Below are 72,089 nucleotides of genomic sequence, written 5' to 3'. Positions count from 1 at the left end.
TTTGCAAGCCAGTGTTACACTTACTCAGAGTACTGTTTTTATTCTTAATTGTGGCTTGCAGAGTCTAAGGGTAATAGTTCTCAAGCTCATTGCTTATTTGGAGCTTCTCAAAAACATAGGATGTGTGTGTGTGTGTGTGTGTGTGTGTGTGCGTGCGTGTGCGCACATGTGTGTGTGTGCTTGTGTGTAGGGGATGGCATGGAGGCAGTTAGCTATACCTTTTATACTGAGTCAGAATTTCTAGGAGGTGGAATGTAGTGCTTCCCAGGTTATTCTGATAGGCAGCCAGGTTTCGAAGCCACTGTTAAGTCTCATGCTTAAGCTGAGTCTGGTTCTGTTGGAGTGTGGCTGACCAAGCCTCCCCAAAAGGTGTTCAAATGGTGACCACGCTTATATATATTCATAACTTAACAAGGCCCATTCTTTTTTTTTTTTTTTTTTTTTTTTTTTGCGGAACGTGGGCCTCTCACTGTTGTGAGCCTCTCCCATTGTGGAGCACAGGCTCCAGACGCGCAGGCTCAGTGGCCATGGCTCATGGGCCCAACCACTCTGCGGCATGTGGGATCTTCCCAGACCGGGGCACGAACCCGTGTCCCCTGCATTGGCAGGCAGACTCTCAACCACTGTGCCACCAGGGAAGCCCACAAGGCCCATTCTTGATTGACATACATGGAACAACTTACTTGTGGTAGGTAGAATTCTGAGATAATCCTGATGACCCATTTCCTGTATATTCCTCTCCCCTTGAGTGTGGGCTAGACCTGTGAATATGATGAGATAGTCACTCTCTTGATTAGGTTACATGATATGATAAAGGTAAATGGATTTTACAGATGTGATTAAGGTCTCCAATCAGTTGACTTTAAGTTAACAAAAGGAGGATCATTTTGGGTGGGCCTGACCTAATTAAGTAAGCCATTTAAAAGAACATCTAGAAATTGGGATCAGAAAAAAACAGCAGAGGTGTTCTCCTGTTAGCTGTGAAGAAGCAAGCTCCCAGTTATGGTGAGGGCCATTAGGTAAGGAAGGGTGGATGTCTTCTACAAACTGAGGGTCTCAGTCCTACTACCTCAAGGAATTAAATTCTTCTGACAGCCAGATAACTTGGAAGGGGACACAGAGGCCCAGATGATATCTGCAGCCCTGGCTGACATCTTAATTTTAGCCTGGTGATACACTGAGCAGAATACCCAACACATCAGTGCCTAGACGCCTGTCCTGTGGGAACCATGAGATAATAAATTTATGTTGTTTTAAGCTTTTCCGTTTGTGGTAATTTGTTATGCAACAATTAAAAAATTGATACAAATATTAAAGTAAAATAAAGATTTTCTAGGACAATGGCTAATAAACTGCACATTTCTTAGAATTATTTAAGTGCTTTTCTTTTTTATTTTTTCTAGGTTAAAGGGAACCACATAGTAACAAAACAAGCAAACAAAGTTTCAGTGTTAGACACATTTGCAATAAAATCTTCATTTACCTGTAACCCATGTTGTTGTTGTGTGTGTATGTGTGTGTGTGTGTGTGTGTGTGTGTGTGTGTGTGTGTGTGTATGTGTGTGAGTGAGAGAGAGAGAAAGAGAGGGAAGTATGGATAAGTTAAATTTTATTATAGCTTTTAAATTGAGATATAATTCACAAACCACAAAATTCACCCATTTAAACTATACAATTCAGTGGTTTTTACTGTATTCACAAGGCTGTGCACCTAACATCACTATCTAATTCCAGATATTTTTATCACTCCCCAAAAGAAACCCTGTACCCCTTAGCAATCACTACCCATTTCTCCCTCTCTGTAACTCTTGCAATCACGAATCTATTTTCTCTCTTTGGATCTATCTATTCTGGACATGTCATATACATGGAATCATATAATATGCGGCCTGTTGTGTCTGGTTTCTTTCATTGAGCATAATGTTTTCAAGATTCATCTGTTATATAATAGACAAAATGTGTTATAGCCATACATACAATTGATATTATTCAGCCACAAAAGAAATAAAATACACTTTTCCTTTATGGATTTTGTTTTTCTGTTGTTAGGTACATATATTTTTATAATGATGTCATCTTGATTGATTGACATTTTAATCATTCTATAACATTCTTTATTGTCTGTAGTAACACCTTTTATTTTAAAGTCTATTATTTCTGATATTAGTATGGCCATTCAAGCTCTCTTCTTGTTGCTATTTGTATAATAGATCTTTTTCTGTATTTTTACTTCCAACCTATTTTCTCCTTTGACTCTAAAGTTTGTCACTTGTAGACATCATATAGTTAAATCATGCTTTTTAAAATCCATCCTGCTAATCTTTGTCTTTTATTGGAGTGTTTAATCCATTTACATTTAATGTAATTACTAAGGTAGGATTGATGTCTACTATTTTCCTATTTGTTTTCTGTGTGACATGTCTTTTTTGTCCCTTTTTTTTTCTATTAGTGACATATGTTACATAGATATTTTCTACTGTGGCATTTTAATCTCCTTGTTTCTTTTAGTATATTTTTTTGAGTTATTTCCTTAATGGTTGCCATGGTGATTACAATTAACATTATAATTTATCACAATTTAGTTTATATGAATACAAACTTAATTTCAATATTATACAAACATTTTGTTCCTAGCTGTATTCCCTCTCCTCTCCTTTGTCATATTTTTGTCATACAAATGACATCTTTGTGCATTATTTGCTTATCAATGGAGTTATAATTATTGCTTTTCACAGTTGTCTTTTACTCTTATAGGAGAAGAAAATAATTACAAACAGAAAATACAGTTAAACTGTTTTTATATTTACCTATGTAGTTACCTTTACCAGTATTTTCTATTTTTTCATGTGGATTTGATTTATTGTCTAGTATCCTTTCATTTCATCATGCCAGACTCCCTTCAGTATTTCTTGTAGGGAAGGTCAGCTAGTGACAAATTCTCTCAGTTTTTGTTCGTCTGAGAATATTTTAATTTCTCCTTAATTTTGAAGGATAGTTTTGCTAGATATAGAATTCTTGCTTGATAAATCTTTTTCTTTTAGCACTTTGAATATGTTATTCCACTGCCTTCTGGCCTCCACGGTTTCTGATAAAAACTGGATATTAATCTTGATGATTTCTTATACATGATGATTTCTTGTACCTTCTCTTGCTGTTTTCAAGATCTTCTCTTTGCCTTTCAATAATTTGATTATAATGTATCTAGGTGTGGATCTCTTTGAGTTTATCCTATTTATAGTTCATTGAGCTTCTTGGAGGTGTAGATGAATGTTTTTAAAATCACATTTGAGGAGTTTCTTGTCATCATTTCTTCAAATATTCTTCCTGCCATTTTCAGTCTTCTCCTACTGGGACTCCTGTTATGCATATGTTGGTATCCTTTTGGTGTGCCATAAGAATCTGAGACTGTTCATTTTCCTTTATTCTTTTTCTTTTTTATTCTTTAGACTGGATAATCTTGACTGACCGATTGTCAAGTTCTCTGATTCTTTCTTCTGCCAGCTCAAATCTGATATTGAGCCCCTCTAGTAACTTTTTGTTTCTATTATTGCACTTTTAAACTCCAGAATATCTATTTGTGCTTTTAAAAATAAAAATGTCTATCTACTGATATTTTCTATTTGATGAGACATTATTCTCATACTTTGCTTTAATTCTTTAGATGTGTTGCCCTTCAGGTTTTGAATATATTTAAAATATCTGATTTAAAGTCTCTGTCTAGTAAGTCTAACATCTGGATTTCATCAGGGACAGTTTCTCCTGATTGACTTTTTTCCTATGCAGGGACCATACTTCCTTGTTTCTTTGCATGTTTCACAATTTTTTTGTTGAGAAATAGATATTTTAAATAATACAATATGGCAACTCTGGAAATCAAACTCAGAAGTTATTGTTGTTTGTTTGTTTAGGGACCCTCTTGAACTAATTATGTAATACCTGTTTTCTTTGTCATGTTTAGCCACTAATATCTCTGCACAGTTAGCCTGGTGGCAAGCTAATAATTGTAAAGTTATTTTCTTAAATGCCTGGAACCAATAAGACTTTCAGCCTTTGTTGAAGGGCTTTGTCTGTGCATGGGGGTACATCTTCAACTCTCAGGTTGGTGGTTTACAGCTTTGCATAACCCTTCACTTCTTGCTTCCACAGAACCTCAGGGTTAGCCAGAAATGGGAGCGTAGGGCCTTCTCACACACTGGGGATGTGTGCAGCCCTATACACGCACATGGATTTCTAGATTTTCAGAAATATGTCAGAGATTTTTAAAGACTCAGTGAATATTTCCTTGAGATTTTTCTTTTAAGATTTTTCTTTTAAGTTTTTTGGTAAGCTTCTTGTTTTCCCCAATTTTTATCCCTTTCTCAGGCAACTGAAAGGTTATATAATTGCCGCCAATTTATTTATTTATTTATTTATTGGCTGTGACGCATGGCATGTGGGATCTTAGTTCCCCAACCAGGGATCAAACCCATGCCCCCTGCAGTGGAAGTGCAGAGTCCTATCCATTGGGCTGCCAGGAAATTCCCAGCTGCTGATTGTTTTTGATAAACATTTTCAGGGAAAAGGCTGTTCACACTAAGTGAGCTCTGATTCAGGTCAAATAAAGACAGTCTTTCAAGTGGGATTTCCTGGGAACTAGCAGACTGGAATGACAGTTCTCTGGGAACCCTCCTGTGGTTGCCAGTCCAGTGATTTTTACTGTAACTGTGGGGCTGTTGGTTTTTAAGGTTATATCAGCACTGAGAAGAGGCAGATGGGAATAGGGCAAGTCATAACACCATAAAGCTTGATTTTCTTACGGGGATTCAGCTGTTTTTCTTGAGTAAACAATCCTCATTGAAAATGTTTGGTTAATTTCCAGAGTTTTGAAATATTTAATTTTGACCATTTTGCCAGTGTTCTTTTTGCTTTATGAAGAGGCAGAGATTTCTGGAGGTCCTTTGTCTTCCATTCCCATTGACATCATCATCTTTATTTTAAAGAATAAATCATGTTTATTCTTTAACAAATTTCTTAAGATTCCATACTTCCTCTTTTTGTAAAGTGGACTAATAATACCTGACCTGCCTTATTTAGATTTATGGTAAGAACTAAATGGGATAATGCAAAGAACATAAAGAGTTCAAAATAAGGACAAGTTGAAATTGAACATACAATTCTAATTGTATTATTGTTACTGTGTTATTGTTCTTTTGTTGAGATATCTATATCCATGTAGTGCTCTGGCAGAGATGCCTGGCTCTCCTCAACATTTGTACTTCCTTTTCCAGGGTGTAGAGTTGTTGCTTGGAAATGATTTCCTGGCCACAGGCTATATTTTCAGCTCCTTATCCCTTATATCTAAGAGGGATCATGCAATTGATTTTCACCAATGGATTTTATGCAATGTGTTGGTGCTGAGTCACGGGCATTAAGAAACAGTATGGGGCTTCCCTGGTGGCGCAGTGGTTGAGAATCCGCCTGCCGATGCAGGGGACACGGGTTCGTGCCCTGGTCTGGGAAGATCCCACATGCCGCGGAGTGGCTGGGCCCGTGAGCCATGGCCGCTGAGCCCGCGCATCTGGAGCCTGTGCTCCGCAACGGGAGAGGCCACAACAGTGAGAGGCCCGCATACCACAAAAAAAAAAAAAAAAAAAAAAAAAAGAAACAGTATGCCGCTCTTCCTCCTTCTCCCAGTTTGATGCAAAAGAGCATGGTGACTTTGAGGGTCACATGTTAAATATAGCAGAGCTACAGGAGGGAATGAGTCTGGCACACTAGATTATTACTTGAAAAAGCACCCATACTAGTTTTTTTTTTTGGTGAATGAGAAATAAATTCTTTTGTTTGATCTATTAATGCATTTTTTGGGTTCATTTGTTACAACAGATAGAGTTACCTTAATACAAGAGGCAGTCCCATGAAAGCATTGTTGTTACAGGATAAGGCTAACATCTGCATCAATACATTATCTTCTATGTAGTAGCAACATTTTTGGTAAAATTATTTCACCTAATCTTGTATATTTGAGGATCTCAGAGTGAGGGTCTACACTGTATAGGTAGCCAATGTGGGTATACCTTGACTTTATTCTCTGGGCTGGTTTAATGAACTGGTGAAACTCCCTTTAGACAGAGGAGAGAATTAATAGCTGTCAGGTTGGGGTTGATGACTTGTCCCCCAAGGAGGAGACCCTCCCAAGAATAAATGGCTAGCCTTTAACTTCCTAGATAATATGTTAGACTGAGGAAGAATGGGTTCCTTTTATGTAGGTCCAGGAAGGCTTCTCTAGGCCAAGGTCAGAATCTTAAAAGAGACTATGTCAAGGGTGGAAATACCTGCCTAGAAGATTGATGTCAATTTTAACACGTGGAGAGTCATTCTGGGAGTCAGGAATAGCAGAGAAATTTGAGCAAATGCCATAGGTGCTAGTGGAGGAGGCTTGCAGTGATTTGGGACACGTATGAGACTCCCCAAGGATTCCTTGAATCAAAATGGGCTATGGAATCTCGATATTTTGCCAGCGAGGGTTATGTAAAGGACAGTTCTTCTGTTGCTTTATCGTGACATACATTTCTGATTGAACCATCAGGCTTCTGAAACCTGAGGAAATTACGGCACACACACACACACATGCTATGATGAACTGGGTTATACAACTTATAATGGAGGCAGAAAAAGATGCTGTGATTTGAGTCGGTCCTTTGCTCCTTCTTTTTTATTGTCTGAAGTTTCCTTTTTCGTTTCTAATTGTATGACCACTGGGACTAGAGATCTCATGGACGGAGTTCTGAGAAATCCAGTGGAATGTTGTAATAAGAATCTGTTTCCTATTGATCTTCTCCCCTCCCAGTAAGCTCCTATTTGGATTGCTTTGGGCGTGGGGGGAATGGGGCAAGAGCAAACATCCAGTAACTTACATTTTCAGGAGCTTTGTTGTTTCTACTCAGAAACTCAGTGAACTGATAATGATGGCAAGCAGAGGTTAAATCTCCATCTCATCATCAAACTGGGAAGAATAAAGCATTTGTATTCAGTCTCACAATGTGGAAGGAGGGCAGCTCTTAAAATGATTGCTCAGGGTGCTTTTTCACATAGCCTCTCTTTAGCTGTATGTGACAGCCTGCTCAAAGAGAAACTTTTGACTAGATATATAATAAATGAGAAATGCCCTTGGGAAAAGGGAAACACCTGTTTTTCCCCGACTTAGTTCAATTCCTACCCATTAATTACTCAGGAATATTTAGCTGGCAGACATGAAGTGTACAGCCCTGCCTCCCCTCCCGCTCCACCCCCACCTTCTAGCCCCTGCCCCAATACAAGTCCCTTTGGCATTTTAAAAATTAAGAGCTATTTTTTCTTGTCCTTTGGCAAACGGTTTGCTTTTATACTGTCTCTATGGGGCCATAGGGATACCCTGTCCCTGAACATACACAAACCCAAGTTTGAAAAGCCTGATGTGGGAATGATCCATAGAAACAAGAGAATGCCTTTGCTTTTGCCCATACATGGATCTTGGCACTGCCGTGTGGGGAATTTGCCCGGGCTGTTCCACAGCCTCTGCCCTGTGCCCTCAGCGGGCAGGCAGCTGTGCTTTCTTTAGGATGGATGCTTCCGGAGAGTGACCGCTCAGAAACCTCAGATGCTTTCCCTTCACAACAGAAGGGCCCTGCCCCGGGGTTTTAGCTGGAGCAAAAATTTCAAAGGGAGATGTTTCCTGAACATCCCCTCCCCTCAAATCCATTCTACTCCACACCAGAGCTTTGTAAGAAACTCTTTCACTGCCACCTCCCACAAATGTTTAAAAATGTTTCTTTTCCACTTAATTTACTTTCCAATTTCTTACTCATACTTGGCTCCCATCTTTACTTCTGTGCCAACTGAAGGTAATATTGTTTAATAGTCATAGATACACCTTCCCACACGGGGGCCACATCCCTGTTACATTATAAGTCCACAGCTCCCCATATTCTATTCTTTGAAATCAAGAGGAAACCTCCCAACAAAACAGGGCAAGATAATGAGCTTGGCTACTGTTGCTGCAGGAAACACTTCTGGTTGGCTCTGGGCATGGAGCCTCAGCTTTCAGGCTGGGCCTCCGCTTAAATGGAGGGGGCAGTCGGGACCCAGCCTGCAGCAGCCAGACCCCAGCTCCCTCACCATAAGCCCTTAATTGTTTATTAATGAAGCTTTCGCCAAACACATCTACGCATTGTCTAAACCCTCCGCCCCCAGAGCACATTCCAGCCCGCCCACGAAAGTGCACTGTAGGGCCGCTCTCTGAAAAGTCTCATTCCGTCCTTGGCAGAGTTGGTTAGGATTCAAACTTTTCATTTTTTTTTTTTCACTTTTATTGGCAGCACCAGCTAAATATGAGATTGTTTTTGAGCCCCTATAAATGGCGGCACAGGTGTCACCACTCAAAGCTGAGCTCACATCCCTTTTTCCCTCCACCGCCTGAGAACGGTGTCCCTTTCTGCTCCGCAGCTGGTCTCCAGGCCTCAGAGACAGGAAAACCCGGGTGGAAACTCCTCCCAAACACCCAGTGGATGGAGCAATCCAGCAGGAATAAGCCAACAGTTGCTGCTTGGTATTTGAACATCATTTAATGAGTGCCCAGAATTCATCTGTAAATGTACATTGTTAATTTAGGGTCTGCTATTCATTAATTAGGGCTTTAGTGGCAAGTACCATTGAGCTATCTGCAATGTTTAAGGTTACGTCAAGCCCTAGTAAACGGCTTGCTGATAACAAGCCGCATCCATCTTCATTACTCGGCCACTCCTGTCTGACTTCGCTCAGCATCTTCGAAGGGCCATGCCTCTTGGAACTGAAGAATTAAACTTTTATCCAAACCAGATTCTGCTCTTTCACCTCTTCTGATTCCTTGAGTAGTTCCCATTTATTTTGCCTAAATGACATCTGATTACCTAACATGGAGTGGAGCAAGGTCTTAACCTAAAACAGCCTGCAGACCTCAGTTCTCAGCTGGAGAATTCCAGTGGGTTAACGCTAAGGAAATCCTTACATTTCCATTTCATCTGATACCGGGCTCAGTGTAAAAGAAATAGTTTCTGATTTTTCTTCTCATAAGGTTGCAGTTCCAACAGAATTTTTTTTTTAAGCCAGAGAAATACAGGAAATTAACTTTAAACCTGGAGAATAAATGTCCTTATTGGTTCGAGTTTACTTTTGCAGTGTTTCTCTCTCTGAAAACATGTATCATTTGAGGCAATCACCGTGCCAAATGAAATAATTCCAACCATCTAAAGAGCCCTACATTCCGAGCCTCAGCTGTACAAACGCAGTCATGTTGGAGGTACACGCTCAGTCACCAGAGGGGCTCAGAAACCTACACTGCTTTCCTGTGTCTAGGCCCACAGTTGAAGCAGGCAGCTAGGGCAGACATTTAGCCAGATACTGTTCTTAAAGAAACTATATAAGTACAAGTTTGTTTATCCTTCCAACACTAGGTTAGAGGACTTGCATAAAAACTAACTTCCATTGACAGATGGTCTCCATAAGTCGTTGATTCAGAGAAGGGAGAGAGCTACCTGGCATGGCTGTTTAACACATTAGGGAGCTTGCAGGGAGAGTCTACTGCTCCCCTGAACCATGGTTCAATTTTAAGCATCACTGGCTGGGATGGGCTATTTTAACTATGTTGAGAAGTGAGCTTGAGAGCCTGATGCTCAGTGTGTGCAAGGGAGAGGAGAGGAGGAGGAGGAGAATGATAGCCCAAGGGAGGCTATCTGCAAACCTTTGCACCACTGAGCTGGTACACTTATCGCAGGGTGACAGTCTATACCGCAGGCCTGCAGTGCATTGCTGTTTGAGGTGCATGCTGCCAACTGGCTTAGAAAATGCAGATCCCCTTCTCAGATAGAGAGAGCGAGAGACAGAGTGTCAGCTGACTGACATTCCCAACAATAGGTGTTCCTCGGCTCTGGATGTGGCAGTGTGGATCCCAGCCGGGTCTGCCAGGTTGGAGGTGGCTCTTCCCAGGGAAGGCCATTCTCTCCCAGGTCTCACCACCAGCCCATCCGGGGCTAGCCTTCCGCTGGAGGGTCCCTACCCCTTTTCACAGGCTGGCAAGAGTGCCATCCTGTTTTTTTCTCCTTTTAGTTTGGTAATTAAATTCCACATCACAAAGATTACAAAAGTGAGTTGTGTTTGTGGATCATCTTCTCGTCCTGTATCTTACCAAACACAAAATAGAAAATGCCCCAGAGACTATGGTGAGGAAAACAAACAAACAAACAAACAAAAAACCCAAGGAAACAAAAGGCTTGGTTTATAACATTTAGTCATGAAGTTATCTACATTATATGCTATTGAAAGAGATAATCTAAAGGCAATGATTTCTTAAATTTACCATCATGATGTGCTGGACACTTAAAGTAAGAGCCCTTTGAAACTGATGTGCTGGCAGGATAAAGCACACTCTTTCTTTGGAAGAGAGAAAGCCAATATATTGTGGAGGCAGAAGCAACAATGGAGGTCAGAGCTGAAGGTCTCTGCTAGAAGCAAGCTATATACAGGTATTTTAATTTTTTTTATTCAGACAGAAACTCTGCTCTAGGACCCGGAGCACTGCACGCAGACTGCTGGTAGGAAGAGTGCTCAATTGTTCAATTTTTATTATTCAATATTGTATTAAAATTTTTTTAGGCTCTTTGGGTCAAGGAGACTTTTAAAAGGTTAAAAGCTATTCAAAAGGGTTACCATATCCATAAAAGCAAATGAGATTAAGCCTAAAGACTGATGGAGGGAAAACAATAATTTAGATAAACTGCTACCAGCTAAAAATGTTTTGACTTTTACCACAGAAAGGGAATTCAGAGATTCTTAGATTGGTTGTCATGTCAAAGAAAGATTCATTAAATTTGAAGCAATTATTTTTGTGCTTTTTATTGTTTGGTGTTTTAGGCCAGCTTGCACCTTTCTTTGGTTATATTCTTTATAATGGTTTGGGAAATGTAATTGCATGGCTCCAACTTCCATCTGTCAACTATTGACCTTGCTGGTTGGGCATCTGTAACATCAGACACTGTTGTCATGGAAAGAATTATGATGTTTCAATCGAATGTATTGCAAAGTTAACAAATCCATAACATGATCTGGATCACATGGAAGAGTTTAGAAAATGTGTTTCAGAGACCTCAGGGAAAAGTGAATAGGATCTGCCCATTAATGTTTACCTCCACTGCTTGCCATTAATTGTGAAATTTATCGCATTACAGCAGAAGAGCTCAATTTTACATTTGGTAGCATATATAAGTCCACGTCACTCTCTCACTTCGTCCAAGCTTCCCACTCCTTGTGTCCTCAAGTCCATTCTCTACATCTGCATCTTTATTGCTGTCCTGCCCCCAGGTACTTGAGAACCATTTTTTTTTTTTTGATTCCCTATATATGTGTTAGCATATGGTATCTGTTTTTCTCTTTCTGACTTACTTCACTCTGTATGACAGACTCTACATCCATCCACCTCACTACAAATAACTCAACTTTCTTTCTTTTTATAGCTGATTAATATTCCATTGTATATACGTGCCACATCTTCTTTATGCATTCATCTGTTGATGGACACTTAGGTTGCTTCCATGTCCTGGCTATTGTAAATAGAGCTGCAATGAACATTGTGGTACATGACTCTTTTTGAATTATGGTTTTCTCAGGGTATATGCCCAGTAGTGAGATTGCTGGGTCGTATGGTAGTTCTATTTGTACCTTTTTAAGGAACCTCCATACTGTTCTCCATAGTGGCTCTATCAATTTACACTCCCACCAAGAGTGCAAGAGGGTTCCCTTTTCTCCACACACTCTCCAGCATTTATTGTTTGTAGATTTTTTGATGATGGCCATTCTGACTGGTATGAATGAGGTGATACCTCATTGTAGTTTTGATTTGCATATCTCTAATGATTAGTGATGTTGAGCATCCTTTCATATGTTTGTTGGCCATCTGTATATCTTCTTTGGAGAAATGTCTATTTAGGGCTTCTGCCTATTTTTGGATTGGGTTTTTTTTTTTTTTGATATTGAGCTGCATGAGCTGCTTATATATTTTGGAGATTAATCCTTTGTCAGTTGATTCGTTTGCAAATATTTTTCTCCCATTCTGAGGGTTGTCTTTTTGTCTTGCTTATGGTTTCCTTTGCTGTGCAAAAGCTTTTAAGTTGTAGTAGGTCCCAGTTGTTTATTTTTGTTTTTATTTCCATTACTCTAGGAGGTGGGTCAAAAAGGATCTTGCTGTGATTTATGTCATAGAGTGTTCTGCCTATGTTTTCCTCTAAGAGTTTGACAGTGTCTGGCCTTAAAATAGATAGCTAGTGGGAAGCAGCTGCATAGCACAGGGAGATCAGCTTGGTGCTTTGTGACCACTTAGAGGGGTGGGATAGGGAGGGTGGGAGGGAGATGCAAGAGGGAGGAGATATGGGGATATATGTATATGTATAGCTGATTCACTTTGTTATAAAGCAGAAACTAACACACCATTTTAAAGCAATTATACTCCAATAAACATGTTAAAAAAAAAAAAAGAGGGGCTCAGTTTGAACCTCGAACTTGGAGTACTCCAAATCCAAATGTAGGATTCAGCAACTGGGACAAAAACCATTATATCTTTCCAGTATGAAGTTGTACATTCATATCATTGATTGACTTGGTGGCAACTTTGAAATGTTTGCCACTATTGGGTTGCTTTAATTTTTGCTCCAAGTACTTAACGATAGGCTTTAGTTTGGTTTTTGCTGCTGATCTCAGAAAACTAAACCTTCCAGAGGGTAGATGAGTCAAAGAGTAGACCAAAGAGGTAATTAGAGCAATCAGCGTCAGCTTATATTTACTTGAAAGTGTAAGCATATAGAACAGCAAATTTCTTGACATTAAAGTGAGAAGTGAGTTGACACAAGATTATTTAATCTGCTATGGAAACTGGATCTGGCCTGACAAATTAATGAATAGAAAATGAACAGAAAATAATATTCTGGACACAAATTTTATTTTCATCATCCTGTGTCTGAATAAATAAGCGTTCCAAGTAAGTAAGAGGAACTAAAATTTCCATTTCACGAGAAATATTCCTTAACAAAGAGCTTTTGTGCTACATATCTTTCACTTTTATAAACTCTAAAAGGAGAATGGTTGTTGTGAACGTTAAAATAATTGGTTTCTTGGATCACAAAATGGCAAAGCAAAGCAAATCTGATGCATTGAGAAGAGCTAAAAAAAACCTGATTCGGGTTGGCCCTGCCTGAAGAAAAATCTATTATATGAAAACAAAAATTTACAGATGAATAAATTAGGGGGTGATTATTCATACTGTAAAAGAGTCTTTAAAGGATTCCCCTAGGATTCTTTAAAAGGCTGAGCTCCACTAGTTCATGTAAGTGTTTGTGTGCAGATCATTAACTATTTGACAGGCAGACCGGAAAGGCAGGTGGAGAGAGCCGAGCGGAAGGGAGAGAATATTCAAGAGACAGAGGAATCACTGACAATTGAGGTTCACCAAATCTCAAGACAAACGTTGATGAAACGATATGATATGCTGTATACACTAGAGGTCTTGAAGGCAGATCTTTTGAGTTCATCTCCACCACCCATTTAGCTGTGTGACTTTGGAGAAGTTCCACAACCTCTCTGAATACCAACCTTCTAGGGCTGTGTGAGTATTACATGAGTTAAAAATATATAAAGCACTTAGTGTTCTGGCACATAATAGATGCTGTGTACATGTTTCTAAGATGATTCTGCAACTAACTATTATAAAATATCAGATATTCCCCAAAGCAGGGATCGTTAGTATGATCACAATGCTGGAAATTATTTAACAAAAACAAAATACTCTGTACCCCCTCAAAAGGAAAAAAACAAAGACATTCTGAGAAATGAGTACTTTCTTTTTGGGTTTCCCAAAGGAGGTCAATCTAAAATTTAAGCTCCTTTGAAATTATTGTCCTATCTTCAGTTTTCTAGGGGTTTGGCAAAATTTCCAAAACTGGGAAGCACATGGAGGCAATCAGCAACCTAGTGTCTATTGATTTTTCTGTTAAAAGGCTTTTATTCACCTATTATTACATTTGTCATTTTAAGAACAACAGTACATAGTTGAAATATAACTTCTTATTTGTGGGAAAGAAAACTTCTTATTTGGTTGTCTTTGCTTGGTTTGCACAAAAATGAACTCTTCTCGTGTATTCTATCCAGTGCATCTGTGCACATAGAGGTTTGGGCTTAAAATGCACATGGTTTGATACTTTCTAAAGGAACAACCAGTAACAAAGTGTCCCAATTTGCTCTCCCAGCCTGATCAAATGGTTGAGTTTAACAGGTTGCAAAACCAGAAGCACTAAAAATGGGTATGACTGCTGGTGTGTGTGTGGTTGTAGATAATATGGCAGTGGGAATCTCAGAGTCAGGTGAATGTACAGAAAGGTGCAGGTTCATTGTAGTTGACATGGCCCACTCTGGGGTCTCTGCAGTTACAATTGACCTTACCATGTCAATTCCGACATGGCACATGAGAAAAGCCCCAACTTGTTTTAAGGGCCAAGAATGACATTTTTATTAAATTATAAAATGGTCTCCTAATTATTTAATGTATTCTCCTTTTGTGCCCTCCCAAACTCCTCTTTCACTCAGGGCAGGCCTCCCTGTCTGGCCAGCCCTCTGGTCATATCAGAAGACCCTCTAGGGCTTCCCTGGTGGTGCAGTGGTTGAGAGTCCGCATGCCGATGTAGGGGACATGCGTTCGTGCCCCGGTCCGGGAAGATCCCACATGCCGTGGAGTGGCTGGGCCTGTGAGCCACGGCCGCTGAGCCTGCGTATCCGGCTGCAACGGGAGAGGCCACAACAGTGAGAGGCCTGCGTACCGCCAAAAAAAAAAAAAAAGAAGACCCTCTACTCTGTCACACTCTATCCCATGTCCCAGTTGGATACAGGATGAATAAAAATATGCTTTCTGATCCTCACACTTCGTTTATGTGAGTGAGTGCTGATGGAAATGGGTAAGTAAATAGTTTTTAAGTGCAGTGCATCAAATTACTTCCTTTACAACCTGAAGTTCTTGACAGTTCTGGAAATACTAGGCTTTTTTCAAATGTGAAAGTGGGTTGATCTTTACCTAGCTTCACAGCAGATTGCCAAATTGTCAGTTTTCAATATACCCTTTTTTTTTTCTTTTTAAAAAATTTTATGTGATTTGATTCATCTTGGGGAGAAATTTCTACAGTTCAGTAAATTTAAAACCATGGACATCTGTAAATGCTTTTATTTCTGACTTGAATTATATAGAATAAGGGACAGAACTGTGCTTAAGTGGGAAGTAGTTTAGTTACCTTTAGTTCAACAATTGTCTCTCACTGGTTATTTCATGTGTGTCCAATAGCCTTTATATGTTAATACCAAGAAATCAAAAAAATTTAAACTTTGCTTGTTATACAACTTCATCCAAAGCAACCTCGTCTCCCAGACTTAAATTCCCCTGTTATATTTTTTCATTTTACACTTATCCTTCACAGAATGTAACACAAGGGTACTGAGCAATTTATTTGTGTAATTATTTGTTTAATATCTATCTTTACTGATAGACAGTGAGCTCCAGCATGATAGGGGCCAGGCCTGTCTGGCTCAGTGTTTCAGACCCAATGTTGCAGAGAAGTACACACATAGTAGGTGCTCAAAACATTTACTCAATCAACAGATACTTACTAGTAAATTCTCTGTGCTTATTCTGCTTAGTTTCAATTAGATATCTATTATAATTGCATTGACATTGGTTTTTTTATTTTAAATGTTTTACTTTTAAACATTATATATGTAAAATATTCAAACTTGTGTAACATGTGAAATGGACGAAAAGTAAAATTTATCCTCACTGTCCTCTACTGAACTCTAACGGTTTCTAAAGAAAATGATTTTGTTTCTCTTTTTTAGCTATTCTGATATTTACCATCATATTTCTAAACAACACTTTTTATTATTGGTTTTCTTAAGACTTCAGAGAGTATCTATTGCTTTCCAGATGGAAGATGAGAAATTTTATACACTCATACTTTTACTTTTTCCCTTCTCCTTTATTTTCCTCTAAGTTGTTTTTGTTGTTTTGATTTAGTTCTTCTATTGGTTATCTTTATTACTTAATATACTTAAATTATGTTTTTCAGTCACCAGCTTTAGACTGACCCTATCTTCCACGTATTAGGTGAGATGAAGAAATAAGTGCATCTACAATTCCTTCTTTTCTTCCTTCCGGCTGAATATTTTTAGAGCTTAAAGCAATTTATATGCAAACATTATTATTATAATAACCTACACTTACACATTGGTATCATTACATTTATTCCATTTACACATTGATTCTATATCCAGTGTCTTTCATGAATTGTCTATAATTGGATTTAAAAATATAAATATCTGGAAAAAAATCAATATTTGAACATTATGAATATTACTTTTACTAGAACCAAGTATGATTAAGCACACAGAGAAGGTAATGTAGTACCATATAGTTCCAAACACCAAAGTTCAAAGGATTAATATATATAATGTAACAAATATTAAATCTTACTTGTTAATTATTATTATAATAATAAAGAAATAAAATGCATATAATATGTTATACCTATTATATATATCAATAACCGTTCAAATACTGTTACATTTTAGCTTGCTTTATATTTCACCATGACTTTTCTCTTACGTCTGTTTGCCCATGCACACTGCCATTCTCAACCCACCTCCAATTAATATAAATCTTTTTTTTTTTTTTCCACAAAGTCCTCAGATTTCCTTCTAATTTCTACTCATTACTTTTTTTGGCCTGCAGCTCATTCTGAGATTTCTTTAATTGTACCTCTGGATTAGATTAAACTGTTCTTAGATTCTTTTTCTTCTTCTTTCTTAGATTATTTTTTCATATTACGGGGGTACATCCTCATAATATCTTCTTTAGAAGAGGTAAATGAGAGGTAAATTTTATGAATTTTTTTCATGTCTAAAAATGTCTTCATTCCTCACTTAAAGTTTATTTATAATTGTAATTGGTATAGAATTATAGATTTAAAATTTCTTTATAGTCTTTTAATACCTTATATTGTTGAAAAGACATTGATGCCAATTAGGTGGTTATTTCTTTTTGAGTAATCACTTTTTTCCCTCTCTTTGAAAGTTTTTAGGACTTTTCTCTTCATGCTTTAGTGTTCTGAAATTTTACAAAGATATATATAGTGCATTTTTTTCACTTGGCTTGTGGTAGGGTATGACAATTGTGGGGCTGATATTTTTTCCAGTTCCAGGAAAGTTTCTTCATCTATTTTCTTTTGCTATTTCTTTGATTATTTCAACTCCTTTTTTGTTTATATTGTCTCCTTCTAAATCATTGTTTACATAGGTATTGGTTCTTCCAAGTTTATGCTCCATATCAGCACTTTTCAAATTTTAATGCATACAAATCACCTGGGGATCTTATTTAAAGGAAGATTCTGATTCAGTAAGTCTGAATGAAGTCTTTTTTTTTTTTTTAATGACCCGTAAGAGATTATAAGCAGAGTTATGTAAGAAGCTTATAATAGTTACACAAGGATTGTTCTAGTCCTGCTTTACTTCAATCATACATACTGGATTAAGTCTTTGATTCTGCATTTCTAATGAGACAGATGATGATGATCCTGTTGGTGCATGGACCACAGTTTAAATAGACAAGATTTGTATTTCTTGAAACGACTTCTCATATTTTTTTCTCTCTTTTTCTTTCCATTTTGGAAAATTTTACTAATTCTACATTTAAAATTAAATTTAAATCTTTACTTCTGTCTTCCATTGTTCAATCCACAGTTTAATTTACTTTGAGATGATTTTATATTTTTATTTCCAAGAAATTATATCAGCTTTTTCTAATATTACACATATAGTATATTCTTAAAAACTGGAGGATACTAACTAGAAATTTTTAATGTTCTCTTTTATTTCTTCTATTATTAGTCTCTTTAGTAGTCAATTTTTAAAAATTCAACTTTGTCTTTCTTTTTCTTCTACTTAGTTTCCCTTAAATTTATGGTAATCCTTGGTTGATCACTAATATTTGGGCATAAAGGACTATATTTCTTAGTTTAGATAACTGGCATGAATATCTTTTTAGGTCAAAGGCACTGTTTTACCCAAAAGGCCACTTTCCTGAATGCAAAGGCTGCCTTCAGGCTCTGTGTCAAAGCGTGAATCCTGTAGACAAGTGGCTTTTCTTTCATGTGCATTAACAGACTTGGGGCACCACAACTGCCAAAGAGGCCAACTATTCCATATACAAGATTCCATCCAGCTGCTCTGAAGATGGTCTTCCCCTTACAAATCCTTATTGCTGCCCCTTAGAAATTTCTCCTACCAGTACCTGCTTGGAGTGTCTCCAGAGATATTTTAAGGAAAATGATCACTACCTCTACTACCTCTTTTTTTGTGTACATTTTGGGTTGTGATTTAGTCTGCTAGAGTTTATCTAACAATACAATGCAATCTGTTTTCTATCTTCCAAGACTTCATCAAACTTTCTGGTCTGCTAATGTCATCCCCCTTTCTCCTCCCTTTTCTGGTTTGTTTCAAGTGCTGCCAAGGGGTTATTTATTTTTATGTGTATATTGTCATTTCAATGGGAATTTGGAATGGAGAGGAGGCAATGTAGGGTCTGTCCATCATCTTGACCCAAGAAGCTATATAGCTGTCTCAGAATTGCTCTAAATGCTTATCTGAACCTGGCTAAAACTCATCTGGCTGTTCACAAACAGACAGACCTAACTGTAAATAGGTAAATTCCCATACAAGTTCCCTAGACCTTGCTAATTATTCTTCATGGATCAAATAGGATTTAATAGTGTTAAGGGCTTTGGATAATTCTAAATTGTTCCCTGAGCCTCTTGGCAGTTTCGTGTGTGTATAGAAGACTGTAATCATGAAGCAAAGTAACTATAGAGATGTGCCTAACATAAGATGGCTAAGATAAAAATGAAGGTTAAAGCAGAATTTGAACTGGCCTACAATTTACTTTGGGGTGTTGCATATTTTTATGTTAGTTGAGCTTGACCAACTCTACCTTGGATTTGCCAAGAAAATAATTGATGTAATCAAGAGCCAAGAATGATAACATGTGAAGATCTGTGGAGGATTGGCAGAACCCCAGATCACTGGGAAAAAGCCAATGGAGTACCTATATTTAAAAGGCCATAAAAAGTTGGTTGAGAATTAATGACCTTTTATAAAGTAAAAAAGCAGTGCGTACTGATTACCTTGACCCAAATAAGTTGTAGACAGTCTTATATACTAATGGCAGTAATGAATAGAAAAGAAGTGTATTCATTTTTATATCAACATAAAATTAAGTATCTAAAACTAGTTAAATGTTTCTTAATGTAAACTACTGGATTTTTATTTATTATATTTATTACCATCATTTTGTTAGGGTTTGAATCCATCATGTCAAACATTTAGATAATTCAAGACATCTGGATTTTGGCCACATTTCTCCATTTTTGCCCAATATATGTTGGTCTTTTAGATGTTCTTAATTATACAGACATAGGATGTTAAATTGAAAATATTAAGAGTCATAATTCAGATGCCAAATCCTTCCTTGATATGTATGTAGGATATATGTTAACATTTTGCATATATGACTGAAACCTGATGGTGGCTGCCTTACTCTAGAATTTAAAATTAAGTTCAAATGATTTCAATAAACCAAGTCATCACTGTTCTAAAATCAAACCCAATAAAATGAAACAAGTGCTGATATAGGGTGCATTAATTAAGAAGGCAAAGAGAATCCCCCCATTTTTTAACTGAGGAGAACCATTTAGGTAATAATTGAGTGGAAGAAAAAGATCAGGGGTCCCTCAGAGTCCCCAGGCAGCATTATCCACTGACTCTATAATTTGATGAGATCTTTCTTACCTCTGGTCTTTGTCTATAATTCTTCCTCTGCTGGGATCTACCTATTTCCCTTCTTTCCCGTAGAAATTCTCTACTTATCCTTCCAATCTGAACCCTGTGAAGCCTTTCTTGCCTTGCATTTTGAGTTAGTTTTCTGTCTTCTGTGTTCCTTTGTTCTATACATTCAAATACAACCAACATCTGTTGAGTGCCTACTGCCTTCCAGGCACTGCATCATGAAATAATAGCTATATCATGGGGCATGACCTCAGTATGATTATCTGTATTTAACCAATTGAAGAAGCTGAGGCCAGTTCATTCTTTTATAAAGTATTTACTTATATTTATTGTGTATAAAGGTGCTTCATCAGTCTTTACGGGAGGAATAAAGTATATAGACACAGTCCCTGACTCCAGGTTCCTGACTTCAGCATGACAGGATGTAAGAGATGTGTATTCATCATGGTGATGCGAGGTGGTATGTGTCAGTGCTATAGCAGTCAGAAGAGAATGTGCCAAGTGATCAGGAAATGTCTATAAAGGGTTGGTGTATGAGCCAGGCCTTAGATAGCTCTGTTAGGTGGTAGAGGTGCTTAACGTTTGCTGTGTGTTAAATGGCATTTTGAAGGTTGAAATTTAGGGGGACAAGCTATTCACTCATTCACTTATTCATTTACCCAACACATATTTGAGTGCACACTAGATACCAGATTCTCCCAGGCACTGGGACATTGGTTATTTTTCTAGGTGTGGACCCTTCTTCAAATACATTCTCATTGTGTTAGATTTTTAAATAAGAATTGAATTCCAAGGTTGGCAAGGGTCTTTAAAAGTCATGATATCCACCTAGTCTTTAGTTCTAACTTCTAGGATAATGTCAGCTACTAGAGAATTAATATAAACACTGGATCTTAAGCATGCATTAGTCACCCCATTTTCAAAAAATTTACCAAAACAGCAATAAGAAGAAACCACAAATATGTCCTAGCCCTCTCTTTCACATGTTTCCAGCTCCAAGGCTAACTACCATAAGTGAAGAATTAAAGATGTAATGAAGGATCAGCTCTACATTAAGAAATAAACTGCAATTAGCCTAGATAAAACTTTCTGATTGATGTTAGATCCTAGCTAATAGTGTGGCAGGATCTGGGTAAATAAGTTTAAAAAGAATTATCTGTCACACTGAGAGAATTTGAAAAATATTAAAAAGTACCCATTACATAGCCCAAGATGGTCTTAAGACAGTCACGAGAATATCATCCATCAGTTCTATTCACTCCCTGACTGGATATAAGAAAGACTGGCTGAATATGAGAAGGTCCCACTGTACCAGAATGACTCAGACCCCACAGACATTTTGAGAAAGGGTTAGTGGCTCTGGAAGAATTTGGATACAGAGTCCCCATTGATTCTGAGACTCTCAAGAGCATACAAGATTTGACAAGAATCAAAATTTACATGGACTTAACCATTCTCTGCTAATATAAGTACAGTCCCTGATACTGAGCTGAGAATGAACACTCTAAAGTAGCTTCTTTTTACTAGCAACATTTGTAAAAGGAAAAGACTCCTAGATGCCTCCAAACAAGGCTTGTCTAACAACACGTATTTTTGTAGATAAAAATGTTCACTTCTAGACTAAAAATCTGCCACCTTCCGCGTTAGCCTAATATATCTTTAAAGCAACAAAAACTTGACAATTAAAAAATGAGTAACAAGTAGGAAAATGCAACACTCATTTGTGGGAGGTCAAGTAGAAAGGGAGAGGTGGATATATGAGACCCAAGTAGAAATGTCTGTCATGCCCTATAGAATAATTGTATTAGTTATTCAGGGAACGATTGTTGAAGAAAAACACCAAAAGACTTGTTCAATTGGCTTCGTTTCTCTTTTACTTGGTCATAGAGCTACACGATGAATCTTCCAGTTACAGCCTTCATTCTGTGGCCATTTCCTCTCTTTTTTTGCCAGACGAGCTGGTTCTGAGGGCCACCCTAGTCCAGGACTCCCCTTCCCACCTGCACACCTAAGAGGTTATTCCTTTTCCCCACTCCAACGTCCAGAACAGAAGCTCATTGCTTATACTGCAATTTTGATAACCTAACTGGCAGAACAGTTATTCAAATTTTAAGCTTCTGAATGCAGCAAGATCAACCTGGCCTATCCACATAAATAATTTTGACACGATAAGTATGCAAGAGCGATGATAACTGATAAGTGAAGCAATTACCTTGCTTTTTTGGATTATATTAAATGAAGATTCTGATAGAGTAATGAAAAGAGACAAAGCAGACAAAAAGTCAGCTGCAGAGCTTTTGGGCACTGTGTTATCTCTATTATACCATATTGAAATAGAGAAGCTATCACCAATCATGCATTTCTATGTAACTTCTGGCTTCTAACAGTGAACAATGAATAAATTGTCACAAGACAGTAACTGATAAATTGGATTGGCAGTGCTTTTTAAAAAGCATAAATAAACTTACTAGTCACCTTTTTCTTTCTCAAAGCAGTTTTTAGGAGACTGGTGGGGGGGGGATCCACTGCAACTTATGTTTCCTTCTATTTCCTACCTCTACCCCAGCCTCTTCTCTGCCCTTGTTCTTTGTTTAATAATCAACTTTAAGGAATCAAAACTGTGTTCTGGCATTATTACCAAATTTCACATATCGGTCCTCTTGATTTGGTTTGTGGTTTGACTATCTAAAATTCACAACTTCAACTTAATTTTAAAAGTTTATTTTTGGTAAAGCAAGTTTTACAAATAAGAGTAAGTATAAAATATGGGCAATTCATTCCATGAGCTTTTAATTCTAGCAGAACCAAAGTTCTTTAACAACTCACAAATACTTTAATGATGGCCTAGTCCTGTATTCTCAGATTGTTCAGAAACAATATTACCTTTGTTATAAACCCCTTAAATTAGAGAGACCCTTAAGTATGAGTGGATGAACTTTTCTAATGTGAATCATTCCAACTCAGTATCCTGGCAAAATCTGTTCACCCAGCAGTTTGTGGGTTTAATGATGACTTGCTTATTTATTTGTGTTTTCTTTTTCAGATGGTCTGTGGTATGAGAGGGTATGGTTTAGGAGTGAACAGAATTCAGTTCTTTTCGCAATTACACCATGGACCTGCTAAGCTCATTATATTAACACACCACCCACCACAGTGCAGAGGTGGGAACTTGAAGTGTTCAAGGCCCAGTGTCACCACTACTCACGGTGTGACATTGGTCAAGTCCATTTTACTTCAAGTGTCTCTTCTGTGAAATGGGAGTCATATGGTTTAAAGGAGCGCATATAAGTGAAAGTGCTTTGTAAACAATTAGGAACAGTGCAAATGTTAGTTAACATTGATCTGGCTGGTGGATGCCCTCAAGGTTCAGAGAAAGGACCAGGTCCGATGCTGCCACTGGCTCAATCAAGATTGGAGTTTCAGACTGATCACTTGTAATGGCAGGGTCGGCTGACTTAGTTCCTTGAAACAAAGAGTATGGGAATAAGCATCATTCGTCTTCTGCTCCTACAGGCAGAAGCATTTATTTCCTCTCGTTAAAAATGCATAAGCAAACCATTCACGTGGCCACTCTTCAAAATGAAAGGGCCAATAAAGTTATTAAAAGCAAATCACATTTGACTAAATTATTTTCATTATGGTGTTTAAAGCAACATTTTTTCTGTTGATCAAGTTCCAGTCTTACTGCATCAGTAAAGAATTTGCCTTTAAAGACCAGAAAATCAACAACATGGAAATGAAGCTCAGTGCCTGCACCGAACACTGGATCTTTGGATTGTTTTTCCACAAGTTCTTTACAACAAGCCTGCACTGCTAGAGATCAGACTTCTAGACCTCCAGTCACACAAGCTAAGGACATGTGGGTTGAAAGAATCCAAGTCTGTGAGGAAGAGATGGAGGAGGAGAAAGGAGATGTTGATATTACTAACCCAAAGCAAGGTCTGGTTTTACATGACTTTGGCAGCTGTTTTACTTTAAGGACACATTTAGCAAGTTGACTTCACATACTATTTATTACTCATCCTGGTCTTCTTAAAAGTATAACTTCTTCCCTACAATAACAAAGACTGGCTCTTGCTATTACTTGAAATAAAGGCAAAGAAAATTTGTACATGGCCTTATCCCTAGATTTTAAAAATCAGTAATATTTTTTAATTGAAGTATAGTTGATTTAGCAATCTTAAAGTATGTTATAATGAGCTTGATCATGATTGATCATAACCAGAGAGACAGGTGTTCATCAGAGTGAAACAGGTATGTACTGTGTAGCTCAGGGCTAACTGTGATCATTGGTCAAGAACAGCAGACAGGAGTTCCAAAAGTACCCTTACTACCTCTGCCCCCATCCACCAATGCCTCTTCCAGAACTCCCTGCCGCCCAACAAATAAGGTTAATGACTGGCACATATGGGATCTCCATATATCCATTCTGATCGGTCAGTACCTATATCCTACTGGTTGTTAAGTATTTGAATATCATACATGTCTATTTAGTATTACAAAGTCAAATAGAAAGACTTGAGAGCTATATTTCAGCCCATGGAAATGAACTTACGCCTGTAGTCCTTAAAAGAAGTCAAGATAAGCCTAATAGAATTCAAGCAGACAAACTTAGGGACATTTAATACTTTTAATCTATGTATTATATTTATGCTTTGATGGGTTACTCTGGGTATGTTTGATAAGGATTCTTAAGCTTTCCACTCCACATGAGTGTTATACGTAGGGAGGAAACCCAAGTTGTAGGATTTGGGCAGCCACCTACAAAGGTTCCTGAACCTGCCAAAACACCCTGCAAACCTAGTATGCTATTGTACCTTTGACCACTATCTTTAAGAAATAGGGAGTAGATTGAAAAGGATGGAGCTTGACTCAGCCCATGCCATTTAGAGGAGCACTGACATATTGGGTTGACCAGTATATTTACTGGGTTTTCTGTAAAAACTTGAACGAACTTTTTGGCCAACCCAATATTTACAAGATCTGCAAAATTATGCTAGGCATGTACATGCTCCGGGACCGAAATATGCTACCCATAAAACCTAGAAAGTATTCTAAGATAGTCTGGGATTCCAACTAGTAATATTACTTATGGATTGCCTCCTTTTTGAGCACTTTTTTTTTAAGGAATAAAAATGAGGGCTTTTGATGAGATATGAACCAGGCATCTGACCACTGTGGAATGAGTGCATCTTGAGTTTTGAGCAGCCTACCAGATGGCATTGGCTCACATCCTCACTGGGTTCACCAACGTTGATTTCATCGCATGGAGGGTAGTGGTGATGATGTCTGTGTGAGGGGGGCACAGGAGTTGCAGGAGGCAGGCATGCTCCCTTACATGGAGGGGAGTATAAGTAAGGATTTGGTCTTCTTCGCACTCCCTTGGGTCCGTGTTCCTCATCCCTAGTGGACATTTAGCAAACACATGTTGAAAAAATAAATATTCTTAGAGATGAAATGGTAAGTCCTTTTTTCCTCCCTCATGCTGGTTCTTCTCCTTGGAATGATTTTCTTTGTGTTCTCTTTGTGCCAACTCCTCATTCTTCATTTATTTATTCATCAGATATTTACTGAGTGCTTACTGTGAGCCAGGAGCCAAGTCAAACACTGGGATCCAGACTCGAACAGGACCTGGCTCAAAGGTTACCACCTCTGAGAAGCTTTCCCTGAGTCTCTTGAGCAGGAGTTGCCCCACATCTCGATCCCATACTATCTCCACGGTTATAATATTTATTACACTGCATTCTAATTAGCTGTGTCAGGTTCTTTCTCCTACTCTAAACTGTGATTTTTTTGAAGGTGATGATTGGATTTTGATTACCACTGTATTCTCACAGCCATAAAAACATTATTTGTGCCAGTGGTAGATTGATTGCAAAAGTGACCATGATTCTTCACCCTTCCCTGCATCCACAGCCTTTGCCATATGACCTTGTAGTTTTTTCCAGCAAGAGGCAGATATTATTTCCTGACTCCTAGAATGTGTTCTGGCTAATAGAACATGGCAGAAGTGATAGTAGGCCGGTTCTGAGACTATATCTCAAGAAAGAACAAGCCTGGCCTGGCCTGCTGGACTCTGAGAGATTCATGGCTCAACCACCCTTTCGTCTCCCTGTGAGGAAGGGATGTCTTCCTCCCATGTGAGGGAGGCTATCCTGTACCAGCAGCCCTCAGACAACTCCCCAGCTGAATACAAAAAGATGAATATGCCCTGCTAAGGTGAGCTGAGTCTGACCCAGACCAGCCAACTTTCAGCTGATCCATAAACTCATGAAAAACAATAAATATTTTTGTTTGAAGCCACTGAGTTTTGATGTGATTTGTTATACAGCAATAGCTAACTGATACAGTGGCATTATTTTCTTTTAATTTTCTTCTCCTTCTACCTAAACAACAAAAACAAAGGCTGTGTATGCTCTTGTCTAGAGAGCTTAGCATTTTGTTTAGGGAGAAACAGTCAGTTCTTTTTTTTTTGTTTTGTTTTTTTTGTTTTTTTTTTTTTTTGTTTGTTTTGCGGTACGCGGGCCTCTCACTGTTGCTGCCTCTCCTGTCGCGGAGCACAGGCTCCGGACTCGCAGGCTCAGCGGCCACGGCTCACGGGCCCAGCCGCTCCGCGGCACGTGGGATCCTCCCGGACCGGGGCACGAACCCGCGTCCCCCGCATCGGCAGGCGGACTCTCAACCGCTGCGCCACCAGGGAAGCCCAACAGTCAGTTCTTTATCTTTCTAAAGCTAGCCATTGACAATCTTGGCCTGGCTTACTAAATGTCAGAGCTGGAAATTGACCTAGTGGTCATCTTACCCACCCCCAATTCTTGACAAGGAAACTGAGCCAAGAGAAGTGGTATAACTTTCTAAAGGTCACCTAGCCTCTTCCCAAGTGCAGATTCAATCACAGGCTAGTTTGATATGGTACCAGGAGAGAACCTTGGGCTTCCACATCTGTGGCACATTTCTCACCTCCCAACCAAGCTTTGATAACTAAAGTCTTTCATTTATCTTCTTTTTTTCTTTTTTAAAGGTAAAGTTGGCACAAAATGTTCATAAATGTAGTCAGGCACAAAATGTTCATAAACATAGTCAAACTTAATGAGGAATGCTGTAAGCATCTAAGAATGAAGTTATCTAATTGCTTCAATTACTAAAGAAATGCAGTATGTATATTTTCTTCTGCCCCATTTATAATGTTTTTGGACCCTCACTGCAGGCTAAATGGATGCCAAGAGTTCCCCAACAGACAGGTGTGTGTTCATGCATGCCCCTGCAGCTTGAAGCTTATTAGTCTTACAAAACACCAATTCCTCAGTCGACTGCATGATTATTATTAAACTCTGACTTAGAGGATATGATCACTCCTGTGGTTTGTTTGCTAGAGGAATTTCACTTGCTTCTGGATCATGTGATTCTTGGATGACCATATTCAAACAGACTCAGGGGCTCTTTAAAGAACATTACTTTCCAGCAAGAAAGCTAACACCTTCATCTGAAAAATATATTCTGGGGCCTAACATTTTTGTGTTTGGCTTAAGTAGAATATAATGTCAACCTTCTTTGCTGAGTAGGTGAAGGAATCATGGATTGGAGATAGGAGAAAAGAACTGAGGGCTGTGGTTAAAGCATTTGGGTGTTGATGGAGTGTTTTTCCAATGCAAGTCAATAGTTGAGAAACTGATATGCATCCCTAGTCTAAATTTATAATAATCGACGGCAATGAAAAAAAAAATTTGGTATGAATCTTCTCTTAATCAGAAATCAAACTGAGCCTTATCTCATGACAAAGTAAAATTAACTCTTTTGTTAATTACTATAACTATCTTCCCCACATTTATTTTGACAGCAGAGTCAGTGGTAGAAAACCATCTCCTTAAATTGTCTTTTGCCTATTATGAATTACAAATTCATACAATTTTGATAAATGATTTTCTTCTCTCCTTTATACTTGCTATGGGGCCTTTTGCAACAGATGGTTTTTTCAGAGAAATGCCTTGGTGACTTAAAAATAAAGAAATGTGAAGAAAGGTCATATCAACAAGATTAACTATGTGGAGAGACACCAGGCCTTAGAAGTACCTATCAATCACAAGGAGCCTCATCTTTCTTTTCGTTTTCACTCCAAGAGTATTTCAGAACCCTAGAATGTTATAAGCAAAAATTAAGAGGTTATTGTGATTGGCTCAGGAGTTGTCAGCCCAGAGTTACCTTAAATGTGACTTTTAGCTTTAGGCCTACGTTTTCCCCAATGTTACATCACAGTTGAGATCTACTCTTCAGGACGTGGCAAAAATTTTCAGATTGCCATGAACTATTAAGCCAGGAATAAAGGCTGTTGGTCAGTTGTCCCGGCAAGTTTCCATTAGTTGCCATTGAGAACTCAGAGCTCTCTGGCTTTAGCACTCTCTTGGGCTTTACAAATCATCCTTCATCTCCCTCTTACAGTTTCTTCAGAAGCCAAAAGACCTTGGGTAGGAGAAAGAGTGATGAACTGTGTCAGGACCAAAGGGGACATATTATTTGCTAATTTAAACACTTTATGTCTGATTAGGCAGAACTTCTGCAAAGAGTTGGCTGCTGGCAGCATTTTTCCAAACTAACCCCATTCTTTACTAAAATGCTAATCGGCTAAAATGACCTTGTTTAACCCAACTTGTGAAGTAGGTGGAGTAAAGATAAATGTCAAACTTTAGTGCTATTTTACCATGGTTGTCACATAAAATGAAATTCATTCAAGTCATGCATTCATTCATCAAACAGTTATTAGGCATCTACTATGCCCCAGGCATGATAGTAGGTATTAGGGGATATTAGGTATTTTGCCTTCCAATGCTCATAGACTGGTACAGGAAGCAGGTGCATAATCAGAAGAATACAAAACATTGGTTAGGGACATTTTTTCAGCTCTTATATTGGATCCCTTTGAGTAAACCTAATTTCTGTGTCTTACTTGGTATTTATGGAAAAATGAAGCTACTTTGCTTTGGAAATCTATAGACTGGAGAGAATGCCAAAAAAAGGTGAAGAGTGAAACTAGAGACAGGCACATTTTGTCAAAGGAGGACAAAGAAGGCGTACCTCATCTAAATTTAGGAATGGGGTATAGGGAGGAGGAGAAAAGCCCTACTGGAAAAGGTGACTCCAGGATAAATCTTGATATAAATGTGAGTTGATTCCTATTAGAGAGGGACCAATTCTGCATCTTCCCCATGGAACCTCTGTCCTTAATGAGTAACTACCCACAAAAGCATTCAGATCAACTGAAATATTTCAGGGTTGCCCATCTTATACTCTAGCAAGCCAGTGGGGACACTTCTGTGTATTGTTCACCCTGTTTGTGCTGGCAAGTCAATTAACTAATCTGGCCTGCTCAACTGGGGCTGTGATGTGGTTTACAAGCCACATGTTTTGTGGTTCCATTTAATTTATGTCATTATTACTGATGTTAGCTGTTATGGATGTGTAGTAAAAAATTGTTTTTTGCTCTCTCCCTAGTGACTCAAGGAAAAGGAGAGTTTTACAAACTAATAAATAAACAAAATTTCCCAACACAGAAAATGTGGAGAGTCCTGTTCTTTGATAAACACCTTGGCACTTTCATTTGGAAGGTTTTTGTTTTCAAATGAATGGCTTTTTGTTCTCAAGTAGTTTTGCAGTACTTTAGAACAGAAAAAAATTGAAAAGATAGGTCATTTTCTCAGTTAAATTGAGACTTTAAAATTTCCTTGGACTTTTTAGTGATTTTTCTTGCACATTTTGCACATTTTATACATTTTCCATTTAATGCACTCATGAAGGCAGTGCTGGCTTATCTATGAGTAACTAGGCACTACCTTGGCTCAGACATTCCTAAATCCATCTATTTTAAGAATTTTAAAGTACCTCTTATCATTTCAGAATTCAGATTCAAAGTCAGGGAAAGGAAGAGAGATGTTTGTTCTTGGCCTCGGTCCCATTCTGAACAATATGAGGCTGATATGGTAGCTTGGAGAATGAATTTGGGATGTGTATAGATTTTATTTTAAAACTACTTACAGTTCCTTTCATGAACAAGCAAATGGTGGTTTTGCAACCATCTTCCCCAACTAAAAACACATCTATTGTGAAAGGAACACTCTCTTAGCTCTCACTGGGTCTTTTTAAAATAAAAATAAACCTTTATCTTACTTGTTTGTGGGAAGGTTAAGATACGTTGCTTAGAAAACCTCTTGTATAGAGAGAAAGTCAATAACAAGTATGAGATCATTTGTCTCATGAGTTCTTAGAAACTTAGGTACCTGGACAGGAAAGGTAAAGCACAGAATCAAGTCTCATTTCTGGCTCTTGACTAAAACGGGGGTGGGCAAACTGAGGCTTCCAGTCTCCCTCAGCCCCGTGAAAAATCTAACCAGAATTCCTAGGCCATTAATTTTGTGTTTTGGAGTTTTACTATTTCTAGAAATAACTAAAATGATTCCACAGTGTGATTAGAAATACCATGTAGGGCTTCCCTAGTGGTGCAGTGGTTGAGAGTCCGCCTGCCGATGCAGGGGACATGGGTTCGTGTCCCGGTCTAGGAAGATCCCACTGGGCCCATGATCCATGGCCGCTGAGCCTGCGCGTCCGGAGCCCGTGCTCCGCAACGGGAGAGGCCACAACAGTGAGAGGCCCGCGTACCGCAAAAAAAAAAAAAAAAAAAAAAAAAAAAGACCATGTAGACTTTACTTCTTAGATGACACTGTTGCATGGCCAATGCCCTCCTCTTCTCTTGCACAGGAAGATGCAGCATGAAATACAACACTTGTGGCATCTCCTCACTTCACTCCTAAAATCCTGGTATGCTAAAAGTTAGTCTTTCCTGGGCAACATTAACCAGTGTTTCTCTTCTCAAGTCTCCCTCAATGGGTCCTGTGGCTGCATCTTGTTGGATCTCACAGAGCCTGTGGCCCAGTCTTTCTGGCAAAGCTGCACATGCTAACATCCTTATAATTTCTTTCATTTCCTGGCTTTTCTGTTTCATTATGGCTCTTCCTCTATGGGCTCTTGTTTTCAATCAAGTTTCTCTTTAGCGAGACGTGAGAAAGGTCCTTTCGTTTTCTTTGCTGTTTGTACTTCTCTTCACCATCACCATGGGGCCATTTCAAACTATCATTTTTAAAGGTCACTTGTTTTGTTCTACATGCAGTTGAGCCTGACAATGGGTTAATGACACCCAAACAAGCCATATTAAAATTACATGCTGTATGATCATAAACAACTCTTGAGTAAAAGAAGAAAGTAAACAAGCTCCCTTCCAAGAAACCAACACTGAAGATATTAGTTAAAATGTTAAAGTATATTAGCCAATTACATAAAATCCTTTTATATTGCCTTGCTTCATTTCAAACATGGCATGGGCTATTTTGTCTGTGAACTCAAGTGGAACAAAAAGCTACAGAATGCAATTTGTGTCAGGAGCTGGACTACAGAAGGACAACTAATTCTAATTAGTACGAATTCCCCATAGGCCAGAGGGAGGCCAAGCACAGGAACCAACTGCCTAATGCTGTTTCTATCTTGCAACAGGTGGGCCAAGGCCTTCTAAAGGTTGTCATGGCAATAGCTAATGATAGACCTTTAGCTGGACACCAGTAATTAATTGTGGGCATGTCCAGCCTTTGAATGTGATATCTTTTAATACATTTCTGAACGAAAAGAAGATTGGCTCTTCTAATTGGCTAAAATTAAAACAGCAGAAGGCTTTGCCAAGAACTCCTGCGATATAGTGCAAGTCTGATTTCAGCTTCTCAAACTTAGATTCTTGGCCTATCATTACATGAAGGAGTAAAGAGAAAGGTATTTACTTCTGATAACACTAATATTCAGTTGCACGTGGTCTCAAGAGCAAGACATTCATGCAATACACTGTTCCATCATGCTTGGGGCCTTTAAGAAGCATTCCTTCAAAATTCTGACAGATGATCAGGAATGCCATCTGATTTCCCAGTCCTGAGTGTGTATAGACTGCAGGGCAGCTTTCATTTAGATAGCAGTGATCTTCTGTGATGGCCTTCTGTTTGAGGGGTGGCCCTTGACCACGGATTGGTTTGGGGATGTGGCCAACAACTGGGAAGTGGTGGAGCCACCAGCAGGATGAGGCGACTGAAGAAAGACAGCTGCACTACGTGCTCCACAGGAGTCCCCGGGATGCCCAGCTGCAGAGCCTGGGTACCATTCCAGCGTTTGTAAGCAGCCTTACAAACTACTCAAGGCCTACATTGGCAGGCAATTTGAGAAACAGGACATGGTCCAGTTTTAACAAAGTGCCTGAGAATAGGTTAGAAAGAGATTCTTCCCTTTGGGTTTGGAATTGTACTGTTGCCTATTCTGAAATTATAAAATAAGAAGAACAACCATAACAGGAATAATAGCTAACACGTATGTGTGCCAGGCATCATGTTAAGTACTTTGAGTGCATTACCTTATTTGATTCTTCTGGCAACACTAGGAAATGTGTATTATTATTATTCCAGTTTTAGGGCTCAGGAAACTGAGGTGTAGAGAGGTGGACTTGCTCATCGTCTCCCAGACAGTAAGGGACAGAGTCAGGATTTGAATCCAAATCTGACTCCAAGGTTTGAGCTGTTCACAAATGAGAAAGCCATTGAAACAATGAGTTGAGCTGTGTTTATGCAAAAATCAACCAACCTCCCTTTTAAATGATTCAGTTCAAACACATTAGGTAATCTTTGCACTATGAGTTATGAACCCTGAACATGAATTCCTGAACTATGGCCTCATTTATTGAAATGATTTTTCAAGGGGTCTTTCATTAAATGCTTACATTTCTAATTATGTGTCCATTTGTCATTCTTCTCTTTCTGTTGAACATAATGGGAAATGCAACTATTCTTCCCCCTTGTTCTAATGGTAAAAAAGTAAACAAATAAGGAAGGCGCTCTCCCCATCCTCACTCTATCAGTCAAAACACACATTTGGAAATTTCCAGCCACTTCTCTCCTATGTCTGATGTTTTTAAAAAAATAACGTTCTGGTGAAACAAACTCAGATTCTCTCCATTTCGAGAAATGGATGTTTTAAAAATATGAGGTTCTAAGCAAAATGATGCTGAATTACATATTTATGAGGATTAACTTGTTTCATGTATGGTACTGCTTTTCCTGGGTGAACACTTTCCTTTTGGCTTTCTCGGATGAGAAAAATACACAAAGAAGTGGAGTTTTTTTCTTTCTTTTCTTTTTCTTTTTTTTTTTAGAGATCTTAGTTCTTTAGGTAAACACTTGAATTTGAAATATCTATTCTTGCTACCCTTCAAGTATGGGTGAATAAGAAGTACATGAGAAAAAAAAAGGCATCTTTAGAAGTTCAGTTCATAAAAAAGTCTTAGCGCTGTTCTTTGACCCCCTCACTGTGATACGTTATGTGGGTAACAGACTCCTGCACTGTGTTATCACACATCCCTGATGTTGATACATGCATTCCACCCTTACCTACAAACATTCAAAGCAGAACAGTTTTTTAACTCACCGTAACAGATGGAAAATTTCTGGGCCATGGACTACAAAAGGAGAAAGATTTTGGAGAGTCTTATTGTTCTAATACCGTTCCTTTATCAGGACCTACCGCTCAGTAAATAAGGCAGCCATTGGACTCTCCATGGATTTCCTTTTACCAAACAATTGGACCGAAAATGCTCCAGAGGGTGATGCCCCCACCTCCATTCTGTTACTGGAATCGTTTTATTAATAAAATGCTTTTAACATGACCTCCCAAGATTTTTGACTCTTATTGCTTGGGTGGCACTAGAGGCTAAAACGAGACTCCTTTTAATAACACATTTGCATAAGTTGATCTGAAAGATCCCCATGCGATTACATGACTCCGGGGTTGTTGGCCTGTCATCTCAGAAAAGCCTGAGGTACTCGTCCCAAAGAGATCAAAACTCAAGAATTAACTAGTCTTCGTAAAATGGGAACATCTCTAGGAGCTGTAAAACAAATGATTATCATTTCTTTTTGGCGTTGAACTATGCCAAGCTAGAGAAAAACAGAGCTTTCAAACGTTGACAATCTGGTATATTGAAGTATGACCATTATTTTTTATTTTCCACATTTTTGGTCCAAAGACAGTTCTGAGTAATTGATTCCCATAATGAGCTATGGTTCGTTAGTCAATTTAATTTATAATTGAATTGGATGGATGTAACTCTGTGTAAAATTGTCTCTGAAGAATCTGTTTTGTTCGTCTGTTCAACTTCTGACAGGGATGGAAGAAATTCTAAATTATTCCCTCCTGCAAGGGGGAAAAATTCAGAGTCTCAGCTTCCCTGGTGAAATTAAGAGAAAAAATGTTTTTAATAGTTGCCATGCAAAAATATTATGGCTTGACTAAAATTTATACAAGCATGTCAATTAACACATTCATGGCAAGGTTGGTGGATTCAGGCATCTGAGTAAACGCCTGAGGCAAAGACCTTTCCTGAGCACCGAGAAGGATTTCTCATTATTAGAACGAACACCAGGCTACTCTGCATTTTTTTTTATCAGTTATTGACAAAGGTGGTCTTATTGCTACATAAATTTACACAGAAAACAATAGCTCTAATTGTCCAGGTGTTTTGCAATCATCACAACTTGTATTTTCTATACATTTCTGATAATGGTGTAATTTGGGGAACAATTATTAAAATAATAACGTAGAGTTTTTCTTTTTTTCCTTAAGTTTTGAAAGACTGTCAGGAAAATGTTGAACTTTAATTGTTAACAACAGGCTTTCGTTTTTGCTCAAAGATTTTTCTCTGGTTCCCCAAGCGCTTCACATTTAAAACTTTTACAGCCATCTTAGCACACACTCAAAACAAAGCCATAATTATGTAAAAAGAAATGTTTTACAGTTAATGCCATCTAAGACACTCACCAAGTGCCAAAATGCATAGGATTTTGGTAAAAGGCAATCTGTTCTTTGAGGATAATGCATGCAAACTACTCTTGTGCAAAACCTGAGGCAGGAATAGTACCCTGCCTTAGATCACACCTATGGAGCTGACTTTGATACTATGCCCAGAAGTGGGTTACAGGCTGTGATTTGAATGAAGTTTAATCATTTTTAGAAGCGAAGGGCCTTTAGGGTACTCTTGTTCCCTAAGACTTATTATATCTAAGAGAGACGAAGGCATAGGCTTTATTCTTCCTTGTTAACAATAGTAATACAGTAATGATATCTAATGATGGACTGTTGTGTGAAATAGACTGGGAAGAAAAGCTGGATGAAAACAGCTGTCATTTCACATCGTCAAACCCTGTTCTTATGTGGACAAAGAGATCATGAATTCACAGCCCATAATCTGATGGAGAAGGCATTATATCACTGTATGTCCACTGCCATTTGTATGGGCTTTAATCTAATCCCTTGCAAATGTTAAAAATATATATTTCAGTTAGTTACAATGATATGTATAAATAGGTTGAATTAAGGTGGGTCAGGATATAAAGGTCAAATGTTACAGCTACCAAGAGACACATCTTTTGCTGTTTCTCTCTACGCACATATACCTCACTGCTCTCTTTTTCTCTGAACTTTGTAGGGTTTCAGCCAGTTTTTATTTTTAAAATTCCTGACACAGACAAAAAAGATATTTCCCTTTGGAAAAATACTGCCCAAATGAGCCAGGCTTGACTTTGGTTTCTGATTCTAAACAAAGCAGAATTAGCTTGATCAGGTGAACAAAATCACCAGAGATCACTTAAATTCATAATTGTGACATTCATCCTGGAGAATTTTTCAATAGGACTCATCTTTTCTGTACGTCAGCTACATAAAATGGATTGAAAGGTGAATCTAACAAAATATTCAAACCCACATCAATCATTCATACATAATGCACAGTTCAATGAGGGCCGACTCTGGAGCCCAGATAAGCAGTGTCACCATAAGTTATGTTCTATGGCAGCAAAATCAGTTGTGATCAATCACCTAGTAACCAGCATCAGTTACATTTTTACTTTAGTCCTTAAACTCTTTTGAGTGTACTTTGAAAAGTACTGTTTTTATCTAAAGTATTAGATCAATACTGGGGTCGATAAGCATTCATTTCCAACTAACAAGGACAATGGTGAGTGAATTCCTTTAAACAGTTTCATAGCAAGAAATATTGGGTTGAATAGTAGATCATTAATATGTCAAATTTTAAGCAGAGATCTTAAAAATCTCCTCTAGGACAACCCTCAAGGAGCACCTGCATTCTTCAAGACAACTGTTCTATTTCTGGAATTTCCAGTAAAGTCATCAAAACCTTGTATATTGATAGGTCCTACAGTTTCAATCCAGATCCAATAAATCACTATTTATTGATAGTTTTGGCCTTTGTGATTTTTTTTTTTTTCTTTTTTTTGCAATATGCGGACCTCTCACTGTTGTGGACTCTCCCGTCGTGGAGCACAGGCTCCGGACGCTCAAGCTCTGCGGCCATGGCTCACGGGCCCAGCCACTCCACGGCATGTGGGATCCTCCCGGACCGGGGCACAAACCTGTGTCCCCTGCATCGGCAGGCGGACTCTCAACCACTGCACCACCAGGGAAGCCCGGCCTTTGTGAAATTTTAGAACACATTTTGTGTGATGAGGTGAAAGCCTTTGCAGTGACACTAGTGAATATCAGAGTGGAAAATAGCGAGGCTCTGTTTGTGGGCCTACACTTACTTCCAGACATGGGATCATGGAAGGAAGCCTGCTTACTGGTCTTGAGATCAGGAGAAAGAAGGAAGAATTGGACACTAGTGACAGAGGTCCATCTTTTCTAACTATTCGCTAATTTGTACTCTTTTAACCAGTTCCTTGAGGCAGGGACTACGGCTTATATTTCATTGTCTTCTGGAGTTGCTAGTGTCTCTTTCGCACTGTCAAAGATACTAAGGGAATATTCGATGGATATATTTCTCCAGTGCCTTATAGTTTTGACTTAAAAGCCACAGCTTACCATTGATTCAGTGGCTTTACTTCTACAACAGCAGAGGGTTGGCCCAGATGAGAAGTGGGCAGGCATCACAGGATTTTATGGACAAGAAAGTGGCCTTTAAAGAAGTACCAGCCTTCAGGCCTTGAGAGGACAAAGAGAGACAGGGTAGAAAGTGGAATGGGCAAGAAGGAAGGGACTTGCTCCTTCCTGGACCAGTGTTCTACAAGTTCCTTAGATTGAACACTCCTCAATTAAAAAATCCCTTGAGCACACATCTATACATGTTTGTTTATAAATTATATACATGTGCCACTATCATCAGTTAACATCTAAAACACAATGCCCAGGGCAAAATTTATCATTTATGACAATGAATGTAGCTGCTTTAAAACATATTTTGATTATATTTGGTTGACTTATTACTATATAAAATTATATTGCGCTTCTTTTAGTTAGTAACATGGCTGTTGAAGAGCTCAAGCTAGGAAGAGTAGACGTCAGCTTGTGCTTACATTATTGTTTTCATCTTTGATCTGTAGTTGTTTAATCTGCATTCACTTCAAGCTGTAGTTTTGTAGCAATTTAAAGACATAAGGTGTCCACTTTGTGAGGTTAGTGTAACTAAAGTTGGATGACAGACTACATAAATCCATTTTTTCAGTACGTGGTGTAACCCTCAGTAATGGCATGTTTTGTGTGCTCTCATTCCCTCTCCTCAAAATCTAGTGGTTGGCACTCCAGTCAAGACTGCCCAATGTACATACACATTGGGATGGGTCTGAAAGTTCATTAAAAGAGCAAATACTTACAAAACTTATTTTCATATAGATGAACATCACAATATTCTTTTCCTGCATAACAAATTATCATCCTATATAACCCATTTCACAGAACACTGTGCTAGACTACAGGGAAAATACCCCACGATTCTTTGGGTGTGAACAGACTTCATATGTCACAAATACCAAAGACATTGAATTCTATACTCCCATCTGGGGGAAGGTAGGCTTACATTTTAGACAGGGAGAGTCACTTCTGCTTCCTCTTCCTTTAAGCAACACACAGGATGGGAATTTACTTATTCATTCATTAATTCTATAAATATTTAATAGAAACAATCTGTAAGTCTGGCATTCAGTCTCTCTGTCCATATGGAAGTTATGGTATAATGGATAATATGGTTGCAGGAAATGATAATACATCCAAATAAGTTCATAAATGACAGTGAACACAGGTGCCCTGTGCAAGGGAAGAGACAGCTCTCTAGAATGCATAAGGTCAGAAAAAGCTCCCTAGAGGAAGTGATATGGGAGTTGAGGCCTTCAAACTAAGTAAGACTGGTCCTAAAGTGAGAGAGATCAAGGTATATTAGAAGAACTGAAAGAATTCCTTGAAGAGTGGTGTATGGAACATAAGTAGTAGGAAATGAGACTGAAAAGGTTAAAAAGAGAGGTGAGATTTAACAAGGTCTTCTCTATTCTGTTCTTAAAGTTTGAACTTTATCCTGAGGGCAAAGGAAAGCCATTTTAACAGGGGACTGATATGATGAGAGAAAGTCAAGTACAGAAAGTATATACTATGATGCCTAGCATGTGTGAAGTACTCAATGAGTGGAAGCTCTGATGAACATTATCAATATCATTATCAAATTTGGTTTATCAGTATTATTATCAGCTTTGATCTGTGGAGTCATCCTCCTAGTTGCAATTTGGAGAACAGATTGAAGGGGACAAGACATTTTATCTGAGCTCTTTTTTTTTTTTTGCGTTATGCGGGCCTCTCGTTGCTGTGGCCCCTCCCATTGCAGAGCACAGGCTCCGCACACGCAGGCTCAGCAGCCAAGGCTCACGGGCCCAGCCGCTCCGCGGCATGTGGAATCCTCCCGAACCGGGGCACAAACCCGCGTCTCCTGCATCGGCAGGCGGACTCTCAACCACTGCGCCACCAGGGAAGCCCTGAGCTCTTTATTCTTAATAATTTCTTCTCTTTGCTTCCTGAGATTTGCTGAGCCCACTTAATTCTATGCTTTCCCCTTTAAAGAATCTTTTATAAAATTTTAATTTTATCTATGTATTTATTTCTGAAAGGGACTAAGGGGAAGTGGTAGGAGGGGACCCTGGGGGAAAAAGAAGGTCCCTTCTCCCTTGGAGAAGGGACACTGAAGTGCTTTCATCATAGAGAATTACATAGCTCATGTGGAAAGCGTTTCACACTGGGCCAGTTAGGTACACACACCTAATAAATACTTGTTGACTGATATAGTTTTTCTGTTAACGTAAGGAACCCCCTCACTCTTGAATGCATAGATGACTTACTCTTTTCCTATATGCTTTGCAGTGTGTGTGTGTGTGTGTGTGTGTGTGTGTGTGTGTGTGTGTGTCTGTGTATGTGCATGTTTGGTAAGTTTATATAACTGCATGGTCAATTCTTTTGGCCTGCCTTCCTGGAGCAATTAAAGAGGCAATAAATAAAAGTAAACAAACAAACAAAAAAGAGGCAATTGCCTTCTCTTTTAAATATTGTGCTGAGCTTATTAGTCTACCATTGTTGTATTAGCTTCATAAGTCATATCTCATCGAGGTGAATTCTTCATTAAGCACTAAGGATTGAACATTTCTTTAGATTATGTAAGTTTTAACAAAGGTATTGTTAATGGAGTTGCTGACAATTTTGAGGATAATTTCTCTTGAAGATAATTTCTAAACATCTGCCCAGAAAAATTTAGAGAGATTGCTTTTCTTTGATGTCCTAGGGCTGCCATCTTGTTAAAGCAAAGCAACCCTAAACCTTTCTCCTCTGTGTGAGTCTCAGTTCAAAACCTGTCCAGATGAATATACAGATGTGGAGTTTCACATTCTTAGGGGGGAGGATGGGCTATGGATGATTATCTTAGAAAAGGTCAGAGGAATCCATCGAAAGTATCATTTTTAAAGGAATAGGCACTGGCTGTTACGGGGATAAAAGACTAGATGCTGTAAAAACCTAGCTGTGTTTTAGGTATTTCATCATACAAGGAAACAGGTGGCTTATTCCCATTTTTGGATACACTAATACCTGCTGTGCTGAAATTAAACATTGCATGAAACAGGTATTTAGGATTCCCATCAGAAAAAAAGATTAAAAACAGTAAATCTCAGGCCCAGGAGGCCCAGGCTAAATCTGGCAAGCAGCTTATTCTGCAAAAGACTTCCTACTTTCGAAGACAGCAAACTTCAGCCTGGCCAGGCAAAGACCAAGCACAAATACTGCAAGAGAATCTTTTATTTTTCTTTCTTGCATGAAGGGTACTGATGCCTCAATCTTTTTCTCAGCTAAAATAAAATTTATTCCCAAAGGAAAGAACTTAATTCCCTGAGACGAGAGTGTGAAAAACCTACAAAAGGAAATATGTGCGGAGAAGAAGAGCCCCTCTTCAGATGATGTAGGGGAAAGTCCACATGGAGATGTCAGAGGGAACTAGTCTGTATGTGGGATGGGTCATCTCCATCTGTCAAAGTGAGAAGGTGTATGATTCCACCACCTTCACTGACTTAACTGCAATGAGAGATGCTTCTCCTCCAAAGAAATACCAAAACGAATATTAGTTTGTGATTCTGCTTAACAAGTCTGAAAGTGCACGAGAAAGGCAAACATAATTTAAAGTTGGCATTAGGAAGCTAAGGGTATATAATTTGGAACAGATGACTTTTTAGTGCATATTGTCAAGTTATAGTTTATCTTTGACTTTTATGTGTGCTTTCCCTTTTGGTTGCATTTTCATCCAATACTGTTCCAGATTTATATATGTAATATAACCTAGAGAAGGATGCAGAGTATGCAGTACTGGTGTTGTTGGCACTATCCATTTACAATAATAAAAAGTTAAAAAGACAACATGTAATTATAATAGTAAACAAAAAAAATCAATGCTTTTCTAGTTTCTCATTTCTAACTTTTCTTTCTGTACCATTTCTTCTAGTGGGTAACAGTTGACTATTTTAAACCCTGTCTCTTCTTACCCTTACTTCCATTTTGTCCCCTGTGTCACCATATTCCTCTAGATCCCTACATCCTTAAACATTTCCTCTTGTTCTCATATTTATAATAAGCTTTAAAATGATTATTTTCTCATTTTAAAATGCTCAGTTTTCAAATACCATATACTAACACATATATATGGAATCTAAAAAAAAAAATGGTCATGAAGAACCTAGGGGCAAGACGGGAATAAAGATGCAGACCTACTAGAGAATGGACTTGAGGATATGCAGAGGGGGAAGGGTAAGCTGTGACAAAGTGAGAGTGGCATGGACATATATACACTACCAAACATAGGGTGGATAGCTAGTGGGAAGTAGCCGCATAGCACAGGGACATCAGCTCGGTGCTTTGTGACCACCTAGAGGGGTGGGATAGGGAAGGTGGGAGGGACGGAGACACAAGAGGGAGGGAATATGGGAACATGTGTATATGTATAACTGATTCACTTTGTTGTAAAACAGAAACTAACACACCATTGTAAAGAAATTATAATCCAATAAAGATGTTTTAAAAATAAATAAATACAATGCTCAGTTTTCATCTTTTCTTAGCTATTACCATTAGTTTTTTTCTCTGCCTTTACACTGTCTTCAAAGCACCACTTTTTTTTTTTTTTTTGTAGTACGTGGGCCTCTCACAGGGCACGAACCCGTGTCCCCTGCATCAGCAGGTGGACTCGCAACAACTGTGCCACGAGGGAAGCCCCAAAGCACCACTTTTTGTCTCTACCCTTTCTCCACACTTCTCACATTCTTCCCTTTCTCCCAGCTTCTACTATCTCAAGTCGTATCTTTGCTTTTCACTTTCTTTATTCTTCAGTTATGCCTCTTTCTTTCTACCTCTTTCATCAACTGCCCCTTCCTTCTCTCCCTCCCTGACTCTTTCTCCTTTTATTTTGGCCTCCTTTCTATAAGTTTATCTCTACTTCCTCTTTCTCTGTTTCTTTCCCTTAAAATGTACTCTATTGTAGAGATTAACATGGAAATACTACAAGTATAACTTGTGTTTTTTCTCTTTAATAGTAAGAACACAAGAAAAGTATAAGGACACAATTCATGAAAATAATCTCTCAGATACAAGTATGTCCTGCAATATTAGAACACACTTTAGAATTGGATTGATCAAACCTTTCTATAAGTGCCTGGATACTGGATCATGACACTGCATTTCTTCCAGGAACACTTTGTTTGTAAATATGTCATTTTATCCCAAATGATAAATATTGAAGAGCTCTATTAGACTCTACCAACTATTGTAAATTCACCAAATGTACTTACATTCACAGAATGTTGTACTCTGGGAATTTGTAGGTTTTCTGTTTGGGCTGCTGATGGCCTTCTAGCTTTAAGACATTGTAGGCACATATTGAAGGCAACTATTTGTTAGAGTTGTGAAGTTAGCTCAGATCCAAAGAATGGACATTGGGAATACTTGATATCAGCCATGGGAGTTGAAATCAGGCCCCACTCAAAGCATCTGCAGAAGAATTAAGCAAATTGCTCTTTTTATTTGGGTATGAGAGTGAAGACAATCAAGAAGCTACTAATTCTGGGCTTCCCTGGTGGCGCAGTGGTTGAGAGTCCGCCTGCTGATGCAGAGGACATGGGTTCATGTCCTGGTCCGTGAAGATCCCACATCCCACATGCCTCGGAGCGGATGGGCCCGTGAGCCATGGCCGCTGAGCCTGCGTGTCCCGAGCCTGTGCTCCACAACGGGAGAGGCCACAACAGTGAGAGGCCCGCGTACCGCAAAAAAAAAAAAAAAAAAAAAAATGAAGCTACTAATCCTAATTGCTAAGTTTTAGAATTAAAATAAAAGTAACAGGGGTACAGAGATTGATAAATCAAAAGGGAATTATGAGATACTCTTTTGTCTTGTTTTTCTAAATTTAGATCTATCATACTGACTCTTTTTAAAATGTGCATTTTTCATTAGGGAGACGGAGTTGTATCTTCATATCCTAACAGAGAACCTAGAAGGTATGTGTGTGTGTGTGTGTGTGTGTGTGTGAGTGTGTGTGTGTGTGTGTGTGTGTTTGTCTGAATGAAGTTTACTTTAAAGACTCAAATTCACTGTGGCCTCCAACACTTCTCAGGGTTTATAAATCACTACATGAGAACTAGTGCCTCCAGGGGTGATACCATAGTACTTTTGGTTCACACCTGTGGTATTTAATATATGAGTCAGCTTTCACTATGGAAGGCTGTCACCACACAGGCTTGATTCTCACTTGGTTGTGCTCCATATGACTTTTTCATTTCAGAATCCTGAACTAGAAGTAGCAGGCCTCCTCTGGGATATGTCATCCTTCCATCAGAGGGAAAAGAGTAAGAGATAGATGAAGAAAACACATGTAAAGATCCTTAAAGCTTTTACTCAGAACAGGTATACCTGAAATTTGATTTTATCTCCTTGGCCAAAGCTAGTCATGTGACCAAGCTGATACTAGGTGGGCAGAGTTTACTCTCCCAAGGAAGATAAGTCACATAGTAATAGATTGGACCTAGAATATTTTTACAGGGAAAGAGGGGTGAATAACTGGGAACAATTATACAATTTCCATACATCATAAATATTACTGAATTGAATTATAATCAGAAGCAGTTAATAACCACATATTCTACTGAGAATGTGTAGACTCAAGAGTTTTAAGAATTATTTTTTCTTTCTTTTCATCTTCCTCAGCAAGATTCTCCACTTAGGAGTTAAATAGTATCATCAGCTCAGCTCAGGTACTTACTGTTGATTCAACAGATGTATAAGTGATTATGAAATGGTTAGACAAGAACAATAATATGAACAGAAAGAAACTGCAGAGTTTTTGTTTGTTTGGTTGTTTGTTTTTTTTAAGAACTGGGGAAAGACTTTTGGTGGAGTACTCGGACCAGAAATTGCTCTACTCCCACCCAAATCCAGAGGAATTAAACAAAAAATCCCATTCTCGACAACTTATCATAGAGGGAAGAAATCAGTTGATTTTATAGATTGTCCGTCCTGAGAAATATGCCAGGTTTTGCACAGAGAGGTGCGGTAGCTAATCAAAACATATGATTTCAGGTAAACATGATTGAAAAAGACCCAGGACCTCAAAGTCTGAACTTTTTCTGACTTCCCCGACAGGACATTTTCTAGCCCAAGTGCCTCTTTTTCCTAGCTCCTAGCAGAGTTAGCACCTCTGTTCTCGGCTTAATTTCTCTTCCACCAGACTCCATGAGGGCTGGCACTCTGAGGCCAGAGATGCTTAATAAGTATTTGGTAAATAAATCAATACATGTTGAACAGATGCTGATAGAGAGGCTGAGAATTCTCTACCATTAGCATATCAGTCTTGATAAAAGGAAATGATCGATCTCATCTAAATTCCTATGGATTGTAGACTAGCACGTGTGATATTGCAAGAGACCAGAAGTAACTGACAGTAGATAACTCAGCTTCCAAATGCAAAGGAACTTTAGCTCATCCCAGGTCTGCTTTGTAGTTAGAGTTGTATCTTAATTGTAGCCTGTTGTCTATGGCCATGTCTATGTTTAAATTATTCAGCTTACTCGGTATATTTCATTGCATAATATGCAATTAGCCCTTCTAAATTATTCCCTTTTTTTACTTAAATGTTTTTTCCTGAATTTTAAAAATCTTTTCTAGTATAGCTAAGAAGTTCTAAAAATGGATAGAGTTAAACTGACCTTCATCATGTGTCCAGGTGGTCAGAGAGGGAAGATGGCAAGGCAAATAACACCCCTCCCAAAGTCTACCTGAGCAAGACCTGAGCCTCTTTGGATCATCCCCACCTGCACAAACACCTGGTATACAATAAACACTCAATAAATATTTGCTGAATTGAATAGGAAAGTTAGAGACAGGTTGTGGTGGTGGGACAGAAAGGTTAACTCACACCGGGCCCAGAGATCCCAAGACTGATCACCAGCTGAATATGTCTGAACAACTCATTAAAAACCTGGGGAAATGCAGGAGAGCATTTCTTCCCTACCCCATTACTCTGTGGGAAATACAAATGAAATAGATAATTTACATAATGGCATAATATGCCTAGATATAACAGTTTATTTGCATAACTGCATAATGCCACCAATCAGGGAAAAAGCCTTAAATATTTCCAGATATGAACATACAGAATTATATAAGGTACGCATATCAACCAATAATCAGAGCCTTCTCTTTTTTGTAACTTGTATTCCAGTAGAGAGAAACTAATCTACAGAAATGAATGAACTTCCCCAGCACCATGAAATGAACAAGGTGTGCTTGTAAGACACAAGACTACATGATCTGGGCTCAACTTCCCCAATCCAACGTTCTTTCCCTTCATCATGAGCCATTGATAGGGACCTGTACTCATTGGAATACAAGAGAAGGCTTTTTGAAAATAATTTTAGGGTGAGTAATGAGGAAGCAAGGACAAGACTGTTAGGTATCAAATGCCTTACCTTTCTTGTTAACAAAGACAGCACTTTAAGGAACTACAAGGACAAGGGACAAAAGAAAAGGCAGCATGGTTTAATGAGTTTTAATAATCTTTTTTTTTTCATAACCAGAGTAGCTATGCCAGGTTATATATTTACCTTAGTGCAAAAATTCTTTAGTGTGTACAACTCCACTGAATTCATTATATTTTTTAATGTATCTCAGACTAATTTCAGATTCTGATTTCCCAGTATAAACCAGAGTAACAAATATATAATTATTCTCATAAATAACTCAGCACCTTATATTTCAAACAAGTTTCCCCACAAGGCACTAGTGCCCTATATTAAATTCTTTTAAGTGTAAGTTGATTAAGGTAAAAATTAGTTGTTATTACCTTATGGACATTTTAGTTTTAGCAGCAATTCAAAGCCAGGTCTATCACAAGTAGATTTGTTGCCGCCCACAGGTATAATCATCAGGAAAATTAATAATCATGTTCAGTGTGACTATAAATCATTGTGGTTTAGGCAATTAATTTCTGTAGAAAAATGAAAGATCTATCAGTATTATTACTGTGCAAACTGCATGTTGTGAAAACCCAGATCCAACACAGTCAAATTGCAAATGCAGTGTTTCTAATTTCAGAGTGTGATAATACAGGGTCATCAGAAGCAGGGAAGCTGACGATTCTGAATAAATAATGTAGTAATTTTTAGCAGTTTATGACTGTAGCTTTTAGTGCATACAGTATTCAGAATCTCTAAACCAGATGCAGTGGAAAGGGTTGCTAATTTCTGGTAAAGGTAGAGAAAGAGACTAGAAGAAAAGGGACACAGACATATTTGAATAAGTGCTCCCTCATGGCTGGGCAGATACCCTGAGAGCCATAGTATAAGGCACACTGCTTGCAGAACTGCTTTCACAAGACTTCTTTTATTCTGGTCTGTTTGGTGTGCAGAGTCAGACTGGGGCAACACAGGCCTCTAATTAAAAAAAAAGGTAACATCTACTTGTCTGTGAATACTTCTGGTGTACCAGACATCTCCTTGGCACTTATTTTCTCATTTAGTGTTCACAACCACATTATAAAGTGTGTGTAATTGTCTACATTGATAGATGGGGAAAGAAGCTCAGAATGCTTACATAATTTGTTCAAGGACAAAAAGCTGGGAGATGGTAGGGTCATGGTTCCCATCCAAGTTGACCTCTGAAGTTAAAGGCCTCCTCCAGTTTCATTCTATTTTTTCTTTACTCTTCCTCTCTCTTTTTCTTTCCCTTTTGTGTTTCTATTATCTGATTTTCTTTCTCAGATTTTTTCCTCTAGCTTTATGCTTTTCCCTTGTTGATGTTTGAGGTCCCCTACTGATGCCTGTTTCTTACTGATGAGTGTTTCTTAGCCAATTAATGGTCCCTCAGCTCAAAAGGCTGCTGTCCCTTTGTGCAATTGTGGTATTGGCAGGTGTGACAATTTGAAGAACAGTTTATTTCTCTTTATAATTCTAGGTATTCTCTCTTTTACCAAGACTGTTTCAGTATGTTCTTTGTCTCATCCCTTCACAATTTACTACAATTTCTTTCCTAAGAGGCACTAAGTCTTTGTTTTATTTGTGTCCTGCATTTCCTAAAGAAAACTATACAGGTGAAATGAAGAAAAAAAGAAAGAAATAGAGAAAGGAAGGAAGGAGGAATGAAAAGAACTGGAAAGAGGGTGAAAGAGAGAAAGAAAGAAAATATTGCAGCATGATTGTTCGCATTAAACAAGTTTTGTCACTTTCCCAAAGATTCACCATAGGTTTCTTTGAATAGCAAACTAATTTAAAACATTGACTACTATTTGATTTGTGTAACTTTTCTGGAAATCACTCATTGCATAGATGCAATAGAGCCATCTCGATTACTAGTTCAGCAATACCTCACCTTGTGGAACACGAAATTATAGTTAACAGTGTATTTTTACCCACCTAACTCATCTGACTCTCAGAAAAATACATTGGGTGGGTGGGGAAATGGTCTTATTTCTGTTTCTCACCTCAGGAAGGAATGTAGACCCTCAGGGATTAAGTGATTTGTGTAAACCACATACTGAGAGGAGAGGTAGGAGAGAAACTGAAACCCAGGTCTCTGACTCCAAAGGCACACCTCTTTCCATTAATTTTTCTTTCAGATTCTTACTCAATTAGGGTAAAAACTGACCCAGCTTCTCTTCCTATCATTCTGTTGAAATTGCTCTGGTTAGTGCAACCAGAATTTTCCCAGCGATTTAATTTAACTGTTCAGTGCTTGCCTTACCTGATTTCCAGACAGCTTGGACATCCTTGAAATTTCTTCTGTGTTTCCAAAGACTCTTTTCAATCCTCTTTCTCCTCTTACATTTTAAATCATTCTTTCTCACTCTTTTCTACTCGTTCATTCTTCACACATTTAATGTTAACTTGGTCTGGGCCCATTTCTCATTTGAACACTTTTTCTGTACCATCTTCTTTTCTACCAAGTAGTCAACTACTGTTCATAGCTGAAGATGCATGTGTATTCATACTTTTGGTCCAGATTTCTCCCCTTAGCTCCATGTCTTTAATTTCAACTGATAAATGGATATATTCATTGGAATATCAAAGAAGCACTTATATCCCAAACTAAACTTAGCGTCTTCTCCACCAAATCAGCTTTTCCATTTGTTTCCCACATGAGTTACCAGCGCAACCATTAAACAATCCATCTAGAAACCAACCTTCAATGAACATGGATCACCCAGTTCTGTTGGAGCTGCATTCTAAATGCATCTTGTGTCTGTTCCTTTCTCTCTGTTTTCCACCCCCAATCAAGAAAGCAAATTAGGAATGTGGAGGAGCTTCAGCTCAGTGCAAACAATAGCATCAACTTGACTTAGGTCTGTATCCAAAGTAGGATCCCAAGCCAGCCCCCAAAACCAGCCCCAGTAGCTGACAACTGCTTATTCTTTTTACCTCTCTTTTCAGCACGCAAACCACTAAGCATTATAGTATATTTATGTGTTTATTTGTCATTGAATGTTTCCTCCACTTTAAACTTCAAGACACGAGAGTCTTTGTCATCTTCTTTGCTGTTCCTCAGGGCTGAGAAGAGTTCCTGGCTATTGTGAGTATGAGAGAAATGTACGTGGATCAGTCAGCATCCTTGGGGAAACAGAAGGCACACTTAAACTGGGTAAGTTAAGAAGGTTTAACTAAAGGGACTATTTACTAAGGTGTGAATAAAATTTAAGAAAAGGAGCAAAAGGTCACAGGGGATCTCAGGTTGGTAAGAGCTGGGAATATTACCCACTGGCTGAGTGGGTAAAGGAGGGAACAATTATCAGAACAATGGCTGGGATTTGGAAAGAAAGCCGTGTGAGGGCACCACCTGACAGGAGCTGCGGCCTTCAGTAGAGGGATGCAGCCAACCTGCATTGGGAGCAAACCTAGTAGGGAAGGATGGGAGGGAAAAAAATATCCTGACCTCACTCTCTTCTTGCCCTCCAATATCCTGCTTGTACCCCTGTAGTCCTAACCCAGCTGAAAGCCAGAAAGGGGGCACATGAACATGATCTATAGTCCACAAAAATCAGCCTCACAGGGCACAGAGTACGGTGGAGAGCAGCTGCGGAGAGGCACATGGAAGATCTCAGTGTGTGTTATCAAAGTGAATGAAGGAGAAACAAGTGAATGAATGATAGTCTTAATTTTATTCTAATACATATAAAAATAGTGTGTCACTCAAAATTGCATCAGTTTAACTGCAACTAACAAAAAATTGCCTTTGATGCAACTCACATCCTGTGTAGATACACCTTGGCTGAGAGCCACTGCTACATGCTGAAGCCAGTGGCATCTTTTTAAAGTGCTCATCTGATCACATCAGTGTCCTGCTTAAACTGGCAGCAGCTTCTCTTAGTCTGCAGAATAACTTCTAGGCTTTTTTTGCCTGGCATATCAAGATCATTGTAATTTGACCCCTTTCCCTTTCTGGAAGTATCTCTTCTTGCCCTGAAGCATGTGGTTAGTACTTAGCCAGTGCTGAGTAGGTCCTTTGGAGAAAGGACCTCCCCTGGTCCTTTGTGCTACCATGCCTTTGCTCATGTTCTTTCTTCTGCTTAGATTTTTTTTTTCCCTAATCTCCTTTCCATCTTACATACCTCTTCTCCTGGCTAAATCATGCTTGTCTTCAAGAGTGACTTGAATATAAGGTCTCTGATGCTTTTTATGGCACCCTATCCCAGTCTGGATAATTTTTTTTGTTTATTTAAACCTCACTTTATTCCAAAGAGATTCAAAGTAGAGACCTTACACAGTTAACACCTCCTTCATTTGGACTCTGATAATATTTTGAAAAGCCTTTATTTATACTTTGATCCTTGTATTGTATTATTGAAATTTCTATTACAGGATCATCCTTGAAAGTGAGCAATGGGTTTATTTACTGTGAAACTCCAACATCAAGAAAATGCCCAACATGTAGCACCTGATGGATGCAATAGTTGTTTAATGAATAAATGAGTAACAAAAAGGAGCCTAAAGTACAGAACCATTCAGTGTGATTCCAACTCACTGGATTCTAAAGTTTTAGCATCCAAGGAATGAAGCAGAATGGGTTTTTGTGATTGTAAAAATGGAAGTGGAAATCATTCTTTTGATTCTTAAGTACAAGTATATGGATAAGCAAATCAGTTTTTAATGTTCATTCACTGGCTAGAATAGAAAATGAACAAATGAAAGGTATAGATTTTAATATAGCACCAAGGCATACATACTCTCACATATTAGAAACAGCCTGTCAATTATAATTCACAATACAAATATTAATGACTAATCATAATTAGTCATCATCACCTGGAAAGAGATGCACCTAATTCTGAAAAGTGTTAAATATTTGCAACGAGGGTAGATCATTGTTAGAATAAAATATTTCCACTCTTCCTGGTCTTTTGTTTTTTCCAGTGTAACCTTCATGTTTCATAGACTGGTTCACCTTTTGGAGACTAAGTAGACCCCTGAGATGCGGAGTGGGGAGAAGAAATATTTAGTGAGCTTAGAGAACATTTGGAGGGCGGAACTGAGGTATTTTATAAAGTTTGGAGCAGCTCAGGTCTTTTCTACTGTACTTTTCCTTCACTATTTTTTCGTTTTTATATTTCTTTTGAGATAAAATATATATGCATTGGAATTTGCAGATTTTAAGTGTACACTTCTATGAATTTTGACAAATATATACACACATACAGCAAACATCCGTATCAAGAAACAGAACATTTCCAACACTCAAGAAATTTCCCTTGTGTTCTCTTCCAATCAATCTTTATTCCCATAGGCTACCACTGTTCTGATTTCTAATACCATAGATTAGTTTGGTCTGTTCTTAAACTATATATAAATGGAACTATACAGTATGTATTTATTTGTGTCTCGCTTGTGAGTCAACATAATGGTTATGTGATTCAACCATATTATTGTATGTATCAGCAGTTTGTTCCTTTTAATTGCTATGTACTATTATATTGTATGAATATACCACAAATTGTTTATCTCTTCTCCTATATGATGACATTTAGGTTGCTTACAGTTTTCAGTTATTATGAGTAAAACAGCTATAAACATTTATGTATAAGTCTTTTTTCAAACATATGCCTTTATTTCTCTTTGGAATGGGATTGGTGGGTAAGTGTATGTTTAACTCTATAAGAACTCTCAAACATTTTCCCAAAATGATTGTATCATTTTATACTCTCATCAGCATATATGAGAGTTCTGGTTATACCACATTCTTGCCAACATTTAATGTTATAAGTCTTTGTAATTTTAGCCTTTGTAGTGGATGTGAAGAATTAAATCTCATTGAGATTTAATTTGCATTTCTTTGATGATATTGAACACCATTTTCATGTGCTTACTGGACTTTTTCTGTTTAAGTCCTTTTCTCTCTTTTTTAATAATTGAATAATCTGTCTTGTTATTGAGTTATAAGATTTTTTTATATATGCTGGCTGTATCCTTTGCCAGACACATACACACACACACACACACACACACACACACACACACACACACACACGGAATAGGGAAGGAGAGAATATTGAGAGAATAACGTTTTTAACAGTGCCTTTTAATGAGCAGATGTTTTAATTTTGATGAAGTCCAATTTATCATTTTTTTTTCTTTTATAATTAGTGCTTTTTGTCTCCTCTAAAAAAGTATTTTCTGGATATTAAGGTCATGAAGATATTTTCCTATATTTTCTTTTAGAAAATTTACAGATTTAAATAGGTTTCAGGGTTAGGTCTATGATCCATCTCAAATTACTCTTTGTGTGTGGTGTGAGGTGGTTGTCAGTGTCCATTTCATTTATTCATATGGATATGAATAAATCTTGTCTTAGCTTTTGAAAAAGCCTTTCTTTTCCCACTGAATTTCCTCAGCACCTTTGTCAAAACGCAATTGATCAGTATATGTGGGTCTATTTCTGGACTCTCTATTCTGTTGCATTGACCTCTTTGTCTATCCTTTCATTAATACTACACTGTCTTGATTGCTGTAGCTTTAAAGAAAATCTTTAAAGTAGATAAGTGGAGTCCTTCAACTTTGCTCTTCTTTTTCAGGATTGCTTTGTCTCTTCCAGTTTTACCATCAGGTAAATTTTAGAATCAACTTGTCAATTTCTGGAAAAAACCTTTTTCTTACCAATGAAAAGATATTTATTTGACTGTGGTTTAATTGAATCTCTAGATGAGTCTGGGGAGAATTGACTTCTTATTAATATTAATATTCAATATAGTAATATTTATAGTACTGATAATAATATTTTAAAATCCAAGACTATTGTGTTAGTCATCTTGAGCTGCCATACCAAATACCACAGACTGGGTGGCTTCAACAATTCAACAACAGAAATGTACCTTCTCACAGTTCTGAAGTCTGGGAAGTCCAAGAGTAAAGCGCTGGCTGAAGTCTCTCTTTCTGGTTTGGTGATGGCTACCATGGCTATGTCCTCATATGGCAGAGAGAGAGAACTCTGGTGTCTCTATCTCTTGTTATGAGTCATCAACACTAGTAGATTAGAGCCCCAGCCTTAAGATATCATTTAACCTTAATGACCTAAAGGTCTTATTTCCAAATACAGTCACATTGGCTGTTAGGGCTTCAGCATATGACTTTTGGGAGGATGCAATTCAGTCTACAGAAACTATGCTCTATCTCTTTATTTATTTGTCTTCTTTAGTTTCACTCAGCAATGCTTTATGATTTTCAATATAATGGTCTTGCACATTTTTGTTAAATTTATTCCTAAGTATTTTAGGTTTTAATGCTATTTTAAATGTAATTTTAAGTTTGATTTTCTAGTTTTTTGCTTCTAGGATATATATAAATATAGTTGATTTTCATACATTCCTTCCTTAAGGGGCGTTTTTGAAGGTATACTTGGCTGTGAAAATTTGATTTAGAAGAACTTGATAATGTCTAGCAAATGAGAAAAAAGCACGTGATGTTTCAGCCATATCTTTAGAACTAGGTTGAAGTTGCCACACAATTCTTTACTTATAAATTCCAGACACAAGGAATGAATATCATTTTATTTAAGTGAAGTAGGCATTCTTCATTTTCCTCAGAGTAGCCAGCATCACCTCTGACACATCCTCTCAGGGTCCCTTCAGGATGGTTCCTGTCCACGATCTTGTTTCTGATACCTAGGACAGCAAGAGGCTGTGTTTTCATCGGTCACACATAACTGTCCACATGGGCAGCCATCCAGTTCAGTGGTCCAGCTCCTTAACCAAAGATACCATCGTGGTGCCATGTATTTTTGTGACACATTCAGTTTTTAAGAAGCAGAAAGCATACTGAATATAAAATATACTCATTTAAAACTTCCATAGTATGTATCTACAGATATAAATTTTCTGGTTAGCTAGGGTTTGCAGCTATGCTTTTTTATTTTTTAAATGGATTAAATGCAGATTCGATAAACAATGAACCACAAAGAGGAGAAATTCTTAAAAAACCTAACAACTCTCTATGGAAAATTTAACTCTGTGGTCATGGTATTTCTGCTATTCTCACCTTGGGCAATTTTGGGACTCCCTTGTAGAAGAAAACAAATTGTTTATAGGTTGTGTATGTCTCAAAACCAGTAGGACCTCCAAAACACCTTTTTTTGGGGGAGGCAGGTGGGGATATAAACCTTTAGGTGAGAAAGTAAAATTGTCTATTCCCAACAAGCTTGAATTTTGTGCCACATTCTTCTCTAAAATGTAATCAGGTACTTACATTGCAAAAGAAGACCAAAGTTAGGAGCAGTCAGGGCTTTTCTAAATGAAGTTCAACACCTTCCTAGGACATATTGAACAGAAGCACTGAAAATTCAGCCCTTGAGCTTCTCATCCATTGGACCTAGGGCCAACTTTTCTATTTAGGTGAACTCACCTCATGTCTTCAAATAGAGTATCCCACTAAATACTAAAGACAAAGCTAATTCTCCACAGTATATTTGTATGATGTGATTCTTATTTTCATAAAATAACTACAAGGACATGCCACAGCAAACTCATTGCAATCTTCTGTGAAGTAACACTCGGTGGTTCACTTTTCATTCTTATGGTTTGTATTGTTGCTAGATACCTCAGTAAAGACAGAATTGTAATAGGCTGTCCATTCAGCCTGGTGATGTTTATTTAGCTTCTTTTAGTTTATCCTCTGGAGAAGCTTTTGATTCCGAAGAGACAGGGTACATAAATCCATCAGCAGGGATTTAGGGCAAATTAGGTTTAATAACCACACAGTTGAAATTTTGCCACTGTACTTTCTAAATATCCACTCCAATTTGTTAATACAACGTAGATTAATTTGAGGATGATTTCAGACTCCCCTGTGGAGAGTTTTACATATTTAAAATCTCTTTAAGGTCAGAAGTTAAGTGTTCATAGTTACAAAGGGCCTTTAACCTCGTAGGATAATAATACAATTTTATGGTCTAGGTTAAGAATTCTTCTCCCAGTTAGTAAGGCTGAAGAATGAACCTTGGACCCAAAGAAAACATGCCTAAAGAGTGAAAAACGTGGCTACTGTTCATATCCCAACAGCAGAGCTGCCACAGGGAATGCAGAAGATAAAAGTAAGAAAAAGAAAACAAAAAGGCTTCCAACAGACAATTCACACATGTCACAAAAATCCACCCTACTGTGTCTGAAGTCACACATATGTCTCTATATTTCTATATTTAGGCTTATCTTTGCAATATCTTTGATTGTAGAAGCTATAGAGCTTTTTATTCAAATGGGCATTTGCAAACAATATGTTTCTGTTTGCAACACACATCATTTCAAATCATCCGGATGCCAGGAGCTCTTGCTTAGTTCACTAATTTGTGTGACTTTGGAACTGTCAGATTAAGGCCTAATTCGACAACCAAATTTCCTTGTAAATGTAATTACAAATACAAGGCATGAGGCAAGCATACGGCAGCTCTAGCTGAGTTAAAACTATCTACACAACCTAAAACTTTTACTCCTTTTCATTTGAATCATCTATGTTTTATATTTAGATTTGTATTTCATTGCCGTCAACAATAGAATTATTTTCATGTTGTACTGAGCTCTCTTAAAAGATAATGTCAAATCTATATGGCTTGTATCAAGGTTTTATGAAGAAGGCCACGTGACCACTGCAGAAGGAAGAAAGCCACACAAGCATTTGTAAACTGGGTAAGTATATGGTGCTTGAGTTTGTATATTAGCTAAGGTACCATTAGCCGATATAGCACATACATTCCGTATCTAAGTGGTTAATATTAAAGGAGTTAATTTCCTCCTAAGTTGAATTCTAAAATGACTGTCATGATGAGTGAGTGACTCTCCTCCATGTGGGGGTTCAGGGACCCAGACTCCTTCCATCTTGTGGCTCCACCATCCTCAACTTATGATTGTTAAGGTCACCATCCCTACTTGCTTCAAGCTAGTGAATGCTACAAGAATATGATGGATAGGGAGCAAGTGGGAGGTTTTTACTGGCCAGGCTAGGAGCTGACATGTGTCACTTCTCACATTTCATTGGCTAGAAGTCAATCACACGGGCATATATAACTGCAAAGAGGAATGGGAAGTGTCATCTAGTTCTGGACCCTGGAAGATAGGGACATTCTTATCATGAAAGATAGCTGTGCTTAGTTTTTGTTAAATCAAATTAAATAACTGAAACTCTTAAATGAAAGGCTTTCATAGAAAATATGAGGGTGAACATTTCTCTGGTGGGCACACCAGGACTTCAGAGCTGAGACTATGTAGTTATGTTTTCTGACTCTCTTACAAGGAATGCTCTTTAAAGAGGTGGTGTGGTATAGTAGAAAAAGCAGTAGACCCAGATTCATAAAATCTGAATTGTTTTTTCCCATCTGCTACTAGTTACTTGAGTGACCTTAAGTAAGTCACTTTCTAGCCTTCATTCTTTCTCATTGGTAAAATTAAAGCATTAAATTAGATGATTGCTATGGTTTTATCTAAATGCTAACTGTGATTCTCTGACTTTGTTTTGTTTTCCTATATTATGATATATCTATAATTAGGAGAATGTAAACAAATATTTAGTATGTTACCTATGCTCTATAGAACTATTATTTTCTTTCCTTCAACTTACAGGGCTTTTATGAGTGATAAAAGTCTTGCCTTTTTTTCCCTCTGTACACCAAGGCTTTTAAAGATTTACCCTCTTTCCTGCTTTCTCACTGCCTATCTTTTGAGGAACAAAGGTTAACAAAGATACCTCTTTTACTGATATCTGCTCATTAAATCATTACAGTCTTGGGTTTGCAGGATAAACTGGGTCATGAAGCTTACTGGCTGTCATGCGTGAGGACAGAATGAGAAATCGACATTGGGTCTTTTCAATTCCCAGCTCTAGACAATAGATGGCATGTTGTTTAACATTAAAATGTTTCCTGAAGGTCTTCGCCTTCCCTGTATCCAAAAACGGCATAGAAAACAGATTTTCACAGTAAGATTTCTTCTCTTTGTTTCTAATTTCTTATTTCCCTTATTTCCATGGGTATAGATGTGGGTGTGTGCGTGTGTGTATGTGTGCGTGCATTTAAAATAAACTATTTGCTCTCCAGTTTCCTTCACTCGAGAGCTTATTTTTGCAGCTCCAATATTCTCAATAGAGAAATGAATAAGATTTTTTTCCACTTCCAGACCTTCCTTATCCTGCCCAATTCTTTACAAAAAACCTATGTTTCCATGTTAATAAACGTACATAGGACAAGATCTGAAAATTCTCCCACTGAGTGGCAGGAGATGATATGCCAGTGTGCTTCATTATCTTGATCAGAGAGTATATAATCATGGCCCTAGGCTCTTACCGCTGCTTCTTTCTTGCTAGTGGGAGAAAAACAAAAATAAAACAAAACAACACAAACACTTAAGGACCTGTTTCCTTTTGCAGGATAAGTATCATAATAAGAGGCCAGGGCCTCCCCTTCACAATGCTCTGAGAGTGGATATTTCTTTAATTCCCGCTAGGCTCAAGGGAATATGGATCTGGTCAAATACTGGGTTCCACATTATCTGCTTTCATCAGAGAACTTCAAAACATTTTGCCAACACAGATTCATTCACACTTATAAGAGGTAATGCTGTCCTCATTTTGCTGATGGGAAAAGTGGAACACTGAGAGTATAAGTGACAAATTCAGGGCGTGTGGTGGAGCAGAGAATTGTACCCAGGGCTCTGGAGAGCCAGGTTCATGCTCTAACAACTAGATAAGACTTCCTCTGAGGCTGTGCATGTGGCTCACGTTTTTAAAAAAGATGCTTTATTTTATTTTTAAGGCACAGAGAGACTACTGAGAGGGATGGAAAAAAAAATTAATAAGTCTTACTTAGAAGGTTGAATGATACATATTGTTAGAACTTGGCAAATATCTCCCACCTGGAACAATCCAAGATGCTGAAAAGCTGTGAAACTAATAACAAACAGCAGAATAGGAAATGAAAAATATTCATGGGGATTTTTAAAAATAGAAATATCTTGGTCTAAACACTAAATTTGAAAATGAAACTGTCCCAGGTTTTTTTAAATACATGTCTGTCTTCATTACTGATTCTCACCATTGAAAACATATTCGGATGCTTTCAACTAGATATGTTCTCTGGGCGTTCTATCTCTCCATCAGTATATTCCCTGTGTGATCTTTGTCATTTGCTACTTTCACTTGGACAAGGTAGGTTTGTGTATTAAGCAAAACCCCAAATATGCTAAATGTGATGAACTGTTCAGTTTTGAAAACATCAGCTTAGGTAAGCTTTTCAACAATAAGACATGAATAATCTTCTGTCCATGATATGAAGCAACTTTTAATGATTGATTAATAGCTCTCTGATGCAAACAGTGATAACAATGAATGTACATGTTTGTGGTTGTGTAGGCAGATAGAGAGATCGTGATTCAAATAAAAATTAACCTATAATTAATAAACAAGCACATGCTGAAATCAAATATTTGTGCCTCCAGCCCTTTAAGCCAGTGAACATATAAAGCTTGTCAAGTATTTTTAATTTTACTGACAGAGCAAGCACTTAAAAGATGAAAGAAAGAGGACAAAAGCGTGGCTTTGTCAGGAAAGGATGTGTTTTAAAAACTTGCCCAATAAAATCATGCAAATAAGCAGATTTTCATAAGCCCTAGGCTGAAAAAAAAATTACTCTGGGCTTAAAGGGAATGAGGACATCCACCCCAAAGAGATGTGTTACTTTGCTTCTCTTCGTTTTCTTCTCATTCAAAAGTCTGTTGTTGACGGAGAAGTTCTGAGTTAGTCTCCTGCAAGGCTGATATTTATGCTCCTCTTGTGAGAGCAGTTGGGGAAGTGGTGGTTTAGACCTGCGTAACCATGATGAAGCATGGGATAGGAAGCCCCATGCAAATGCTGGGGACCAGTAAGACTTTAAGAATGTTTATGGAATTTTTCAAATCCATCCATCAGGAAGGGGTTACAGAACACAGCTGTTGGAAAGATGTATAGTGTTGTAAACCTTTTAGTACTTGTGTCACGGCCAAATTATATTTTCTCTTTGATTTACTCAGTTAAGTTCTATGCAGCCCAGAGGATCTCCATGTGTCACAATGAAAAAAAGGATGGGGATTGCAAATTGGCCATGAGTGGTATTGTGGTTTTTGTAAAGCAGTGGTTCTCAAAGTGTGGTCCCTGGACCAACAGGATCTGTACCTGGGAACATATTGGAAATGAAATTCCTTGGGCTTCATCTCAGACCTATTGAATCAGAAACTTTGGGTATAGGGCCCAGCAATCTGTATTTTAACAAGGCTTCCAGGTGATTCTGATCCACACTGAAGTTTGAGAACCACTGTTAGGAGAACCAAGCAGGACTCCTGGGGCAACCTGACCTTATGGGAGGGCCAGACAAAATGGGATCTTCTTCAGGAGGTTCTATACCTGTGGACTTAGGCAGGGTCTTAGGACCAGGTACACTAATTCTAAAAGGTTTTAAAATCAGATATAAATTTGTATTTGGAAGGCTTAATTTTCCCACCTTGAAATTTTCCTCCATGTGCATTCTTGGTTTAAGTGGTAGCAGGCCTGAAGCAGCCCTAGCCAGCTTCTCAGAGGATCCTGTAGAAAAACGGCAAACAGGGTCAACTTGCAACTTGTTCCTTGTTAAGGCAACAATACAAATCCCTCAACCAAATTCCTCTCATTTCCTTTTCTAGCTGTTGCTGAAACTAGAATTACAAACATGAATTGGATTCCTTTTGTACCCTAGTAGGCTCACTGGATGCGTCTGGGTTAGTCAGAGAAAGGTTTAGCGTATCAGATATTATACACTATTTGGAGATCACCAACCCTTCAAATATTAGAACATCGAACCCAACGTGAAATCTGTATGTTGTAAAAATAGAGAATTTGTAATACAAATTTAAATTTACCCTAAAATTCATAAGCAAATATTGCTTCTATCTCTCCGTCAGTCTATTCTCAGTGTTATCTTTGTCACCGTGCAGAAGGATGCAGAGGAGAGAGAAAAATATGACCGCGCAAAGGTGACACCGAGAGTGTTGAACACCCAGTATGGAGCAGGATCTGCAGTCCCCACCATGCCAGGCACCATCTTATGGAGTGAAGGAGCAATGGTGCCTTGGGAAGAGGACAGGGAGTCAGGGCAGGAGAGGCACTGGGGATTCGGGGAAGTGGTGATTTACCAATAAGTACGACCATTTTGGTGCATACATGCTGCACTACAGCCCTAACTCAAGAGGAAGAACATAGCTACATTTAAAAAAATACTGTAGGGTGAAAAGGCTCTATTAATATTGAAATTTTAACCCCATAGGCCTCTCATTTGTATCTCTCGTGTGAGGTCTGAGTGTGGGTTGGATGCTCTTCATGCATGTTTGGCAAAATGTGTTTTCTCTTATCTGTACTAATTATATTGTATTATAAATATATATGTATTTGTCTTTGTCTTTCACTGGACTGTAAATTCCTAGAGCACAAGGGTTCACTATTTCCCTCCCCCTCCGCCACCACCTTCCTTCTTTTATGGCCCTAGTATCTATAGTGTCTGATACAGAGTAGGTAATCAATAAGTGTTTTTGAATGAATGAATGAACCATTATAAACTGACCGGATCTGGCTGCTCAGAGCTGATCAGCAATGGACAGAAGAGAGATGCCTCTGGTCCCATCATGGGACACACTGGCTCCGGGTTCTAGATGAAACTATGAAGAAAAGGAAACACACTTTCATGTCTCTGTGGGAGATAGAGGCCAGACATAGAAACGGAGAATTAGTTCTTGTAGGAGTTGGGTATCAGAAATGACATTTTCTTTGGGGAGTCAGGATATTTCAGAAAAGAGTGGGGCTCAGCTTAGACAGAACATGAGAGCTGGTGGGCAGGAAAAACCAAACAAACAAATACACCTCTCTTTTCCTTAGGTGCCTGGTATAGTTTGTAGGAAGCTAGGTTTGAGTAAGGAACGGTCTAGTAGAGTCACAAAGGAACTTGGGGAAAGATGTCCTCAGTCCAGGGACAGGCTAGAGCCAGAGAGATGGTCACAGGAATCTAGAACAGACTGTCTAAAAAGGACTCTTCCGTTGAAGTTGGACAGCGTCTATGTGTGTGCTATTGACCTGTTAGTCATTCACCTGTATAACACTGGTTGTCTAAGAAATAATCCTGTTTGTACCATATTTTGTAACATTCCAAACAACTGGCCTAAAAGAAGTATTAACATTGACTTTGAGTAGGAGTGCATTGAATATCACAGGCAATTACTGAGTGCTTGTTGAAAGAATAAATGGATCATGGCAAAGGCTACATGTCATAAGTTGCTGGGAAGAGCCCAGTAATCTTAGGGCAGGGTCCTGTTTTATCACGCATCAGTGGCCCTAAATGCCCCAGGTGACTAAGTCAGTGAAAACAAAACACTGAAGCAGGAGGCTTTTGATTAGTACCAGGAAGCACTTCTTCAATCATTAGTCTGATAAGACATAGAAACTGGCTATTAAGAGAGATGATGTTCATCACTTACAAAATATTTCGAAGAAGACAAAAGACCTCAGCGATTCTGGAAAGTTTTTTATCTTCCTGGCCTGGAGGCAGCACCTGGGTGCACTCCGTCTAGCACCTGGACAGTTTCTCAAGCCCTCCTGAGTGCGCTGTGATGCGCTCTACAGCTTCCTATCCCTCACCTCCTCCCCTGCAGCCTCACCTTTATTTCTTGCTCTTTCTCTCCCTTCCTTCTCAATATTGGCCATGTCTCTGACATTCCTGTTTCTTTCACATCAAGGCCCTCTCTTAGCATGTGTTCCCAGACCTTTCTGCATTGGCAGCTGTTTTGGGGAATGTGGCAACTGGGCTCCCTGTGGCCCGACACCAGTCCCAGCCTCAGCTGGGTGGAGCTTGTGAAATGCATTTCAAACAGCCTGCTCAGCCTGGGGCCGAAGGAAGATCTTGGGTTTGGCTTTGGCAGGTGTAGCCCCGAGGGAGCTACCAGCTAGTGAAGGCCACATCCAACAAGGCAGCCTCCCTAGAAGGAGACACTTTCCAACTCAGACAATGACTAGAGGCAAAATGGGCTGCTTCTATTGTTTGCGTGCATAAGTGTAAGCCCCACAGCTGAGCAAGGGGAACCAAGGGAGTACCTGAGCAAGAGGAGATATTGATTTTACTGTTTCTTCACTCTCCATTGGTGCCCCTAGGTCTCTTCTGCTGTCACCCCCTATGCTTACGAATTCAATGCCAGGAATGTAAATTGGTACAGCCACTGTGGAAGATAGTGGGGGAACCTATGGAAGTTCCTCAAAAAATTAAAAATAGAACTACTATGCAATCCAGCAATCTCAGTTCTGGGTATATCTGTGAAAGAAGTGAAATCACTATTTGAAGAGATATCTGCAACCCCATGTTCACTGCAGTATTATTTACAATCACCAAGACATGGAAACAACCTGAGTCCATTGATGGATGAATGGATAAAGAAGATGTGGTATATCTATATTTATATCATCTATATCTATACACACACACACACACACACACAATGGAATATTATTCAGCCACAAGAAAGAAGGAAATCTGCCACATGCAACAAGATGGATGAACTTTGAGTGCATTATGCTAAGTGAAATAAGTCAGTCAGAGAGAGACAAATACTGTATGATCTCACGTACATGTAGAGTCTAGAAAGGTCAAACTCATAGAAACAGAGTAGGTTGGTGGTAGAGGTGAGGCCTGGGGGAAATGCGGAGATTTTTGTTAAAGGGTAGAAACTAGCAGTTATTGGATAAATAAGTTCTGGGGATCTGATGCACAGCATGGTGATTAGAGTTAACAATACTGTATTGTGTACTTGAGAGCCGATAAGGGATTAAATCTTAAAAGTTCTCATCACACGCAATGGCAGCCGTGTGAGGTAATGGATGTGCTAACTAATCTTTTTGTGGTAATCGTTTTGCAATATATACGTGCATCAAATCATCACGTTGCACACCTTAAACGTACAGTGTTGTATGGCAATTATATTTCCAAAAAGCTGGAAAGAAAAGAATTCAATGGCTTCCTGCTTCCTTGGGCACATCGGGCCCACTTCCCTCCCCATCACTTTGGCTTTTCCTCTTGGGATGGCACTTGCGGCCCTGAACACCTGTACCCATTCCTCCCGCCGCTGCCATCTGAACTCACCGGTCTGTCTTCTCTCTGCAGTGCCTGCTTCTCAGGTAAACTTCTTTGAGAGCTGGGCCTCTGAATCATTTATCTTTGTGCTCTCCACACTATCTGGAACCTGGACACAGAAGGTGCTCAATAAATGTGGTTGTTAAATTTGAGTTTACTGAGATTGCGTTGCTGCCCTATCCCCAGCTTTCATCTCCTCACTCTCTTTCTGAGATGTGCTAGAAAGATAACTGGCCACAGAGTTCAGGGCATTACTGCAGTCCTGGCTCCACACCTACTACCTGTGGACCCTTGAACGAGCACTTCACCTTTCTGCATCTGGTTTCTGACTGCAACATGAGAATGGTAGTGGTCTTCTATCTTATGTCTCATATTGTTAGGATTAAAGGAGAGAATGTGGGTGAAAGGGTTTTATGAATTAGAAAATGCCATCTATTTAAAGCACTCCTTATGGTAAAATCCGTTTGTGTAAATGACTGACAATCACTTAAAATAATACTCTGCTCAGATAACTTGCATGCTTGCCTTATGAGAGAGGGCATCATTTTAAAAATCTAATTCTGTCCAGTGAGGAATTACTCGATGTCTATTATGTGTCTAGCAAGTTTGTATACATTGTGGAGGTTTCAAAAGAGGTATAAGAAATTATTGCTTTCTGAGAAATTATGACATAATTAGAGGGTACACCTGACTCTGGTGCACTGCCTACCTGGGGTTTAATACCTGGTTCTAAGACTCTGGAACTAGACTTCAGAGACCAGTAAAACTTAAAAAATAAAACAAGTTGGAAGACAACATAGGTCTGTCCATTTTTAACTTATCTCTTCAATAGTTTTAAAATTAAATATGGAATTTGTATATAATAGCATGAAAAACTATAACATCAATGAAAATCTATAAAAAGTTAAAACTTAAGTCATTTGAGCTGTATGAAAAACATAAGATGTTGCCCTGATCTTTTTCGCTTCATTTTGAGCAACTCTGTGCTTTGTTGGGGACCAGGAACTGGGCACCAGCACTGAGCAAAATGAAGCAGCTGCCTGGGAGGCAGCCCCCTTGCTCTGATAGCAATGGCTCCTCACTAAGTTGACATGGGACTTTGCATGAGGCCCTGAACCTCTCTAGATTCCATTCCTCTCTGTAAACCAGAAGGGCTGAACCATGCTGGGTTAGTGACTGTGGTAGCTGCTAGCCACGTGTGACCATTTAAATTTAAATTAAATTAAATTAAATTAAATTAAATTAAAAATATAATTCCTTGGTTGCTACTCCCATTTCTCATGCCTACTAACCACAGGTGGCTAATGGCAATCATAATGGACAGCATAGATTTGGACCATATCCAGCATTGTAGAAAGTTCTATTGGATGGTGCTGCACTAGATGACTGCTAAAGGTTTCTTAATGTTAAAATTCCAGGATTTTTGTGGTTATGTGGAGACCCCACTTAGCTTCTAAGCCACAGTGTGGTCTGACCCACAGTGAAGCTTTCCATGTGCCTCCGAAGTCTGATGGTGATGATAATTCTTATTTAATTCTGATGGTTGGAAGGGTATCATGATACCTAAGAAGTATTATGATTTTACTGTCAATGGTACATAGTTTGGTTAAACCAACATTTCACATTCAGTCTGCTGTATCTATCTGAGAGCTTCTCCCCTCTTTTAATATTCACTTCTTCTTACCACACCAGGTATTTCTTTCTCTCCTTTTTTCTTTTTTGGTCTGACATTAATCTCTCGTAACATTTTCACAATCTTATGGGAAAAGCTAATCTAAATGATAAGTAGGTTCTTTTTTCTTCTTCAATCTACCATAAAATTGCCAATGTGTTGTAAAAACCACTATTTTTATAGAACTTGTGTAAACACTGTTTTGGACTCCATCTGTTGAATCAGTCTCCGCTACTAACAAGTATTGTTGTGAGATGTGCCATCATCAGTGATGTGGATGGGCTGAAAACTGAGCTGGCTTGGCAACACACAGGGCCACACAAATTAAGCCATTTTTGTTGCCGGTAAAGGAGTGCACCAACGCCATTTCAATTCTGTGCAAAGTTGAAGATGGGGGGGAAAGCACACAGCACTTGCTTTCTGAATCTGAGAGAGAGGACAATCATAAAGAAATATTAAAATGATGTCCAAATTTCCAAGATATTAAAACAATCGAAAGGAACAAGACTGAGAGAGGGAGAATGAAAGAGAGAGAACTCAGTGGTCCCTAAAAACAACTCAATAAACTCTACTATCCAAATAAATGACAATTTCTGGACCTCAATGCCTATTCACTCAGTGTCCTTTCTTAAACTTTATATTTCCCTGAGCAGCAGAAGTTACAGAGACAATGCCATTCTCTTTAACACCTTGAAGTGAATACAGTAAAACAAGTAAAATCTGAATATACCTGGTTATTATAAATATGCAGCAGTACTGGCCAACACAATTGGCAAGAGTGTGTACCAAAGTCCAGTGACATAGTCCATCCCAGCTTCACAAACTCACAGACTCTGACCTCCATGCCTGCTCAGACTCTGCTTCTTGTCAGTTACGTGTTGCTTCCCGCAGTACCATCTTGCCCACGTGCTATGCTCAGAGCAGAGAAACCCTGCCCCTGGAGTGTGCCTGTGTCAACATTTTTATTGCAAATTGCCATTTTCTGATCATTAAAAAGCTTTCGGCACAGGAGTAACTTTGTGAGAGTTCAAATTTTGAAAGGACTCATTTAATGGCTTAAAAATAACATTTGGGCCACACCCAGAATTTAAAATGTTCTAGCTGGCTTTGTGGCCTGGGTTTTTTCAAACTGTGTAAACTTAAAATATGAAGGGACTCAGGACTTGGAGCAGGTCCAAAGATTGGTTTTTAGTGTTTGGTGAAGTGGAATGAGGTTCCTTAATGGTAACCTTTACTTGCAGAAATGAAATTGTAGGATCGATTTAGTTGGAATGTTGTCTAACTTCAGCTGGAGAGGGGTCTCTCAGTAACTTTCTTACCAGGTTATGAGGAAAGGAAGGGTGAGCCTAGGACAGGCTACATAATTTGGAGGGCCTAGTGCAAAGTGAAAACGGCAGGGCCCCTTGCTCAAAAATTATTAAGAATTTCAAGATGGTGAGAGCAGAGTATTAAACCAATGTGGGGTCTTTCTAGGTATGGGACCTGTGTGACTGCACAGTTTGTCTGTCCAGAAGCTGGCTCTAGCTGGACTCCCTCCCTTCCTCCCTCTCTTCCTTCCTTCCTTCCTTCCCTCTTTCCTTCCATCCTTCCTTCCTTCCCTCTTTCCTTCTTTTCAGGATACACAGACCTCACTGGCTTAAGTATAATTTACACTTGAGCACTGTTATTTTAATAGGTTCTGTCTTAATTCTTTCACAAAGAACAGTCATTCCCGATTTCCTTTCCAAAAGCTATTTAATAACAACAAGTAAAAAACTTAAGGTGGTTTTTTTAAAGCTGGTAAAATGTTTACATGTAATCTATTTTCAAATGTGATCTTTAAAATAATTCCAAGAGGTTATTAGACTAAAATAAACCCATTTTTCAGACTGAGGAATTGAGGCTTCACTGTAAAAATTAAGTGACTTGCATAAAGCTTTTCAGGTCTTTATTGGTACAATAAGGATCAGAATTTTACTCCCTTGACATGTAATGCTATTTTGAGTAAAAGGGTGCCAGATATAGCAATGCTTAAACACCAAAGGGAGGAAACCTTGGACCAACAAAAATGGAAAAATTATGAAATGAGTTTTTTTTCATAATGCTGGGTTTGGACCATACTAACTCCTTGTAAAGGCTTTAAAAGATCATGTTTTGATGCAGTATATTTTTGTTTTGGGAGACCTGTTGTACAGTCCAGCTAAATTCATGTGATATGAGGTCGTGCTGTAAATAGGCTTGCTTACAACTTGGTAAACAAAAGAAATAGAAGGGGCTATCCATGGGCTACTGTTGAATCCTAAGAAAAACTTCAGGAAAGACTAGATAATAGAGATGTGAGGTTGGAGGCTCATGTTTATTTACTGAAATATTGTAGGTCCGATATTTCTCAGTGCATTCCATGGAACGTTAATACCGTGTTATTTAAAAGAAAAAAAAGAAGCTCTTTTTGGTCAGTTAAGTTTGGGGAAACAATGTCTTTGACAAAGTTAAACAGCTTCCTGATAGCAGGACATGGCAAACCTTTAATGAGCGTCTGTGATTTGTGACTCTTCAAGAGGGAATGCAGCTTTTCCAAACTTACTTGACAACAGAACATCTTACCTCCTTTTTTTGTTGGTTTTTTTTTTTTTTTTTGCGGGGGCAAGGTGAGGGGTTGTTCAAAGAATCTCGAGGGACTAGTGCTCCACAGAATACACTTTATGAAATGAGGTTTTAAAGAACCAACATCATCGATGATAGTCCTGTAGCAGTTGAATTGGGGCTCTCAAAGAATATGTCTCCCTGGAACCTCAGGATGTGAGCTTATTTGGAATAAGGATCCAACTGTAGATATAATTAAGGTAAGGATCTCAAAATGAGATCATCCTGGACTTAACATGGGCCCTCAATCCAATGACCAGTGTCTTTCTAAAAGAAGGGAGAGGGAGATTTGAGACATGGAGAAACATAGAAGAAGGTCATGTGAAAGTGGAAGTAGAGATTAGAGCCATGTGGCCACAAGCCAAGGAATGCCAGGAGCCAATGGAAACTGGAGGAGGCAGGGGAAGAGTCTCCAGCCTTCACTCTAGAGCCTCTGGACTTTGTAGCCTCCAGAACTGGTTCTTACTGCAGCCCTAGGAAACTAATACTAGTTCCATCAGTAAAACAGAAGTGAGAGTCCCTCCATCTAGGTAGATAGAAATGTGAGTGGCCTGACAGGCTTGGAAATGGAAGCTTGTTGTCAGGCCAACAGCTGGATCAGAGTTCTCGCTGGGACTGCTTTGGGGGATGGGAATTGCTCATGAGTGGGTTAACTTAAGATCTAAAAAAGTTGAAGTGAACGAACCCTATAGAAAAGGCCAAAGCTGTCAGAAGTCCAACAGCTGGAAGAAAGGGGAATGACATGACAGGACAAAGAGTCATTGGTGTGGCTCCTAACAATGTCACTCCTGTCCTCAGGGGATTCTCCCGTGAGTCTCCAAGTCCTCTGTGGGGTGAGACCCCCAAAAGCTCTCAACTATCTCGCCCTGGCCGCCCAGCTCTCACACAAGGCTGGGAAAATGTCCAAGCTGGCTTTGTATTCTGACACTTTAAGCATGTTCATGGTTTGTTCTCTTGGCTCTTAGTTGAAGAGGATATTTCTTTTCTTTGTCTCTCTGCAGCCTTTCCCCCACATTGTTGCTCAGTCATTTATTTCTGACCCATAATTGGGCAGCATCATAAGGGCTTTCTTTGGCTCAGAGCAAGGAGGAGCTGTGTTAAATAAACTAAACTAGTCTCTAATTACTTGCGTGCTTATTGTGTATTAGCAAAAGTGGCTAAAATGTCAAAGAAGCTTTTGCTCAATGGCTTTCACTTGGGAGCTTTAGAGGTTATGGCGGCCCGGGAGGGCACTTGAGTTACACTGGGTTTTGTGACTGCTATTAACACAAAATAATGCCAAGGGAAGGCTGCAACTCATGCACTCACGACCCTCCCATTCTAGAGACTCAAAGGAGTGAGTCTAACTGGACCCACCCATATCAGAAGGTGATTAAAAGCCACCACCAGGACTTCCAACTATTACTAAACACTTGCCTCCTAAGAGCCTGTCTAGATGCCTCTTCCTCCATCACACCAGTAGGGGGCATCCTAGGGGGGACTAAAGTAGAGAGAAAAGTGGGGTTGAGAAGTAATCTGGATTCCCACTTGCCTGGTCTGTTCTCTGGCCCTACTGACAAGAAAGAAAATGGAACGGGAGACTGGTACCAGACCAATGCCATGGTGCCACGGCAGAGAGCAGTGTGGCTGGTAATGCAGAGGTGATTCAGAGGTGGTGAGAGGGGGAGTCGTAGAAATTTTCCCCCTGTGACTGATCCATAAATTTTGGAAACCTTGGTGATCACCCTTATTAAAAAGGCAAAAATATGGGCCGCAAAGAGGTTATTCCAAGTTCATCCTGAGACACTGGGGCAGTACTGGAAAATAAACTTTTTACTTCTGATCCTCATTCTAGGACACCATTCCAGGATGAACCGAGTTCCCCCTCGCCTGTCACCCGACTCATAAATATAAGTAGATGAATCCACTTCCAGAATTCCTTTGCCTACTCCTCCTACTTTAACTAAATGTCCATCCCGAACTAGAGTGCAGGAACAAATATATCAGGCAGTGAAAGCTTTCAGGGACTTTGTACAAGAAAGCAAGGAAGCCAAAAAGGCAATAGGTAGAAAAAGACCAGAGAAACATCTGGAAAAAATACCAGAGTGCATAATTATGATAACAACTCCCAGAAAGGGCTCAGCTTAAGATTTCTAGGGTTTCTCCTTTCCTTATCTGTTGTACAACCCCCTCTCCAAAAGCAAAGCAGACAACTTTGCCCTGGTGTCTCCCCGCAGTCGTGCATAACTCCTAACCCTCTGTGTCATTAAAAATGACAACTGCGTTATAAATCTTTATAGAGTTACTTTTCTATTTTTAATATTTATTTGCTTCGAACGGGCAGGTACCACAGACTTTCTTTTAATGATTTAAGATCGAATAATTTGCCTAAAGGCCTATCTGAAAACTGACAGCCTTTAAGATGCACTTCCTTTCTTTGATAAGTGGTCAGGGGAACTTGGACGGGGCTTTTTAGGGAAGACAACCCCTCTCTGGGAGGTTCCAAACACATCTTTTGCCCTCCTCAGTCAATGCTTGTTAAATCTCTGCCACAGTGAAACTGCCCATATTTAGATCAAACATCCAAGTAAAAATCTGAAGGAATGAAGGCTAATTCGAGAATGTAAGATCCATTAAACTATGCAAGTATGCATGAACTGGAAAAAAGTGGATCCCATACATAGCGCTATAGCCTTTAGCTGTTAGCAGGTGTGAGTCAGTCAGCTGTACAATTCATTTGTCTACCTAATTGCACTGAAGATTGGCTTTTACTTTGCCTATAACATCTCTAATGAGTAGGTTTTCAGTTGGATCTAACTAATTAATTCTTGTTAACTTCCTTTGCATTGCTGTTCTTTTAATTTAACCAGAGACAGCCCAGAGTTGCTACTAGTGTTTAGTCTCAACTAGATTACCCCTATTCATTAAGGGCTATAATTGTTGGTCTTAGCCTTCCAAGCGGTCATTACAACCTCTGTCTTGCATATTGAATAACAGCAATTTCCTGACTCCAACAGATCTTGTGTCAGGGAGGAGAAAATGGTAATAAAGAAAGAATAAATGATTCTCGACTCCATTCAGGGCTGTGTAGATTTCTTTTGCAGCAGAAATTGTACGGAGGTGGTAAAACGGGCTTCTTGCAGGCCCCCTACCACCACCCTGAGCGAAAACAATAAGAACCAAGTGAAGCATTCCCTGCTACTGTGATTACAGCATCCTAAAAGTGATTATATGGCTGCTGTAATCAACTTCAATGAAAGCTGCCTGTTAGAGCTTCAATAATTACTCATTTCTGTTAACGGCTTGCTTTTAGTTTAACACTTTGAGGCCAAGGGGGTGGAGGGGGGAAACTAGGAGCATCTTAATAAAGGATCTCACTCACGTGATATTTTGGGGGGGTGAGTACTTGTGTGTGGGCCAAAAAAATGCACATGTAAGTTTTTTGTCCCTTTTTTCAATAGCAGCCCCCTTTCATTTTGAGCTTAGATTCTATTTAACCAGCAAAAGCACAAGTTCATACAGGGTTCAATTATGTACTGAATGTTTACTGAAGGAGGTACAATAGTTTAAATAAAGTGGTGATTTTAAATATTTTACCCATTTCTTTAAACAAATTGCCAATCCTTAAAGTCTGTGCTAAACACATTTCAAAAGCAAAATACCACAAGGATCTTTCACTAAAACGCTACACTGAATGTTTCATTTACTCTCCTCCCCTCCCCCCCTTCTCCGTTGCCTTGGGTGCATTTTATCATTTATTTTCTAGGAGAGGGCAAGTTTGGCAGAGTAAAATTTGTTCTAAATACCTTCGTTGGAGGAAATAAAGCAAAAGAGGAGATTGTTCTAAGCCCAGTGACATCAATTGCTTAAGGCGGGGTGTGTGTGTGTGTGTGTGTGTGTGTGTGTGTGTGTGTGTGTGTGTGTGTGAAGTTTTGGGCAAGGTGTGTTTAAGTGGATAGAGAAACAAATCAGACCCACTAGATCATGATCCACATGCCTCTCCCAGATCTGTCAGCATTTCTGAAAAACAAACAAGTTGCATAAACATAATATTTTAAAAACTGGAACAATAGAGACCTTGTTTTCATCAAAGACAGAAAGCAAGACTATTAAAGCACAAAAGTTCTGTGAGCTCAGACACCATACAATAAATCTACTCTCCTCTCCTACCCCCAAAACCATCACTCCAAACAGAAAATATGGAAAATCTTGCAAGAAAGTTGGATTCTGCTATATATCCATGCCTTCAAAGTTCAGATAATTTGGGAAATCCTCAAAATTCGGATGTAGCTTCGAAGTCTAAACTGTTTTTTGTTTTGTTTTTCCACAACAGATAAAATCCAAAAACCGTATCGAATCCAAATTCCAGGGCCTTCAAAATATTGCTTAGGAAAGAACTTAAGAAAAAAAATTTTCAAACGGCTAAATGATTAGTGAGGAAAGTCTACTAATATTTTGAAAACTGGTATGAAAATACCATTAAAGTGCCTTAATAGAACAAAGAAAGTTGTGTTTTATCAATAGTAATAATTCTGTTAACTTTGATTTTATTTATTTTCTTTGAAGGACTCAAATTTCACCTATTTCAAGATTTCACTGCATTGTCATATACAACACATAGCAAGATAATAGGTTATCTAGGAAATAAACATTCTTCAGCACTGCACATGACAGTGTTTGGCACATAAACAACAGTCTCCACATTTCTGGACTTACTGATTTAATAGAATAAAGGAACATATTTTCATTCATCTTTCTTCATAGCTGTTCCACTGGTTCAAATAGGCTTTCACCTAAACCATGTTTTTCTGGATGACACGTCTCTCTTGCTTCCCTCATATTGCCCTGAACTCTGGTTTTATTTTAGCGTGAAGCATCTTCCTCATTGAAGTCTGGCTATGTGTAGAGGATTGGGTGGTTTGAGTAGGGAGTGGGAGTGGGTTGCTGGGTGAGGGAAGTGGAATAGCCAGAGAGACTTTCCCCACTGGTAGTTCAGGTTGTTGTTTCAATAGCACTCTTACTCTCTGTCATCAGAAAGGATATGGGAGTCCAAAACCAACTTTACCGTGCAAATCCTTTCTTTATTTCCTTCCATATTGCCAAGCCAGGATTGTCTCATTCTAATTTGAATTGTTCCATCATATTCTCCATTAGATATTTTTCTGTACTTTTATAAAGAGGGAAAGATGAAGCTACACACTTGAGATTCAAATAAAAATAGGGCAGTCTCTTTTTTGATACTCAACTTTTGAGAAATAAGAATGTAACTAATATTACTAGAGCTTTAAGACTAATTTACTCTTATCTATGTAAAGTTGCAACTTAAACATGAAAAGGAGAGTTTAGATTTT

This window comes from Kogia breviceps, chromosome 1, assembly GCF_026419965.1.
Source record: "Kogia breviceps isolate mKogBre1 chromosome 1, mKogBre1 haplotype 1, whole genome shotgun sequence".
NCBI classification, from domain to species: Eukaryota; Metazoa; Chordata; class Mammalia; order Artiodactyla; family Physeteridae; genus Kogia; species Kogia breviceps.
Note: the sequence above shows the minus strand (reverse complement) of the source record.